Source organism: Oncorhynchus mykiss, chromosome 28 (assembly GCF_057628025.1).
Source record: "Oncorhynchus mykiss isolate SJ-2025 chromosome 28, ASM5762802v1, whole genome shotgun sequence".
In the NCBI taxonomy this organism is placed as follows: Eukaryota; Metazoa; Chordata; class Actinopteri; order Salmoniformes; family Salmonidae; genus Oncorhynchus; species Oncorhynchus mykiss.
In genome coordinates, this window is record NC_143049.1 from 11,373,586 (window position 1) to 11,434,511 (window position 60,926).

General features: G+C 44.4%; 5 protein-coding genes and 1 long non-coding RNA gene across 9 annotated transcripts; 2 read left to right on the forward strand and 4 right to left on the reverse strand.

Moving 5' to 3' along the window:
- Positions 1–3,932: 3,932 nt before the first annotated feature.
- Positions 3,933–8,351, reverse strand: LOC110508159 (leukotriene B4 receptor 1-like). Its single transcript, XM_036966980.2, has 5 exons — positions 8,068–8,351; positions 6,194–6,852; positions 5,740–5,940; positions 5,568–5,611; positions 3,933–5,449 (listed from the first exon to the last, which is right to left on the reverse strand). Exons 2-5 carry the CDS (start codon positions 6,833–6,835, stop codon positions 5,185–5,187), a joined length of 1,152 nt encoding a protein of 383 aa, XP_036822875.2. The 5' UTR covers positions 6,836–6,852; positions 8,068–8,351; the 3' UTR covers positions 3,933–5,184.
- Positions 8,352–10,424: 2,073 nt separating this feature from the next.
- LOC110508500 (nuclear factor of activated T-cells, cytoplasmic 4) lies at positions 10,425–23,649 on the forward strand. The gene is made up of 13 exons (XM_021589057.3): positions 10,425–11,472; positions 12,575–12,738; positions 13,641–14,150; positions 14,235–14,410; positions 14,530–14,692; positions 20,765–20,865; positions 20,974–21,075; positions 21,257–21,444; positions 21,626–21,766; positions 21,915–21,970; positions 22,078–22,204; positions 22,357–23,052; positions 23,213–23,649. The coding sequence occupies exons 1-13, from the start codon at positions 11,292–11,294 to the stop codon at positions 23,281–23,283; spliced, it is 2,676 nt and encodes an 891-aa protein (XP_021444732.1). The 5' UTR covers positions 10,425–11,291; the 3' UTR covers positions 23,284–23,649.
- On the reverse strand, positions 23,635–30,557 carry LOC149970713 (stonustoxin subunit beta-like). Its single transcript, XM_090224756.1, has 2 exons — positions 30,518–30,557; positions 23,635–24,134 (listed from the first exon to the last, which is right to left on the reverse strand). Exons 1-2 carry the CDS (start codon positions 30,555–30,557, stop codon positions 23,635–23,637), a joined length of 540 nt encoding a protein of 179 aa, XP_090080882.1.
- Positions 30,558–34,899: 4,342 nt separating this feature from the next.
- Positions 34,900–40,317, reverse strand: LOC110508501 (myeloid-associated differentiation marker homolog). Of its 2 annotated transcripts, none has more exons than XM_021589058.3 (2): positions 39,918–40,317; positions 34,900–36,980 (listed from the first exon to the last, which is right to left on the reverse strand). In XM_021589058.3, the coding sequence occupies exon 2, from the start codon at positions 36,844–36,846 to the stop codon at positions 35,965–35,967; it is 882 nt and encodes a 293-aa protein (XP_021444733.1). In that variant the 5' UTR covers positions 36,847–36,980; positions 39,918–40,317; the 3' UTR covers positions 34,900–35,964. The 2 variants fall into 2 exon arrangements, with proteins under 2 accessions (XP_021444733.1, XP_090081476.1); XM_090225350.1 differs by having other exon boundaries at positions 34,900–36,872; positions 39,918–40,047.
- Positions 40,318–41,636: 1,319 nt separating this feature from the next.
- LOC149970714 (uncharacterized) lies at positions 41,637–49,886 on the reverse strand. The gene is made up of 2 exons (XR_016492822.1): positions 49,584–49,886; positions 41,637–43,303 (listed from the first exon to the last, which is right to left on the reverse strand). It is a non-coding gene; the product is annotated as an uncharacterized LOC149970714 (long non-coding RNA).
- Positions 49,873–55,973, forward strand: LOC110508502 (peroxisomal biogenesis factor 19). 3 transcript variants are annotated; one of them, XM_021589061.3, is made up of 8 exons: positions 49,873–50,268; positions 52,238–52,335; positions 52,561–52,723; positions 54,322–54,407; positions 54,568–54,741; positions 54,873–55,031; positions 55,123–55,167; positions 55,279–55,973. In XM_021589061.3, the coding sequence occupies exons 2-8, from the start codon at positions 52,300–52,302 to the stop codon at positions 55,363–55,365; spliced, it is 750 nt and encodes a 249-aa protein (XP_021444736.1). In that variant the 5' UTR covers positions 49,873–50,268; positions 52,238–52,299; the 3' UTR covers positions 55,366–55,973. The 3 variants fall into 3 exon arrangements, with proteins under 3 accessions (XP_021444736.1, XP_021444735.1, XP_090081478.1); XM_021589060.3 differs by lacking the exon at positions 49,873–50,268 and adding an exon at positions 51,216–51,384; XM_090225352.1 differs by lacking the exon at positions 49,873–50,268 and adding an exon at positions 51,290–52,007.
- The last annotated feature ends 4,953 nt before the right edge of the window (positions 55,974–60,926 follow it).

Genomic DNA, 60,926 nt, shown 5'->3' on the forward strand with positions numbered 1-60,926 from the left:
GTGTTGGTTAGGACGTGAGCTGGGTGGGCATTCTATGTTGTGCGTCTGGTTTGTCTATTTCTATGTTTGGCCTGATATGGTTCTCGATCAGAGGCAGGTGTTAGTCATTGTCTCTGATTGGGAACCATATTTAGGTAGCCCGTTTTGTGTTGGGTTTTGTGGGTGATTGTTTCTTGTCTTTGTGTCTATGCACCAGATACGACTGTGTTCGGTTTTCACATTTATTGTTTTGTAGTTAGTTCATGTTAAGTGTCGCTTATTAAAGAACATGAACTCTAACCACGCTGCGTTTTGGTCCGCCTCTCCTTCCCAGGAAGAAAGCTATTACAGTATGCATGGAAAGGGTACACTCTGATGGTCATTAGCAATGCATTTCCTTCTCCATCCACATGCGCTTTTTAGCTAGCTCATCGTTTACAATTTGAAAAGGGGGAAAAGAGGTTTGAAGTTTCTTCACCTGTCTGTGTCTGTGTTTTTTAAAACTCCATCTCTTAAAAGCCCTGATTGATATGGACATTTTAAGATGTGAGGCTTGAAATTCTGTTCAGCCATTTTGGCACAGTGACTCACTACCCAAAGCAGACGCAACTGGTTTAAACTGGCTAAGAGACGTCATATGCTCTCCTACTGCTATCTATTGGATTAACCGGGAATCAGACGGAGGATATGTTTATGTCAATGGATAGGAAGAGACTTCAGCTTTCTCCTAAGATGTACAGTGGGGAGAACAAGTATTTGATATTTGATTTTGCAGGTTTTCCTACTTACAAAGCATGTAGAGGCCTGTAATTTATCATAGGTACACTTCAACTGTGAAAGACGGAATCTAAAACAAAAATCCAGAAAATCACATTGTATGATTTTTAAGTATTTAATTTGCATTTTATTGCATGACATAAGTATTTGATCACCTACCAACCAGTAAGAATTCCGGCTCTCACAGACCTGTTAGTTTTTCTTTAAGAAACCCTCCTGTTTCCACTCATTACCTGTATTAACTGCACCTGTTTGAACTCGTTACCTGTATAAACGTCCCCTGTCCACACACTCAATCAAACCTCTCCACAATGGCCAAGACCAGAGAGCTGTGTAAGGACATCAGGGATAACATTGTAGACCTGCACAAGGCTGGGATGGGCTACAGGACAATAGGCAAGCAGCTTGGTGAGAAGGCAACAACTGTTGGTGCAATTATTAGAAAATGGAAGAAGTTCAAGATGACGGTCAATCACCCTCGTTTTGGGGCTCCATGCAAGATCTCATCCCGTGGGGCATCAATGATCATGAGGAAGGTGAGGGATCAGCCCAGAACTACACGGCAGGACCTGGTCAATGACCTGAAGAGAGCTGGGACCACAGTCTCAAAGAAAACCATTAGTAACACACTACGCCGTCATGGATTAAAATCCTGCTACGCACGCAAGGTCCCCCTGCTCAAGCCACCGCATGTCCAGGCCCATCTGAAGTTTGCCAGTGACCATCTGGATGATCCAGAGGAGGAATGGGAGAAGGTCATGTGGTCTGATGAGACAAAAATAGAGCTTTTTGGTCTAAACTCCACTCGCCGTGTTTGGAGGAAGAAGAAGGATGAGTACAACCCCAAGAACACCATCCCAACCGTGAAGCATGGAGGTGGAAACATCATTCTTTGGGGATGCTTTCTGCAAAGGGAAAAGGACGACTGCACCGTATTAAGGGGAGGATGGATGGGGCCATGTATCGCGAGATCTTGGCCAACAACCTCCTTCCCTCAGTAAGAGCATTGAAGATGGGTCGTGGCTGGGTCTTCCAGCATGACAACGACCTGAAACACACAGCCAGGGCAACTAAGGAGTGGATCTGTAAGAAGCATCTCAAGATCCTGGAGTGGCCTAGCCAGTCTCCAGACCTGAACCCAATAGAAAATATTTGGAGGGAGCTGAAAGTCCGTGTTGCCCAGCGACAGCCCCGAAACCTGAAGGATCTGGAGAAGGTCTATATGGAGGAGTGGGCCAAAATCCCTGCTGCAGTGTGTGCAAACCTGGTCAAGAACTACAGGAAACGTATGATCTCTGTAATTGCAAACAAAGGTTTCTGTACCAAATATTAAGTTCTGCTTTTCTGATGTATCAAAAACTTATGTCATGCAATAAAATGCAAATTAATTACTTAAAAATCATACAATGTAATTTTCTGGATTTTTGTTTTAGATTCCGTCTCTCACAGTTGAAGTGTTCTTAAATACTTTGTTCTTTACATAGTTGAATTTGCTGACAACAACATAACACAAAAATGATCAATGGAAATCAAATGTATTAACCCATGGAGGTATGGATTTGGAGTCACACTCAAAATTAAAGTGGAAAACCACACTACAAGCTAATCCAACTTTGATGTAATGTCCTTAAAACAAGTCAAAATGAGGCTCAGTAGTGTGTGTGGTCTCCATGTGCCTGTATGACCTCCCTACAACACCTGGGCATGCTCCTGATGAGGTGGCGGATGGTCTCCAAAGGGATCTCCTCCCAGACCTGGACTTAAGCATCCGCCAACTCCTGGACAGTCTGTGGTGCAACGTGGCGTTGGTGGATGGAGCGAGACATGATGTCCCAGATGTGCTCAATTGGATTCAGGTCTGGGGAACGGGCGGGCCAGTCCATAGCATCAATGCCTTCCTCTTGCAGGAACTGCTGACACACTCCAACCACATGAGGTCTAGCATTGTCTTGCATTAGGAGGAACCCAGGGCCAACCGCACCAGCATATGGTCTCACAAGGGGTCTGAGGATCTCATCTCGGTACCTAATGGCAGTCAGGCTACCTCTGGCGAGCACATGGAGGGCTGTGCGGCCCCCCAAAGAAATGTCACCCCACACCATGACTGACCCACCGCCAAACCGGTCATGCTGGAGGATGTTGCAGGCAGCAGAACGTTCTCCACGGCGTCTCCAGACTCACGTCTGTCACGTGCTCAGTGTGAACCTCCTTTCATCTGTGAAAAGCACAGGGTGCCAGTGGCGAATTTGCCAATCTTGGTGTTCTCTGGCAAATGCCAAACGTCCTGCACGGTGTTGGGCTGTAAGAACAACCCGCACCTGTGGACGTCGGGCCCTCATACCACCCTCATGGAGTCTGCTTCTGACCGTTTGAGCAAACACATGCACATTTGTGGCCTGCTGGAGGTCATTTTGCAGGGCTCTGGCAGTGCTCCTCCTGCTCCTCCTTGCACAAAGGCGGAGGTAGCGGTCCTGCTGCTGCGTTGTTGCCATCTTACGGCCTCCTCTATGTCTCCTGATGTACTGGCCTGTCTCCTGGTAGCGCCTCCATGCTCTGGACACTACGCTGACAGACACAGCAAACCTTCTTGCCACAGCTCGCATTGATGTGCCATCCTGGATGAGCTGCACTACCTGAGCCACTTGTGTGGGTTGTAGACTCCGTCTCATGCTACCACTAGAGTGAAAGCACTGCCAGCATTCAAAAGTGACCAACACATCAGCCAGGAAGCATAGGAACTGAGAAGTGATCTGTGGTCACCACCTGCAGAACCACTCCTTTATTGGGGGTGTCTTGCCTATAATTTTGGTACTTTAATTCAGTAAAGTACATATTTTTTTAATAGTTTTATAATCTTTAGCAGATTCTTATTAAAGTCACCTAACATGATCCATTCATTTGACCAATGCATTCAATTACTGTGGTGATAATATTGTTAATGGAGTCTACTTGGTCTGTAAATCAATGACATGTAGAGCTATTTTAACAAAAAAACTTCAAAATGTAGAGGGACAATGTCACGTGAAATCTTCATAGACAGTCATATATCGAGGACATGCTCCCCCACCTAGAGTGCACCTATCAATTCTATATATTATGTAACCCTGGATTTTTAACTCAGTGTCAGAAATGTTCCTACTCAACCATGTCTCTAAAATTGTTAATAGATCAACATCAAATCAAATCACATTTTATTTGTCAGATGGACCGAATACAACAGCTGTAGACCTTACAGTGAAATGCTTACTTACAAGTCCTTAACCAACAATTTAGTATTTACTCAATTAAACTGAAGTAAAAAAATGAAAAATAAAACATCTTGGTCAGAGCCTTGGTTACATCCACCCTGCTTGCAGAGATTTTTCATCCCTGTGTGAATGATTATGTGAGTCGGTGTTCTCAGTCTCTGCTCTGATCTTCCTCACTCCTCTCTTTGGGAACAGCCGTCTTCCATCAAGATATTTGTCGTTGGAGTCACACAGGATGACAATGTTGTCCTCTGTGTGCTGCTCTCGCTGTGTGCTGCTCTGGCTGTGTGGTGTCTGGCTGTGTGGTGCTCCGGCTGTGTGGTGCTACAGCTGTGTGGTGCTCCAGCTGTGTGGTGCTCTGGCTGTGTGCTGCTCCGGCTGTGTGGTGCTCTGGCTGTGTGGTGTCTGGCTGTGTGGTGCTCCGGCTGTGTGGTGCTACAGCTGTGTGGTGCTCCAGCTGTGTGGTGCTCCGGCTGTGTGCTGCTCTGGCTGTGGTGCTCTGGCTGTGTGCTGCTCTGGCTGTGCGCTGCTCTGGCTGGGTGGTGTCTGGCTGGGTGATGTCTGGCTGTGTGCTGCTCTGGCTGTGTGGTGCTCTGGCTGTGTGGTGCTCTGGCTGTGTGCTGCTCTGGCTGTGCGCTGCTCTGGCTGGGTGGTGTCTGGCTGTGTGCTGCTCCGGCTGTGTGCTGCTCTGGCTGTGTGGTGTCTGGCTGTGTGGTGTCTGGCTGTGTGGTGTCTGGCTGTGTGCTGCTCCGGCTGTGTGCTGCTCTGGCTGTGTGGTGTCTGGAGTGATGCTCTCCATGGGGCAGGGGTTGAGAATATGTGTTTGTGTGCTAGTGCTGTGGTTGTTGGGTGTGTGGCTGTCAACGCAGGGTGTTGAATGCCTGTGTGCAATTCAACAAACATTCAAGCGACACAAACAATGAATTAAAGTAAAAAAGGCACATTTGACAAACACATTTACAGAAGAATTGTGGCAGAGAAGTTGGGTCTAGTGAGAAACTTGTGTCTCACATGAGGTGCACTGAATATTGTAGGGATTGTTTCAGATGGTCCCATATGCAAGTAGAGGAGCAGATCTATATAGCAATACAAAACAATGTAAGAAGTCTGTGTGCAGGAGTGCATCGTCATGATGAGTGGATAGCATGTGCAGTGCAACCCTGCATATGAGTGTCTATTTTCATTTCATCATAGCATTGCCCCCAGTGCTGCTGAAAGACAACGTCTCTTTGAGTCTCTTTCCCTCCCTGTCCCTGGTTGTCTGCTGGCCCTTCCTTATCCCAGTGTCCAGAGATGTCCCTTCAAAGAGGCGAGCCATGAAGGCCATGCCGTTCTCTCTGATGTAGGACTTCCCAGCGAACGTGTAGAGAATAGGGTTGGCACAGCTGCTGATGAAGGCCAGAGCGGAGGTCACAGCACGACTGGACTGCCATATTATATATAGTCTGCAGAGGGAGGGATGCAGTACATGTTGCCATTAGTCTTTTTACTATCATTGTATGGTGGTGCTTATGTTATATTAAAATGGAAGGGGAAATGTTGGGTCAGTTGGTGAGCACTTACCTCTTTTTTGTTGCTGAATCGTCTTTCAAATGCTCAGCCACAACCTAGGAGAAGCAACCACAGAGCAAAACCTTTCCTTCATTCCTTCACTGTCAAATAGCACAACTTCCTGTGCTGCTCACCACATTCTGAGTGAAATGTCAAAATGAACCAATCCCTTATGATCACGCACCTGTATTATGTTGATGACGTGATAGGGCAACCAGAAGATGGCAAACATCACAACGATGGCCAGGATGAGATTCTCACTGCGGACCTTGCGATGGAATTTGGTCTGTCTGAGGCGTCTCAGGATGCAGACGTAGCTGCTCACTATAATCCCGTACGGAACCAGGAATCCCACTACAGTCTCAAAGGTGTACTGGAACACCAACTGAACATGAAACATGAGGTAACGATTAACTGCTCACATGCATAGCATAGTGGAATACCAGGCGTATTTGAACATGAATGAGTCTGTCATAACAAGATCTCGAGCAAAAATGTAGGATTGGTTAGGATTTATGATTTTAGTAGTCATATCATGACCGTACCTGTCTCAACATAAATAACAATGCACTTAAACCAGAACAATATATTATGTACCTAACTCCACTATTAACTTAATATTCACTTCTTAAACTTACATGTTGAGGCATTCTGTGATCTGAGGCACAAACCCGTTGGGTTTTGTTCTGTTCGTTACGATCATCCCTCTGCTCCCTGAACACCAGAGCTGGGATAGCCATGAAGAACACCAGGACCCAGAGCACAACTATTGCCCGCACTACCATCTTCTTGCTGGCCAGGGCCGCTACCCGCTGGGGCCAAACCACTGCCACCAGCCTGTGCAGGCTCATCAGCGTGATGAGGAAGATGGAGGCATACATGTTCGTGTTGCACAGGTAAAACACCCCCTTGCACATGTAGGTGCCAAAGTCCCAGTTCCGCCTAGCCAAATAGATGATGAAGAAGATGGTGAGGCACATGAGGGAGCCGTCGGCGCACGCCAGGTTGAGGATGAGGATGGTGGTGACGGAGCGTCGGCGGGCACGGGCCAGGATACTCCAGATGATGAAGAGGTTCCCTGGAACGCCAAGGAGGAAGACCAGGCCCAGGATCAGGGCCCCAATGGCTGTGGTGGCGTTGTTACTCACAACACTGGGATCCTCAACAGTGCTGTTCGAGAACAGGACATTGATGTAATCTTTGATCTCTGTGTCATTGAAGATATCAAGGAAGGAGATGGATGAGTCGGAAGAACGAAGGAAGTCACTGTCATTGGCCATTGGGATTGTTATTGATTCTGAGGGAGAGAGATGAACAGAGAGAAAGAGAAAGAGTCATATATAGTACTATTTGGGTGAAATTCGACCTGTTCTTATGAAGCTTGGATTTGGGAAGTGGCATCGAGCTTGATCTTCGAACCCAAGTTAGGTGGATTGTTTTGCATATTACATATTGTTTGCACCAATTGAATCCAAGTGCCAAAGGGTTGGACTACGGTTTGATTTGGGATTGGAGATACATAGCTCTCTCTATCTCCTATTACTCTTCTCTCCTTGCGGTAGACAATGTTTTTGCAGCACACATAAAATGTGATGCCACTGAATCAGGCAAGCAAATATTCACATTAGGCCTCCTGGCAAACAGTACACTGGCAGAGCACTGAGACGGCATGCTAAAACATGCCAAATGTTAACACTGCTCCTTCGAAAGACTCTCTCTTTCTCTCACAATACTCAACATTGGCACAATCCTATCCTCCTATCATCAAAGGCATTGTACTTGTCTTCCTCCATGCTGTAAGTTCTGTTTCTAACTTTCTGTCAAGTTATGCAGAGGAATGACACCAAATAATGGTTCACAGAAGTGGAAATCGTGTCAATCATCACACTAATTTGACAGGCTATTAACAGGGCAACAAGTTCCCCTCTTCCAGTTATTTTAACAAAGAAAAAAGGGGGGGGGGGGAACGAAATTGAAACAGTTCAAATTGTACTGTATTATAATTGCACTATATGCTGGTTGAATTGCTAGAAAGAATACAACTGTTCTTTGGGAATGTGAGAACATAAAACACACCCTACTTTCCAGACTGCGGCACTATAGCAGCTTTAGTGTCTTTCAAAAGCAGATCAGTGTAGAGATGTGTAAACATGAGGAACCAAGGCAGAGTTAGGTCAACAGCAAGGAACACAGAACCACACAGAGACAGGAAGGGCTCACCAACAGATGGAGAAGAGGGGGAGAGAGGAGACAGAGAGAGATGGAACTTGATGCAATGAGAAAATACATGAAGAAAAGAGGAAAGAAATGTAAAAGTTTTGTAAAGGAATGGAAAGAGAATGGAAAATGAATGAGGAACGATTAAAGAGATATGGAGAGAGAGAGAGAAAGAGAGAGAAAGAGAGAGAGAGAGGGAGCGAGAGAGAGAGAGCGAGACAGAAAATGACAATGAGCATACAATGATAATACAGTATGTGCCAGATAAAAGTTCAGGAGATTTGCAGCCACTCACCTTATTAACCAATTAAGCATTTAGAGGATGATGAAGATGATGATAAAGAGCAATGGATCTGAGTAGGGCATGTATTCTGTGGTGGGATCAGTTTTCTATTTTTCTATGCTCTCTTTTTGTTTCTCTTTTCTGACAGCTCGTATCCCAATCCCTCTCTCTTTCTGACAGACTATGTTCTTCTTTACAACTGCTTTCCCCGATATTGTGCCTAAAAAATGTGCTGCCCCATGCTGTGAGGGGCAAGAGAGGTGTGTTCTCTCTCTCTCTCTCTCTCTCTCTCTCTCATTTTTTTTTAACCTTTATTTAACTAGGCAAGTCAGTTAAGAACACATTCTTATTTACAATGACAGCCAACCCCAGCCCAGACCCAGACAACGCTGGACCAAATGTGCACCGCACTATGGGACTCCCAATCATGGCCAGTTGTGATACAGCCTGGAATCAAACCAGGGTCTGTAGTGACACCTCTAGTACTCAGATGCAGTGCCTTAGACCACTGCGCCACTCGGAAACCCAAATGATACTTCATCTGCTAGTGAAATCTAATAACAATTATGTTATTATGCTCTGCAAAATTTGTAAAAAACAATTGCTGTACAAATTGTTACAATCTTTAAACATTTCCCATTCTCATCCATCACAGTGGATATTTCTGTATCCCCAGGTTACCTATAAGAGTGTGTTGATGACGCAAACATACAATTTTCACAACCATGATCCACCAAACCACACAAGCGCAAACATGTACACAGAGAGAGTGTTAGACACGAATCACACACATGCACACACTTGCTCACAGAGCTCTGACACTTACCCAGGAATGTTGGTTATTTCCGGGGTAGGGCACAAGGTAAAAAGAGGACAGCAGAAGCAGAGACGGAAAGTTAAGGAGTGAGTGAAAAATGATACTCCCTTGTCCAGGTACATAAAGACATGGACCTCACCATCACACACACATTTGATTTCTTCAGAACTGACAGTTGTCAGTTCCTGTCTAACACATTCACCACCAAAACATGCATCCAGCCACTCTCTTTTCTGATTTTAGCTCTGTCGTTGAAATATAAATGTATTATCATAAACACTTCCTTCCCCCTGGTGTTTGGATACACTGAATATATGATATGAGTTTTTAGCAGACACTCTTATCCAGAGCAACTAGGGTTAAGTGCTTTGCTCAAGGGCACATCAACAGATTTTTTTTTAACCTAGATGGCTCAGGGATTAGAACCAGCAACCTTTCGGTTACAGGCCCAACTCTCTTAACCGCTAGGCTACCTGCCACACTCTTTCATCTCCTATACCTCTCAAATTCAAATCTGGACCTCGAAGTCAGTTCCAGTGCTTTTTTCATTCTTCCCCTCTAATCAGAGACTCATTTAGACCTGTGACACCTGGTGGGTGCAGTTAATTATCAGGTAGAACAAAAAAACAGCCGGTACTCCGGACCTCCAGGGTAGGATTTTAACACCCCTGTCCTGTACTGTATATATTCACCTTCTGGGAATGTTATGGAAAGACTGTTCCACTTTTTTTCCACATGGTGGCAACATATCCACATAATTCTATTTTCCTCCGTCAATGAGTATGACATTCAACTGTTGACATCAGCTGAAACCCAGCCTGAGGATTTGACCCACATATCATCCTTCTAATTTGTAACACTCATTTGCCTCCCAAATAAAACGCTACTGATTATATCAACTCTAAAGAGCTCTTTTTAAATTTCTTGCCAAAACTCCATGAAGGCCAGATAATTCTGAAAGACACCATAATCCTACTGAATTATCCCAATCCCCCCCAATTTAAACTATAACCCTAAATAATAAGCAGTCTTTAGGCAATGCTCAATCTTGATTGTGCAACAACATTCACCAAATTGAACTATCTTAATTTGGATAAAAGATACCATTACCCACATCCCCAAGAGTATGAACTATAGAAAGTGAGACACAAAAAAAAAGCTTCCAACTCCTGTATAGCATAATGATTGTGAGAACTGGAGGAGGGGTGAGCGACGGAGAGAAGGGGGGGGGGGGGGGGGGATAGAGAAAGAGAGGGAGGGAGCATGTTTATTTAAGCTTTTCGTCTCCCGTCTCAGACAGAGTGCAGACAGACTACAGAGGATAATCAGAAACAGATCTCGCAAGGCAAGGCGAGGAAGGGAGGAAGAGAGGGAGGGGGTGAGCCTGGGAGAGCTGGAGGAGGGAAAATAGAAAGGGGGAGAGGGGTAATGGGAGGAGAAAGGGAAGAAAACAGAAGAGGGGTGGGGGCTGTCATGTAAAACACCACAGGAAACAGCCTGGCCTCTTCATGCTCTCTGAGTGACAGCGAAGCATCATTGTCCTTCTTGTGACAAAGAGCACTGGGACATTCAGTGAGGCCACAGCAGGGAGGAACAGCCCACCAGCCAAACATCTGGCTCAAGAGGGCCAGTTCATTACTTGTATTACACTCGAGTTGATGCCATTTAAAAAGTTTGGTGATGGGGGAGGCAGAAAACGCCTGGAAATACAAGGATGTGATGTCAAACTGTCAGAGGAAATGTGTGCAATAATCTACAGTATATGCCACATAACTGATTAATTATTCATAAGAACTTGGTAAAAAATCTCAAAGCAAGCAAACCTCCTCAGCTCATGGACATAGGCAGGGGGAGAGGGGAGGGGGTCTCCTTGACTGACAACCCAAATGTCCTATGGAATTCCAGTAACGGTCCAACTGTGCTGAGAAACCCACCCAAAGGCAATTAAGGGTAAAGTACTACAAAAATATTTGATACACTTTTTTTTCTGGTCGAATAGAAGAAAGGATGGCGAGAGAGCAATAGAATGAAACACTGATAGCCTGTGATGGAATAGATAGATAACGGTCCGATCGTTTACGAATTTCAAAGAACTCAACGATATAGGCTAGCCTACGCATAACATTTGTCTTCTCCAAAACTTCGAATGAAATAGATGAAGCGGTGGTCCAAAAAGATGTCTTATCGGCGGAAGACATTGTAAAAAGTTACAGAGAGAGTTTCTGAGCAAGAACGACCACAATAACGAATGTTGGACCTACCCTTGAACGTATACATTTTGCGAAAACGTCGATGTTTTTTTTTTTAAAGGACCAAGGAAAGTATTATTATTATTGGATCACACTTAGGTAGATCTCAATCTTTTCAGCCAGGGTGTTCTCTTCATCAGTCTCTCTGATTTATTCCGCGTGCTGAGGGGATGGGGGCCGCGCCGGGTTCGGGCTGGGAGGAGGGGGAGTTCGAGTTCAAGTTGGTTTTTGAGGAGGACCCGCCGCGCCAACTCCGGGGCCCATCCCCGCTGCGCAACGCGGACCAGGAGCACACCGTCGCAGGGGAGAGGACAGAGAGCTCCCTGTCGCTCCCAACGTCGAGCAATACTGGTTAGAACACTTTCTTGGATAGTGTGTGTGAATGTGTGTGACAGTGAGAGAGAGATTGACAGAGAGAGAATGACAGGAAGGGAAAAAGAAGATGGTCAATGGTTCCCAATGTTGACGCCTAATCCACACTGTAGTGATTTGTCTCTGTGTGGTGTATGTCATGATAATTATTTAGTTTGACTTGATCTGAGTATGTTCATCATTGGTAAAAGTATGAGGCCTCCTGTTCTCTCTGCCCCCCCCCCCCCCCCCCTCTCTCTCTCTCTCTCTCTACCTGGATATAGATAAGTTATGTGTCTGGATGTAGGCCTAGTGTGTGCTTGTCTGCGTGTGGGGGATGTGTGTGTTCGTGTGTATGGAGTTTGCGTGCTGTGTATTGCATGCTTGTGCTTGCCTGTATCTTGTGTGATTGTGTGTGTGTGTGTGTGTGTGTGTAAGGGCAGAATTCAATGTGGTTCTAATCAGCTGTGCGTGTGAGTGAAGTTAACAGCTGCCATCTGGATTGAAACCTCAATCTCTGTTTACCGAGCATGCACCACACCTCCCTCCCTCCGTTCTCCCTCCTTTACTTTCTCCCTCCCTCTCCTTCACCCCCTTTCTTCTAACCCCCCCTTTCAGCTTTCATACACACCCCTCTCACCCACCCACGCATCTCTTTGCCGCCCACACTGGGCATAAAATAGTCATACCACACCCTATAGCCTTAAACGTACTACAAGAGAAGTTACCACGGTGCGTACTGTACCTCTTCACTGCTGCACTAGGCTGACCAATGATCCATAATGGACACTGGACAGTGGTGGACACGGTGCTTTACAGTGACCCTAACTCCCTGGTACTGTCTACTGCACCACCACGCCACAGGAGGGTAATGTTTAGTGTAATGTGCAGTTAAAACACCAGTAAGGGACATTTCCTTACCTATTGTATTACCATTTTTGAGAGTTAGGGATACTTTTTCTAGTAGTAGTTTCACTCTTCAACGTGAATGTATTTTGTCTCTGTACTCTCTTAACAGTGAACTCAGTAGGATACAGCTTACCATGTCAACTGTAACTGAGAGACTCCTGACACTTGTTCCACCTTTTGTGTTTGGTCACAGACAGCCACCTGGCGGCCACTCATGTAGGCCAGCCAATCGGCATCCCTACCCCACCGTCTTCTTCAGCCAGTCAAAGGGCTGGGATGCATTCCCCGCCCCCCAGGCGTGCCTTGGTGAGGGAGTTCAGCGGGACTTATGAGAGTCTTCCAGCGCGATCTGTACAAGTGAGTGGTCAGAGATGGGCCAGTTACTCTCCTGGTCAGTGAGAGTGGGACAGAGATGCTGGAAACCATACCTGTCCTTACAGTATGGTCCCTACTGTACATGTCTCTATTGTTAACCCTATCAGTCCCGAGACCCCAGCAAAAATCAGCTTTTCATTTTACATGACTTTCATTTATCTGCATGTCTAGCTGTTATATTTAGCCTCACAATGAGGCGTTTTACCAACAAGTACAACACAAAAACCATTTGACATAAACTGTCGCCTTCAAATGTCAACACAAAAAAGGTCCAAAGCAAAGCAACAATTTAAAAAAAAATCAAAATAAAGCTGTAAGTACAGAAATGATTTTCTCAGTGGGAAATGAATATCCACCTAGTCAGTGACAACCGTGTGGAGTATGTGACAGCAACGATGTGAGCTTTTTACAGTATTATAGACGCTATGTCCTACAGATGTGCTATGATCTTCTATGTAGAAATACCCCTTACCTTCCAGCGACTCCTATGCAGCTTGTGAGAGTCATAGAACAAAACATGTCCATGTTTCTGAGAGTCTCAGCTTTTCATAGATATGTTTAATAGTTTGTAACTCTAACCATTTGGACTCTACAGACGTTTCTGTAAAAAGACCCGTCCCGGGACCGTCTCTGGGATCTGCCCTTGTCTCACAAACACTGCTCTAGCTTAGCCCCGGTTAATCACACAGACTAATGGTTGTTACCAACAGAAGCAGAAGAAATAGACAAATTCATTGGTACAAGAGGTCTGTAGCTCAAACGCACAATGTTAAAGGGGTTAGAAGTCCAAATCGCACCGGCGTTGCAGTGGGACTCACTGGGTCAATGTTCTGACATATGTCTGTCTGTATGTCTGGTTTTCTCCATCTCTCTCTCTCTCCCAGGTCTCAGAGTCCCGTGTGTTGGAGTGCCCTAGCATCCAGATCACTACTATCTCTCCAGAGGATGACACTGCCCCAGCAGGAAGTAACTACTGGGACACAGGAGGTGGCTGGGAGAGGGAGCGCCTCTACCTCCCCTTACTGGACCCATTCTGCTACCGCGACGGCGGCACCGGCACTGGGTCCCTGAGCCCAAGCCCGGCCTCCAGCCCCTCTTCTCGTGGCTGGCTCAGTCCTGCGTCCAGCTGTGATTCGCTGCTAGTAGAGGAGGAGGATCTCAATGAGGTCACTTCCCATTTCTGCCTGTCGCCCTCCTCCCGGCCAACCTCCCCGGGGGGTAAGAAGCGCAGGAACTCCCCCCTGGCCTCCCCCTGCACCTCCCGCAGGAGCAGCTACTCTGAGGACCACTCCTGTAACCAGGAGGAAGGAGACTCCACCTCTCAGTCACAGGGTCCCAACAGCAGCTTTGAGCTGAGCATCCCACAGAAGACCAGGAAGACGTCACTGGAGCAGGTCAGCTGGTGGTTTGTAGATCTTAAGTTCCATAGTTTGTTTTCATGCTCAACCAGTCTGGTGTCCCTGGTTTGTGTCCTCCAGGTTTCCCCCAGGGAGGTGGAGCAAGTGCAGGCTCCAGCCCATAGCTCCCACTGCCCACTCCCAGAGCCGCTGCAGCAGAGGAGAGAGGCCCCTTCCATGGGCATGGACTACCTGTCTGTGCCCCCTGCTCTGGGCTGGGGGAGGACCAGAGCCAGCGCCCACAGCCCTCTGTTCAGGTTACACAATGTGTTTATACAGTATCCCTCAATAGTGTGTTGCAATTATTATTCGTTGGGTGGCCAGGATGTTCCCCTCAGCCCCGCCCACACATCTGACTGGTCCATTGTTCTTACAGATCCAATGCTCTGCCACCACTTGATTGGCCTCTGCCAACTCAGTTTGACCAATATGAACTGCGTATCGAGGTGCAGCCCCGCCCACACCACCGAGCCCACTACGAGACGGAGGGAAGCAGAGGAGCCGTCAAGGCATCACCAGGGGGACATCCGGTTGTTAAGGTATAATAAGTCAATTAAATTGATTATGGTTTCAATCCCAAACTAACACATACTGTATGAATTGAGTGTGCAAAATATTAAGAACACCTGCTCTTTCCATGACATAGACTGACCAGGTGAATCCAGGTGAAAGCTATGATCCCTCACTTGTTAAATCCACTTCAATCAGTGTAGATGAAGGGGAGGAGACAGGTTAAAGAAAGATTTTTAAGCCTTGAGACAGTCGAGACATGGATTGTGTATGTGTGCCATTCAGAGGATGAATGGACAAGACAAAAGATTTAAGTGCCTTTGAACAGGGTATGGTATTAGCTTCCAGGCGCACCAGTTTGTGTCAAGAACTGCAACGCTGCTGGGTTTTTCCATGCTCAACAGTTTCCCGTGTGTATCAAGATTGGTCCACCACCCAAAGGACATCCAGACAACTTAACACAACTGTGGGAAGCATTGGAGTCAACATGGGCCTGCACCTCTTTCGCCATCTGGCCCGGTCCCTTCGTCGACACGGCGCACCGCCGTACCACCACGACTGGTCCGCAGACGTAATTCCATAGCTGTGCCTTCAACCGGCCTTTGCCGGACGTCAGAGCAGACGCTTCTACTTACCCCGGCCTGCTAACTTTAAACGCCGTGTCTCCCGCGTGCTAGCGTAGCAACGACTGCCCCGCGGCTTCCCTGTTCCATCTATTGCTGTACACTGGACCCTATGATCATTTGACTGCATAGCTGATGCCTTTGTCTTAGCTGATTAGCTGTTGTTGTCTTAACCTTTGTTGTCTTAGCTAGCTCTCCCAATCAACACCTGTGATTGCTTTATGCCTCGCTTTATGTCTCTCTCAAATGTCAATATGCCTTGTATACTGTTGTTTAGGATAGTTATCATTGTTTTAGTTTAATGTGGAGCCCCTAGCCACAATCAACATGCCTTAGATACCTCCTTTGTCCCATCTCCTACACATGCGGTGACCTCACCCAGTATAACCAGCATGTCCAGAGATGCAACCTCTCTTATCATCACTCAGTGCCTGGGCTTACCTCCACTGTACCCGCACCCCACCATACCCCTGTCTGCACATTATGCCCTGAATCTTTTCTACCACGCCCAGAAATCTGCTCCTTTTATTCTCTGTCCCCAACGCACTAGACAACCAGTTTTGCTAGCCTTTAGCCGTACCCTCATCCTACTCCTCCTTTGTTCCTCGGGGATGTAGAGGTTAACCTAGGCCCTGCGTGTCCCAAGGCACTCTCATTTGTTGACTTCTGTAATCTGTAATCGAAAAAGCCTTGGTTTCATGCATGTTAACATCAGAAGCCTCCTCCCTAAGTTTGTTTTACTCACTGCTTTAGCACACTCCGCCAACCCTGATGTCCTTGCCGTGTCTGAATCCTGGCTTAGGAAGGCCACCAAAAATTCTGAGATTTCCATACCCAACTACAACATTTTCCGTCAAGATAGAACTGCCAAAGGGGGAGGAGTTGACAGCCTGCAAAGTTCTGTCATACTTTCCACGTCTCTGCCCAAACAGTTCAAGCATCTAATTTTAAAAATGAATCTCTCCAGAAATAAGTCTCTCACTGTTGCCGCCTGTTATAGACCCCCCTCAGCTCCCAGCTGTGCCCTGGACACCATATGTGAATTGATTGCCCACCATCTTCAGAGTTCGTTCTGTTAGGTAACCTATACTGGGATATGCTTAACACCCCAGAAGTACTACAATCTAAGATAGATACCCTTAATGTCACACAAATCATCAAGGAAACCACCAGGTACAACCCTAAATCCGTAAACATGGGCACCCTCATAGATATTAGCCTGACCAACTTGTCCTCCAAATACACCTCTGCTGTTTTCAATCAGGATCTCAGTGATCACTGCCTCATTGCCTGCATCCGCTATGGGTCCGCGGTCAAACGACAACCACTCATCCCTGTTAAATGCTCCCTAAAACACTTCTGCGAGCAGGCCTTTCTAATCAACCTGGCCTGGGTATCCTGGAAGGATATTGACCTCAACCCGTCAGTCGAGGATGCCTGGTCGTTCTTTAAAAGTCGTTTTCTCACCAGCTTAAATAAGCATGCCCCTTTCAAAAAATGTAGAACTAAGAACAGATATATATATATAGCCCTTGGTTCACTCCAGACCTGACTGCCCTTGACCAGCAAAAAAACACCCTGTGGCGGACTGCAATAGCATCGAATAGTCCTCGCGATATGCAACTGTTCAGGGAAGTCAGGAACCAATACACACAGTCAGTCAGGAAAGCAAAGGCTAGCTTTTTCAAACAGAAATTTGCAACCTGTAGTCCATGGAGAACAAGAGCACCTCCTCCCAGCTGCCCACTGCACTGAGGCTAGGTAACACTGTCACCACCGATAAATCCATGATAATCTAACATTTCAATAAGCATTTCTCTACGGCTGGCCATGCTTTCCTCCTAGCTACCCCAACCCCTGCCAACAGCTCTGGACACCCCGCAGCTACTTGCCCGAGCCTCCCCAGATTCTCCTTCACCCAAATCCAGGTCGCAGATGTTGTGAAAGAGCTGCAAAACCTACAAATCAGCTGGGCTAGACAACCCTCTCTTTCTAAAATTATCCGCCGCCATTGTTGCAACCCCTATTACCAGTTTGTTCAACCTCTCTTTCGTATCGTCCAAGATTCCTAAAGATTGGAAAGCTGCCGCGGTCATTCCCCTCTTTAAAGGGGGTGATACTCTAGACCCAAACTGTTATAGACCTATATCCATCCTGCCCTGCCTTTCTAAAGTCTTTGAAAGCCAAGTTAATAAACAGATCACTGACCATTTCGAATGCCATCATACCTTCTCCGCTGTGCAATCCGGTTTCCGAGCTGGTCATGGGTTCACCTCAGCCGCGCTCAAGGTACTAAACGATATCATAACCGCCATCGATAAAAAACCTTACTGTGCAGCCGTCTTCATCGACCTGGCTAAGGCTTTCGACTCTGTCAATCAACGTATTCTTATCGGCAGACTCAATAGCCTTGGTTTCTCAAATTACTGCCTCGCCTGGTTCACCTACTTCGCAGACAGAGTTCAGTGTGTCAAATCGGAGGGCCTGTTGTCCGGACCTCTGGCAGTCTCTATGGGGGTCCCACAGGGTTCAATTCTCGGGCCAACTCTTTTCTTTCTATATATCAACAATGTCGCTCTTGCTGCGGGTGATTCCCTGATCCACCTCTACGCAGACGACACCATTCTGTATACATCTGGCCCTTCTTTGGACACTTTGTTAACTAACCTCCAAACAAGCTTCAATGCCATACAACACTCCTTCCGTGGCCTCCAACTGCTATTAAACGCTAGTAAAACTAAATGCATGCTTTTCAACCGTTCGCTGCCCACACCCGCCTGCCCGACTAGCATCACTACTCTGGACGGTTCTGACCTAGAATACGTGGACAACTACATACAGTGGGGCAAAAAAGTATTTAGTCAGCCACCAATTGTGCAAGTTCTCCCACTTAAAAAGATGAGAGAGGCCTGTAATTTTCATCATAGGTACACTTCAACTATGACAGACAAAATTAGAAAAAAATCCAGAAAATCACATTGTAGGATTTTTAATGAATTTATTTGCAAATTATGGTGGAAAATAAGTATTTGGTCAATAACAAACGTTTATCTCAATACTTTGTTATATACCCTTTGTTGGCAATGACAGAGGTCAAACGTTTTCTGTAAGTCTTCACAAGGTTTTCACACACTGTTGCTGGTATTTTGGCCCATTCCTCCATGCAGATCTCCTCTAGAGCAGCGATGTTTTGGGGCTGTTGCTGGGCAACACGGACTTTCAACTCCCTCCATAGATCTTCTATGGGTTTGAGATCTGGAGACTGGCTAGGCCACTCCAGGACCTTGAAATGCTTCTTACAAAGCCACTCCTTCGTTGCCCGGGCGGTGTGTTTGGGATCATTGTCATGCTGAAAGACCCAGCCACGTTTCATCTTCAATGCCCTTGTTGATGGAAGGAGGTTTTCACTCAAAATCTCACGATACATGGCCCCATTCATTCTTTCCTTTACACGGATCAGCCGTCCTGGTCCCTTTGCAGAAAAACAGCCCCAAAGCATGATGTTTCCAACCCCATTCTTCACAGTAGGTATGGTGTTCTTTGGATGCAACTCAGCATTCTTTGTCCTCCAAACACGACGAGTTGAGTTTTTACCAAAAAGTTATATTTTTTGGTTTCATCTGACCATATCACATTCTCCCAATCTTCTTCTGGATCATCCAAATGCTCTCTAGCAAACTTCAGACGGGCCTGGACATGTACTGGCTTAAGCAGGGGGACACATCTGGCACTGCAGGATTTGAGTCCCTGGTGGCGTAGTGTGTTACTGATGGTAGGCTTTGTTACTTCCATTTCCTAATAATTGCTCCCACAGTTGATTTCTTCAAACCAAGCTGCTTACCTATTGCAGATTCAGTCTTCCCAGCCTGGTGCAGGTCTACAATTTTGTTTCTGGTGTCCTTTGACAGCTCTTTGGTCTTGGCTATAGTGGAGTTTGGAGTGTGACTGTTTGAGGTTGTGGACAGGTGTCTTTTATACTGATAACAAGTTCAAACAGGTGCCATTAATACAGGTAACGAGTGGAGGACAGAGGAGCCTCTTAAAGAAGAAGGTCTGTGAGAGCCAGAAATCTTGCTTGTTTGTAGGTGACCAAATACTTATTTTCCACCATAATTTGCAAATAAATTAATTTAAAAAAAAATCCTACAATGTGATTTTCTGGATTTTTTTTCCTAATTTTGTCTGTCATAGTTGAAGTGTACCTATGATGAAAATTACAGGCCTCTCTCGTTTTTTTAAGTGGGAGAACTTGCACAATTGGTGGCTGACTAAATACTATTTTGCCCCACTGTATACCTAGGTGTCTGGCTAGACTGTAAATTCTCCTTTCAGACTCATATCAAACATCTCCAATCCAAAATCAAATCTAGAATCGGCTTTCTATTTCGCAACAAAGCCTCCTTCACTCATGCCGCCAAACTTACCCTAGTAAAACTGACTATCCTACCAATCCTCGACTTCGGCGATGTCATCTACAAAATAGCTTCCAATACTCTACTCAGCAAATTGGATGCAGTCTATCACAGTGCCATCCGTTTTGTTACCAAAGCGCCTTATACCACCCACCACTGTGACCTGTATGCTCTAGTTGGCCCTCGCTACATATTCGTTGCCAGACCCACTGGCCCCAGGTCATCTATAAGTCTATGCTAGGTAAAGCTCCGCCTTATCTCAGCTCACTGGTCACGATAGCAACACCCAGCAGTAGCACGCGCTCCAGCAGGTATATCTCACTGGTCATTCCCAAAGCCAACACCTCTTTGGTCGCCTTTCCTTCCAGTTCTCTGCTGCCAGTGACTGGAACAAATTGCAAAAATCGCTGAATCTGTAGACTTACATTTCCCTCACTAACTTTAAGCATCAGCTATCTGAGCAGCTAACCGATCGCTGCAGCTGCACATAGTCCATCTGTAAATAACCCACCCAGTCTACCTACCTCATCCCCATATTGTTTTTATTTACTTTGCTGCTCTTTTGCACACCAGTATCACTATTTACACACCATCATCTGCTCATCATCATCTGCTCATCTATTACTCCAGTGTTAGTCTGCTAAATTGTAATTACTTTGCTACTATGGCCTATTTATTGCCTTACCTCCTCATGCCATTTGCACACGCTGTATATAGACTTTCTTTTTTTTCTATTGTGTTATTGACTGTACGCTTGTTTATTCCATGTGTAACTCTGTGTTGTTGTTTGTGTCGCACTGCTTTGCTTTATCTTGGCCAGGTCGCAGTTGTAAATGAGAACTTGTTCTCAACTAGCTTCCCTGGTTAAATAAAGTTGAAATAAAAATAAAATAAAAAAATAAAATCCCTGTAGAACGCTTTCGACACCTTGTAGTCCATTCCCCGATGAACTGAGGCTGTTCTGAGGGCAAACGGGGGGTTGCAACTCAATATTAGGAAGGTGTTCTTAATGTTTTGTACCCTCAGTATATATCTAAACAATAACTCTCTTTTCTGTCTCTCCCAGCTGACTGGGTACACAGAGAGACAGCCGCTCTCTTTGCAGGTGTTTGTGGGAACAGCTGATGACAGGTCCATCCGGCCTCATCCTTTCTATCAGATTCACAGGTAGGCGACCATGCGACAATACTACAGTGAATCTGTGATTGTATGTGCCTCCTCAGTGTTTTGGTGTGTTTTTGTATTTATTGTAAAAGCGTTTCTTCTGATCCTCAGGGTGACAGGGAAGATGGTGGGCACTGCCAGCCAGGAGAGCGTCCAAGCTGGCACCAAAATACTGGACATCCCCCTCAACCCAGATACCAACATGACTGCGCTGTGAGTAACAGAGAAACAAAGAGAATGGACACAAAAGGTTTGGATGGAGTAACAGAATAGGCAGAAAGAGTAGCTTTCCTGTGTATGTATATGTGTGTGTACTAAGTAAGTGTGTAGATGGTATTTTGTACCAGTGTGTGTGTGTCTATGTGGTGAATAAGACAGCCTTTCTGTCTCTCAGCATTGACTGTGCTGGCATTCTGAAGCTGAGGAACTCGGACATCGAGCTGAGGAAAGGAGAGACGGACGTAGGGAGGAAGAACACGCGTGTGCGCCTCGTGTTCCGTACCCACCTCCACCTGGCCCCTCACGTGGCCCCGCCTGGACGGGTGCTGGCCCTGCAGGTCGCCTCCCTTCCTATAGAGTGCTGTGAGTAGCCAGCCAACAATCACAGTCAACTCTCCCTGTCCTGACACTTTCTTTGAGTTTGTATTTTGATAAGGTATCATATTTAGCAATATCCTAGCGAATCATCTGTCTTCTCTTTCTCTCTCTGTGTCTCTCTATCTATCCCTCTCTCTCTCTCTCTCCTCTCAATCTCTCTCCTCAGCCCAGCGCTCTGCTCAGGAGCTGCCAGTGGTGGAGTCGGTCAGTCTTACATCCTGCTCTGTGGAAGGAGGGGAGGAGCTACTGTTGGGTGGGTCTAACTTCCTGCCCATGTCCAGAGTGCTTTTTATGGAAAGAGGGACAGGTAATGACGTGTGTGTGTGTGTGTGTGTGTGTGTGTGTGTGTGTGTGTGTGTGTGTGTGTGTGTGTGTGTGTGTGTGTGTGTAAGCATGATTGTGTACAATTCTTCAATGTTCAATGTATAGGTATAATTTATATCCTTATTTACCAGATGGAAAGCTACAGTGGGAAGAGGAGGCACATGTTGACCGTGACAACAGTAGTGAGGTAAATAATCTGTTTCTGGGTGTATGTGTGTTTGAGTGTGCGAGCATAAGTGTTCATGCACATGTACGAGAATTGTAATGTACATTGTTCATGTTGTCCTCCCCCAGTGCTTGCTGTGTGTGCGAGTTCCAGCCTATAGCGACCTCTCAGTGAGCCGCCCAGTATCTGTGTGCCTTTACGTCTCCAACGGGAAGAGAAAAAGGAGCAGCACTCACTGTTTCAAGTACCTGCCGGGTGAGTCTCGCCTCACTTCATCCATCAGCCTCTCAGCTGAGACTGGAACTATCTTTGTTGTTTTTGGTTCATTTTGAACAATTCATCTCCATGGTATTTATCTACGTGGTCAGGGACCAGACTACATATTACCACTTATTTTTCACCCTCAGTCATGTTTAAAGAGGAGGACCCTCTGCTGTCGCATCCCTCTGCCTTGCCCCTGGAGGGGGTGACACTCTGCTCCATGAGGGGGCCCAGCAGGGTGGACAGCGGTGTGCACCGGGGGAATGATCCCATGCTCGAGGAGGGAGGACTGGCCTTCCACCTTCCCCCCTACCCTTCAGCCTGCTCTCCCCCCTACCCCGGCCAGAGCTACCAGGAGTACTGCCACAAGCCGGAAGCTGTGGAGGAGAGCAGAGGTTCTCTGTCGGAGAGACACCCCAGCTTTGAGAACTTGGAGCTGGGCTTCACTGAGCTACTACCTCCCTTTTACCCCAGAGTCCCCCAGCCTCCCTCCCCCTCCCCTTGGCTGGACTCCCCATACCTGTCTTCTTCCCCCTCTCCCTCCCACTCCTCCTCTCTGAGTCCCTTCCCCTCCAGCAGCCCCATCTCCTCCTCCCCTCGTCCCCCCATGACTACCTCTCCCTTCCCCCACTACCCCTACCCTCATGAGGTCTGCCCCTCGCCTCCTTCCAACCCTAGCCCGTATCAGGACTTCTACCCACCACCGTACTCCCACTATGAGGTATGGGACCACCAGGGCAGGGGACCTGGGGAAAGGGAAGCTCAGGCTGGACCTAAAATGCAGGAGAGCCCCCTGGAATTTGCCAGCTCATCATCCTTTCACCACATTACATTAGAGGAAGGTGAGAAGTTTGTGGGAGGTGTTCATTGGTGTTGGTCTCCATCGTTACAACAGTGACAATACATTTGTACCATGTTTGTTTGTATAGATTTATTGATACAGTATACAGCATGAATTCATATATAAATGTCTGACTGGTTGCTTTGTCTTTTTGCCTGCAGTGAATGAGTTCATAGGAGAAGACATCAGATCCTTCCATTCGGGCTCACAGATGGACAGCCAACCGGGATGACAAGCTCCGTACTGTCCTGTCTTGTTCTGTTTTTATAGTATGAAGTGCGTTATTGATATCATATCACACCTTTTCCTATGCACTTGGTTTCTGACGTATTGCTCAAGTATGGCAATACTGAATGGGGATTAAATAAAAGGGCACGGTTGTAAGTATGATCGAAGGTCACTGTTACAGTTTATATAAGGGAGACTAATGTTTTTAACCTGTTTTCAATATAAATTATACAAGTAAATGTCTGTTATGGGTCTGTTTGTGTATATAGCTTTAGTGTGCTTGTGTGTGCTTGAATAGATTGCCATTCTCTCCACCTGGGAGTCTAATATCTGTTATCACTGGAGCAAAATAAATTTAGCTCTGTCCAAAGCCCCTTGGTTGAGTGGCCCGAGTGAATACAGTCTGGACAGTATGGAGGAGGGTAATTGTTTCAGAGACGCTGTAGAAGGACAGATCTCCAGCCCTGTGATCCAGGTACACCCCTACCCTACAGGACTCAGGGCCAGGGGCAGGTAGTGTAGTCTCTATGTTGTTATGTAGGAAACTACAGGCTTCTTTGGTGCAAAGTAAACCCCAGTACGTATCATTGAGGCCAAACTGGGCTTCTGGACCAAAGCCCATCCTGCTGACGTTGTTGTAAGAGACTGCTATGTAGGCCTTCTTCCCTCTCCACTCTACCTCCCAGTTAAAGTGGGCCCCAGACAGACCATTCTTACACAGCACCTGGAGAATGTGGAACCTCTCTGGATGGTTGAGGCACAGTTTGGGTCCCTTCATTGTCACTTCCTGGTCTCCCTCAGTCAGGTGGAGGTTGTAGAAGACTGTGTTTGGGTTTAGTGTGAGCTGACAGGAATCTGTGGAGAGAGAGGAGAGGGAGAAAACAGAGCAGATATAATTAGGATGTGTGATTGGTGTAGAATAGACCTTACCTTGTGCGATAACATAAATGTACAGTCGTGGCTAAACGTTTTAAGAATGACACAAATATACATTTTCACATAGTCTGGTGCCTCAGTTTGTATGATGGAAATTTGCATATACTCCAGAATGTTATGAAGAGTGATCAGATGAATTGCAATTAATTGCAAAGTCCTATTTGCCATCCAAATGAACTGAATTGCCCAAAAACATTTCCACTGCATTTCAGCCCTGCCACAAAAGGACCAGCTGACATCATGTCATCAAGGCTGGAGATCACTCTGTCATGCTGATTGAGTTCGAATAGCAGACTGGAAGCTTCAAAAGGAGGGTGGTGCTTGGAATCATTGTTCTTCCTCTGTCAACCATGGTTACCTGCAAGGAAACACGTGCCGTCATCATTGCTTTGCACAAAAAGGGCTTCACAAGCAAGGATATTGCTGCCAGTAAGACTGCACCTAATCAACCATTTATTGGATCATCAAGAACTTCAAGGAGAGCAGTTCAATTGTTGTGAAGAAGGCTTCAGGGCGCCCAAGAAACTCCAGCAAGCGCCAGGACCGTCTCCTAAAGTTGATTCAGCTGCGGGATCGGGGCACCACCAGTACAGAGCTTGCTCAGGAATGGCAGCAGGCAGCTGTGAGTGCATCTGCACGCACAGTGAGGTGAAGACTTTTGGAGGATGGTCTGGTGTCAAGAAGGGCAGCAAAGAAGCCACTTTTCTCCAGGAAAAACATCAAGGACCAACTGATATTCTGCAAAGGGTACAGGGATTGGACTGCTGGGGACTGGGGTAAAGTCATTTTCTCTGATGAATTCCCTTTCCGGGAAAAAAGCTTGTCCGGAGAAGACAAGGTGAGCGCTACCATCAGTCATGTGTCATTCCAACAGTAAAGCATCCTGAGACCATTCATGTGTGGGGTTGCTTCTCAGCCAAGGGAGTGGGCTCACTCACAATTTTGCCTAAGAACACAGCCATGAATAAAGAATGGTACCAAGACATCCTCCGAGAGCAACTTCTCCCAACCATCCAGAAACAGTTTGGTGACGAACAATGCCTTTTCCAGCATGATGGAGCACCTTGCCGTAAGGCAAAAGTGATAACTAATTGACTCGGGGAACAAAACATTGATATTTTGGGTCCATAGCCAGGAAACTCCCCAGAACTTAATCCCATTGAGAACTTGTGGTCAATCCTCAAGAGGCGGGTGGACAAACAAAAACCCACTAATTCTGACAAACTCCAAGCATTGATTATGCAAGAATGGGCTGCCATCAGTCAGGATGTGGCTCAGAAGTTAATTGACAACATGGCAGGGCAGATTGCAGAGCTCTTGAAAAAGAAGGGTCAGCACTGCAAATGTTGACTATGCATCAACTTCATGTAATTGTGAATAAAACCATTTGACACTTATGAAATACTTGTAATTATACTGAAGCAGCAAACTTTGTGAAAATTAATATTTGTGTCATTTTCAAACTTTTGGCCACGACTGTATACTTTAGCACCAATGCGTCCTGGTCACCATAAAGAAAGAAATGGATGCCCAATTGAGTGAGATTTTTGATATTAGATAGATTTTTGAAGTATTGCTCTGAGAGGACAGATACATTGTAAGAATTCAGATATTGTCTGGGGCTCTGGTGTGTGGACAATCTCCACTGTATTGACTGCATATGTGAAATGTTCAGTGAATAACAACAAACGGCTATCCACAATTATGCACTAATTAATTTCATAAAACGATTGAAGAGCAATACACATTTTTGTCAGTTTTATGAAATAGGTCATATACCACTGCCAGGTGGCAGGTAATGAAGCTCTATTTAAGTGCTGGTGTTGAATATTTTACATATCAGTGTCGGACCTGCTCTTAGAATCTGTAACCAATTCTCTTTCCAGACGTCTTCTAGTCTCTCTGTTAGTTCAGAGGTGGCTTTTGACACCGCTCCAAAACAACAGGTCTGACCCAACAGGTCTGACCTTGGATAGATCTGTAGTTCCAGGACTGGGGGGTAGGAATGGGCATATCTAGAGAGGGAACAGTGAGCGAAGGATACAAAATGATAGAAATTTGAAATCCAGATCGAAAACCATATAGTTTTATGATCAAATATACTTGAGGAAGCTGAGGACGAAAGACTGAGCTGGAGAAGCTTTTACACACACAGGATCACATCAGATTCCTCCAAAAGCTTCTCCAGCTCAGTCTTTCTTCCTCAGCTAAGCTACCTCTTGCTCCAGTCTCCTCCTGGACTCTGATCGGCTCTCTCACCTCACAGCACCTCTAAGGAGTGAATCAGATCCCCCTCACTTTAAAGATCCTCTCAACGTCCTCCATTGCTGGCTGTGCAGAGTGCTGGTGGGAGACAGAGAGGAGTCACAGCGATGATTAAGCCTTTGCTTTTGCCAAGAACGTTCTGTGACGAACAGAGTTTCCTCCCTACATTGTGGCTCAGTGAACAGAGATTCCAAAGCCTCCCTCAGCTCCTGAACCTTCTTCTCTCTACCTGGGATTTTCTCCTGGGATTGGTCACAAATTCTCTCCAACTGTCTCTATTGAAAATAAAAATAGAGATAAGGACAGGCAAGCTGTGACTATCATGTTAAAATATTACTACTGTAGATTTTAGACAGAAATGTACTTTGGAATTCCACAAGGGTTGTAAACGATTTTCTTCAACTCATATGCTTCTTTCTCAAGTCTATTGGTAAACCATATGAAACTCCCTGAGGATTGATGTCTGCGCCCCTGCGGAAATCTAATTAGCATAATAAAAAACATCACCATGAAAATATGTCAGTTTAAGATAAAGATGTCCGTTTTTTTGCATTGGAATGCGTCTCAATCCACCACATCTGCATATGTGACACTTCCACGTCTGCGCTGAAAGGTGACAGAGCGAGAGCGGTGTTTGTCAGACCGTGAGACATCCCGAAAATCAGTCTTCTCACAAAATCGTCAGTAGCGTCCGAACGGTTTGGCCTACAAACTATTATGGGAAGATGAGAACACCATGGTGTCCTCCGTTTTGCCCTACGACCCCCCACAAGCGTCTTTGGACTCATCTGAAGTCAGTCCAGCTGATCTGCCAACTTCTGTCCATAGCGTCCGAACAGTTTTGGCTACACACTAATATGACCCCTCTATGCAAAGGTGAGGCTCTCACGAACACGTACATGTCGGTTTTGTTCTAGGACAGGGCTCACAAGACTCGTCTGAAGGTCTCCCAGTACCAGTCAAAATAATTCATGGAAGTATACAGTATATGGAGACTGTTCACTGAGAAAAATAAAGGGTTAAATACATGTATTTAAAAAATATGTTTCCTGATCTTTCTTCTATCTCTCAGATATAGGACACACACTTCAGATCAAACTTCCTTTAGATATATTTTTTGGGGGGTGGGCGGGACTATCTGTTGTTCCATGTAGGCAATCTGTTATTCACTGCATTTGTATAGGCTAATAGCAGTAAGCCCAAAAACATGTCATCAAATATTTTTTTAATATATTTTTTGGGGATACTTCAAGGGGTCTTAAAATTCTAAATCAAATAGCAAAATGATCCTTGGTATGACCTTAAAACAACTCCAAATAGCTTAGTAGAACCCCTCCCCCAGCTTACACAGGGCTTAGACTATTTTAGTGTAAGAAATAAGGGGTTAAATACATGTAAAAATGCTAAATGATCATTGGCATGATTTTCTGAAAACAATTCCATATAGCTTAAACTCTTATGGGTTAAGACCATGCATTTGATAACAGTTCTCTGACATTACATCTGTATGGAAATGCTTCTCTGTGTCTCTTTCTCCAGTCTGATGAAGAAATAAGAGGATGCATGTTGAATCATAATCGGAGGGTGATGACAAATATTTACTTTTGCACACTTAGAGAACACACCCCCTTTACAAAGTTGCGCAACTAAGAAGAGTAATACAGCACTCATATCCTCTGGTCCCTATGGGGCGTGTGAATGCTATGACAAGCCCCACCTGTCGGTCTGTCCTCCCTGCTGTAGCTGAGACTGTATCGTGGCCCCTGTGTTGATCCATCACACACAGCAGACAGACACCCTCCTGATCAATATGGCAGTAGATCTCCAGTAATCTGTCATGCTGTGCTGTTGCCACTGAGGTTACCTGTGACACTTTTGATAAAAACATACCCCAGTGCATGTGTTATATAAAACACAAATCATCAGTGTCATTGATATTGCCATTGATATGAACAGTCATTTCCAACCAAACATCCTTCAACTAAAACCACCACCACAAGGGGGTAGCAGCATCCTCTGCAAATGACAACAGATGTGTTTCTAACGCCATTTGTTTGGTGGCAACAGCTGATATCAGGCTTATGATAAAGAGCCGTTGGGCTAACAGTGAGGCCATTAACCCAGAGCCTGAGTGAGGTTGATATAAAACAATATCCTCATAGGACACTAACTATAGCAAATCTGTTTTTGGGCTTTGGGGATTGAGAGTCGGATAGGGTCGGATAGGGTCAAGAAGACCTAAACGTGATAATGTGTAATGGGGATAGGATGACGACAAATGAAGAGTAGAGAATGGGGAAACAGGATCCACTTTTCTTTTCGTTTCACAACGTAGCAAGAAGGTATTAGTATTTCAATGATTGTACTTGACTTGTTTAAAGGTCTTTCTCACGTCGGCTGCGGAGAACGTGATCACACAGTCTTCCGGAACAGCTGGTGCTCTCATGCATGTTTCAGTGTTATTTTCCTCGAAGCTAGCATAGAAGTAGTTTAGCTCTTCTGGCAGGCTCGTGTCTCTGGGCAGCGCTCAGTTGTGCTTCCCTTTGTAGTCTGTAATGGTTTGCAAGCCCTGCCACATCCAATGAGCATCAGAGCCGGTATAGTACGTTTCGGTCTTAGTCCTTTATTGACGTTTAGCCTGTATGATGGTTCGTCGGAGGGCATAGCGGGATTTCTTATAAACTTCCGTGTTAGAGTCCCGCTCCTTGAAAGCGGCAGCTCTAGCCTATAGCTCAGTGCAGATGTTGCCTGTAATCCATGGCTTCTGATTAGGGTATGTACGTACAGTCACTGTGGGGATGGCATCATCGATGCACTTATTGGTGAAGCCAATGACTGATGTGGTGTACTCCTCAATGCCATTGGAGGAATCCCTGAACATATTCCAGTCTGTGCTAGCAAAACAGTCCTGTAGCTTAGCATCTGCTTCATCTGACCACTTTTTTATAGATCTAGTCACTGGTGCTTCCTGCTTTAATTTTAGCTTGTAAGCAGGAATCAGGAGGATAGAATTATGTTCAGATTTGCCAAATGGAGGGCGAGGGAGAGCTTTGTATGCGTCTCTGTGTGTGGAGTAAAGGTGGTCCAGAGATATTTTTCCCTCTGATTGCAAATTTAACATGCTGATAGAAATTCAGTAAAACTGATTTAAGTTTCCCTGCATTAAAGTCACCGGCTACTAGGAGCGCCGCCTCTGGGTGAGAGTTTTCTTGTTTGGTTATGGTGGAATAAAGCTCATTCAATGCTGTCTTAGTGCCAGCCTCAGTCTGTGGTGGTATGTAAACATCTACGAAAAATACAGATGAAAACTCTCGAGGTAGTCAGTGTGGTTTACAGCTTATCATGAGATACTCTACCTCAGGTGAGTTATAGCTTGAGACTTCATTAGATATTGTGCACCAGCTGTTATTTACAAAAATACATAGTCCGCCGCCCCTTGTCTTACCAGACGCTGCTGTTCTATCCTGCCGGTACCGTGCATAACTAGCCAGCTGTATGTTGATAGTGTTGTCGTTTAGCAATGACTCTGTGAAGCATAAGATATTACAGTTTCGAATGTCCTGTTGGTAGTTTAATCTTCCGCGTAGGTCATCGATTTTATTCTCCAAAGTTTGCATGTTTGCTTGCAGAATGGAAGGAAGTGGGGGTTTATTCGTTCAAATGCAAATTCTCAGAAGGCAGCCCGCCCTCTGGCCCCTTTTTCTCTGCCTCCTCTTCACGCAAATCACGGGGATCTGGGCCTGTTCCCGAGAAAGCAGTATATCATTCGCATCGGGCTTGTCGGACTCGTTAAAGTAAAAAAAGGATTCTGCCAGTCCGTGGTGAGTAAGAGTCATAAGAGACGATAGCGGCAACATTAAGTAGAAAATACGTTTAAAAAACAAGTTACAAGCAACGCAAATAAACAAACGAAAAAACAGTCGATTGGGGACACATACAATGTCAGCCTTCTTCTCCGGCGCCTAGAGGTTGGAGTGGATATTCTAGTGACCACATTATTGTGCCAGACATTTTCTGGAACAGAACAAACTCATTACGTCCAAAGTGGGAGTTGTTGCCCTCTCCTCTCCTGGTCATCTCTTTGTATGCCACAGCCCATGTTAATGCCACTACCCCTCTACTCGGCCTCCCAGTAGTAGTGCCTTGACAGAGCCTCAGTGCACAGCACTCCAGTGATCAAACCTCTCTGGGTAGTCAGGACAGGAGTGGTCCCTGGCCCTCACTGGCACCACCCTGTTCTCCTCAGACATAAGCTGAGCTGACAGGAATCTACGAGGGAAGAGGATGGAGGGAAGGAAAGGAAAGGAGGAGTCAGTTTAGTCAAGTACAACACTAATATGAAAGGAATGGTAACAAGAGGATGAATAGAATCAACAGAACACTGCCACGATGCAGATTTAGCCCTGAGCTAAGACCAGATGCAGCACTCTTGTCATTAATGGAGTTGAAACTGACTTAAAGTATAATAAGATCTCTGGTCTGATCTGGGGCTCTGCAGGAGTTTCACTGTGCCTGCTATGAAGGAATAAGAATTTGACTTTTACAGTGAGGAGTAGTAATGTTCTATAGAAAATGTTAGAATGACAGTGAAGTGTCCATTCTCACCTGCCCTAGATTTGTTGGGCCATTCCCCTTTGAACATGTCCTTCAATCTCTACCGACGTCACACTTTACCAAAATCCCCCAGAGGAACCAATGTGATTCTGGGTGTTTCTGTGAGTTCAGTCGATGTAGAGATTGACTGGCACTTCTAGAAACCAGGAGAGAGGAACGAGAAAACAAATACATAAAACAGTACCAGTCAAAGGTTTGGGGACACACCTACTCATTCAAGGTTTGTCTAACAGTTTTTGCTTTGTCATTGTAGGGTATTGTTTGTAGATTGATGGGGGGAGGGGGGAGCTACAATTTAATCAATTTTAGGATAAGGCTTTAACGTAACAAAATGTGGAAAAAGTCAAGGGGTCTGAATACTTTTCGAATGCACTGTATATACAGAACCAGTCACCTACTCATTCAAGGGTTTTTCTTTATTTGTACTATTTTCTACATTCAAAACTATGAAATGGAATCATGTAGTAACCAAAAAAGTGTTAAACAAATCAAAATATGTTTTTCTTTTTTGATTCTTCAAAGTAGCCACCCGTTGCCTTGATGACAGCTTTGAACACTTGGCATTCTCTCAACCAGCTTCATCAGGTAGTCACCTGGAATGCATTTCAATGTAACAGGTGTGCCTTGTTAAAAGTTCATTTGTGGAATTTCTTTCCTTCTTAATGAGTTTGAGCCAATCAGTTGTGTTGTGACAAGGTAGGGGTGATACACAGAAGATACCCCTATTTGGTAAAAGACCAAGTCCATATTACGGCAAGAACAGCTCAAATAAGCAAGATAAATGACAATCCATCATTACTTTAAGACATGAAGGTCAGTCAATCCAGAAAATTTCAATAACTTTGAATGTTTCTACAAGTGCAGTCGCAAAAACCATCAAGCGCTATGATGAAACTGGCCTTCATGAGGACCTCCACAAGAAAGGATTACGCAGAGTTACCTCTGCTGTAAAGGATAGGTTCATGAGAGTTACCATCCTCAGAAATTTCAGCCCAAATAAATGCTTTACATTTGTTTATCTAGGCAAGTCAATTTAGAACATTCTTATTTACAATGACAGCCTACCCTTGGGAAACCCAGAAGACGCTGGGCCAATTGTGGAGTGCTCTACGGGACTCCCAATCACAGCCGGTTATGATGCAGCCTGGATTCGAACCAGGGTGTCTGTGGTGACACCTCTAGCGCTGAGAGGCAGTGTCTTAGACCGCTGCACCACTCGGGAGCTCTGCTTCACAGAATTCAAGTACCAGACACATCTCAATGTCAACTGTTCAGAGGAGACTACGTGAATCAGCCCTTCATGGTCGAATTGCTGCAAAGAAACCACTATTAAAGGACACCAATAAGAAGAAGAGACTTGCTTGGGCCAAGAAACACGAGGAATGGACATTAGAGCGGTGGAAATCTGTCCTTTGGTCTGCACAGAGTAGGTGAACGGATGATCTCTGCATGTGTTTCCCACCTTGAAGTGTGGAGGAGTAGGTGTGATGGTGTGGGGGTTCTTTGCTGGTGACATTGTCAGTGATTAATTTAGAATTCAAGGCACACTTAACCAGCATGGCTACCACAGCATTCTGCAGCGATACGCCATCCCATCTGGTTTGCTCTTAGTTTCAACAGGACAATGACCCAACACACCTCCAGGCTGTGAAAGGACCAAGAAGGATTGCTGTCTCTGGCTCCACACCCACTCACGCCTGGCCAAAATACAGAACTGCAGACCTGAATGTGCCTCAGAAAAAGCACAGCGGGGAGGCGTCGTTGTATTCTCTGCCACAAGAAATCCCCCATCACCTGCACTACTTGTGCTGTTACCCTCTGCTTCACATCACACCTAACCTGGATGACACTAGGCCAATTGTGCGTCATCCCACAGACCTCCTAGTCATGGCTGGCTGTAACTGAGCCTGGGCTCAAACCCAGAGTCTCTGGTGGAACACTGTGATGCAAAGCCTTAGACCACTGCACCACCCGGGAGGCCTTAGTTCTATAGATTTTGATAGAAACTTACCTTTAACCTTTAGATTTAGATTTAATTTTGTTGAAATTATATCCATCAATCCCAGGCGCCAAACATATTGCTTCCCTATAGTTTTCAGTCACAGGAATGGGCATAAGTATTCTTTGTGCACATAACATGCTTTCAGAAATGGCCATATTCTGGCATGGTTAAACAACTGAGGTTGAATGGCAAGAGATTATTGTTTTTCAGTCCTTACCTGTTTCTTGGTGCTTTGCGCTGTAGCTGAGTTTGTATCATGGCTTCTGTGTTCAATGCATCACACACACAGACACACTGATCAGTACAACAGTAGTTCTACACAAGCCTGTCATGATGAGAGTAGATTTGCTCCTTCAGCTGCATGGTCACTTCAACCAGGTCTATCCTTTCTTGGGGTAGGACAATCCTTGGGAGAGTGGAGGTGAGCTGCACAGTAAGAGGCCAGAGACACCAGACAGGATCTGATTGCTTTGAGCTGACCAATGAGGCAAAGATCAGATGCCACATCTCCAGCTCCATCATATGGGCAGCTTTGACCAGAGGGAGAAGCTTTAAGTCCTCCTGTCTTCAGTTCCTCAACCAACTCAGCTAAAATGGTGTTTCTCTTCAGAATTGGTCTTGGAGTGAAGGTCTGTCTGCACTGAGGACAGCTGAAGATCTTTGAGGAGTCATCTTCACCCCAGCACCCCCTGATACAGCCCGTACAGTAGCTGTGTCCACTGGGGATAGCTACTGGTTCCTTCAAATTGAGTAGCAGAATTGCTCTCTATCCGAGGACCTGTTTGTGCCATTCTCTACCACAGAGGCAGAGGGAGATTGCATCAACTTCTCTGGAGCAGACTGTGGCATCTAATTTATAAACCAATATATACAGTGCCTTGCAGTTCAGTTTTTCAGTTTTTGATTTGTTAAAAAAGTTAGAAATATCCAATAAATTTTGTTCCACTTCATGATTGTGTCCCACTTGTTGTTGATTCTTCACAAAAAAATACAGTTTTATATCTTTATGTTTGAAGCCTGAAATGTGGCAAAAGGTTGCAAAGTTCAAGGGGGCCGAATACTTTCACAAGGCACTGTATAAGGCAGCAACCCACAACCACACCTCCTACAGCAGTTTGGGATGTGGGTGGGATGCTACTGTGTGTGTGTGTGTGTGTGTGAGTGTGTTTTGAGAGAGATCAGGAGAGAAATTGAGAAATAATCTTGGTGTTAATGGTTTACTTTTATAACGAACAAGGACTGTTGCGGAAAATTATAATCAAGTGAGAGAGACTACCTTGTTTTCTTCTTGAGGCAATGAGTTGTGGGTCGCTCCTCTTTTCAGTTTTCTGCAGCTAGCAACTGGAAGGAGTTCAACAAACACTTAAACTGGACAGTTTTATCTCAATTTCTTAATTCAGACTCAATCATGGACACTCTTACGGACAGTTGTGGCTGCTTTGTGTGATGTATTGTTGTCTCAAACTTCTTGCCCTTTGTGCTGTTGTCTGTGCCTAATAATGTTTATACCATGTTGTCTCTACCATGCTGTGTTGTCACGTGTTGCTGCCTTGCTATGTTAGGTCTCTTTGGTCTCTCTTTATGTAGTGTTGTGTTGTCTCTCTCGCTGTGATTTGTCCTATATGTATATTGTATTGCAGCTAGAGTGGAACCATTCCTTTAAAGAAACACAGCATTAGTAGATACAGAAATGTCTTAATATTGTTAAGCATTAACTATTAATATTAAACAACTGAAGTAAATATGTAATTTATCTCTCACAAGTAAATAGTTACAGACACAAGAAGTGACTGGCACACAGGCTTTAATAATATATCACATGACTTTTATTGAACACTGGATTATATTCTCCCAAAACACTGATGTGGTAGGCACATTCTCAACAGGCACAGTGGAATAAAAAAAAAAAAACGAAACAAAGGACATGTCATGTATCAGTAACAGCAGGAAGTAGAGCCGAAGACAATGCCGCGAAAAGATCTCCCTCTCTATGACAAAGTGGACATTCTCGTCCACGAGAGCAGACTGACACAGTAGTACAAACCAATGGGCCAGATTAAGGATAATACATGTAACTAACAACTTACTTTTTTATTCTAAGATGTTTTTTTTTAGAGCTCATCACCGACAGGAAATGAGTTATAGCAAACAAGTGTCAAACAGTAAATGCGCATTACCTTTTGAATATATTCTTTCAACATAAAATAAACTCTTGACCAAACAGCTTGGCAGAATATGAAAAATATATATATAAAAAAAAAAAAGTGAAAACAGGAATATAAAATCACCAAAAAGCTAGGCTAACACAACTTAACATGAATTCCTAAACTTTCATTTTTTTCAAACTTTGGAGCAGTGTACACATTTTCTACATCTTTTCTTGTTTTCTTAACTCCAAACTAGGTAGGTGTGAGTTGTTCTGTAAACTAAATATTACATCTACTAACAGTATTGCATCATTTCTAAAAAGCCATGCTTATAAAAAGACCATTCAAAGTTAAGATGTAACTATAGTAACATCAACATACTCAATAAATCCATCCTGTCTATGGAACACTGTGTGTGTTTGTGTGTCAGATAATCAGAGATAAAACTAAAAAAATTTAAAAAAAAGATCTGGTCCATCTAATCTGAGTTCTTGGGTCCATAACACCATCATTGTATAAGGATGTTTTCCTTTGCATGAAATACCACAGCAATCCCCTCAATGTATAGTCCCTCTCTGGGTGAGTAGGTGACCTCTGTCTGAACATTGATATATAAATGACGCAAAATACAGTAAGCAGTTTATTTCGTTACCTCTTCATTTCTACTCCTCAACCTCTCTCTACATTGTAATCAAATCAACTACCTCCCTCTTCCTTCCTCTTACACAGTAACAAACACCAGTCGGGCAGAGTAGATCAGGTCTGCCAGGTAGAGCACAAGGTTGACTGCGGTGAGCACAGCCACAGCCATCTGCCTGTCCCAGTCGCACAGCCCTGCATATCTGCCACAGCCATAGGGCCTGGAGGATCCCCCGTGCTTCTTGTCAAACTTAAAAATGGGCCAGATGATGGTGGCGGAGAGGTACATGGCGACAGCCAGAACGGCGTAGGCGGACAGGAAGCGGGCAAAGGGGAAGGGCAGGCAGCCGGTGCACTCACAGATACACAGCACTATAATGGCCGCCGACAGGATGAAACAGATGCAGAAGACGGCCAGGCACCACCTCAGTGCATCGTGTGAGTCGTAGGACACTGGGTCGCTGATGAAGACGAAGATGACGCAGGCTACAAAAGTCTCACACACCTTGAGCAGACCCGGGGCGGTGGCCATGTAACCTGCTACCTCTCCTGGCCTGGCTTTGCTGATGCTCACCTCACAAATGTAAGCGATGGTTGCCAGGCAGGAGAAGACGGTGGCCACAATGCGGTAGTTTTGAGTCTCGCTGCGGTAGGTCTGACCCTTGAGGAAGTAGAGGGGGAAGATGATGGAGGCAGAGAGGCAGAGCAGGGAGGCGTAGCAGGCAAAGGTGATGGGGAAGTTCTTCCAGGAGACAGGGGCACGGGTCTGCAGGCCAAACAGCTCCACCAGCAGCACCAGCAGGGTCCCAGCGAAGCTGAAGGCCCAGCAGAACACACACCAGTCCCCTGTGCCATGGGAGAGGTTGGCCCCATGGACGGTCACAGCAAAGGCCACACAGGAGAAGACCAGAGCACACAAACGCACCCAGAACAGGGGGTTGGAGTGCACCACTACTATCGGCATGATGGGATATGGATGATGCTTGACAACTAGAATGGGTTAGAATAAAGTGAAAGGCTGAATAGGCCGGAGAGGAGATATTTATGTGGAATACTGTAGGACTACTGTTCTTGGTGCATCGGGTGCAGAGGGATCTTCTAAGGAGACACAGAATTGAGAGCAGCTTCAGTAACAAAGAACAAATTAACAGAATGCATTCATATAAAAACAATGAAGTTCTAATGGCAAGTCTTGATTCCATTATGGTTTTCATAAAACATTCGTGATGGTGTATCATATTTGATGACATGAGGGCAACAGTTATATTTTCTTTCCAATATCTCCTTGTAAATGCAACATAATAATGGGTGACAATACACAAAAGTTTATCAATTCAATCATGGATTTCGCATTTTAAAAACCATGTACAGTTGAAGTCAGAAGTTGATATAGACTTAGATTGGTGTCATTAAAACTTCAACCACTCCACAATTTTCTTGTTAACAAACTATAGTTTTGGAATGCCGGTTAGGACATCTACTTTGTGCATGACACAAGTCATTTTTCCAACAATTGTTTACAGACAGATTATTTCATTTATAATTCACTGTATCACAATTCCATTGGGTCAGAAGATTACATACAATAATTTGACTGTGCCTTTAAACAGCTTGGAAAATTCCAGAGAATTATGTAATGGCTTTAGAAGCTTCTGATAAATTATGTCAATTAGCCTGAGTCAATTGGAGGTGTACCTGTGGATGTATTTCAGGGCCTACTTTCAAACTCAGTGCCTCTTTGCTTGACATCATGGGAAAATCAGTTTTAATAACTCCAACCTAAGTGTATGTAACCTTCCGACTTCAACTGTATAAGAGGATGTGAAAGTATAAGGTTCCTTCTTTTCATTTTCATTCTCTGAGAAGGCTTTATCAGCTGAGGGATTCCTGTTCTAAAAGTCAGTGAGTCAGTGTCACTGGACATGCTTTTACCCCGCACCCCCGCTTTTCAGACAGGCGTGGTGCTGAGAGACCCCCACCCGAACTCACAGCCAATCTGTCATCGGTCACTAACAGTCTCATTATCCAGAGACACTCAGGCCTGGGTAACTATTGCTCCCTCCCACTCCCCCAAGCCACTCTCTCCTCCAGTCCCCTCCACAAATGGTGAAGAGTCCATGCTCCCAGATTACATAACGTAGGAGGGACTAAAAGAGACACACCTGTTTACATTAACAAAATGTCTTGTTCAAACAGCAGGGGACAGAGAGTGGGAGCAAGAGGGAAGGGATATGGATAGAGAGAAATAGAGGAAACAGACAGATGAATAAAGATGTTAAACTATGGACAAACTCAAAGTGAGAGTGACCAAAGCAGTCAGGCAGAACAGGCTAGTTGAAGTAAGTAAAATGGGGAAATCCCTGTGCCTTAATCTCAGAAAGGCACACTTTAAACACAACTATGAAGAGGAATAGCAGAACAGTGAGTCACCTCCCTCTCTCATTCTCTCTCTCTCTCTCGTGCACCCTCCCTCTTGTAAGATTTTCCAACTCGTTGATTTATCCCAGCTATGCAGACTACTGCCGAACTGCTAACTGAGTCAAAAGGTGCCAAGTCCCCTCTCCCGATCTCTCTTTTTTTATATTGGACTCTTTTACCTTCATAAATCTCTCTCTCTTTCTGTATCCCTCTCTTTTTCTGTCTCTCTATCAAAGAGAAACACTAATCACGTAAAAAGAGAAACACTAATCACGTAAACCACTTAAAATAAACCTATGGGAGGAAGTAGTGGAAAAATCCATCCACTCCCAGCCATTACTTGGTACTTATGAAATCATGTTAGGAAAATGGGTAAGCCACCTTTTAGGGGGTGGCATGGAAAAGACAGCCTTTCCTTTAGAGAGGTGCTTAAAATAGGCTCATAGGCTCACACATAGCCTGGACAGGAGGGGAAACAGGAAATACAATAGCATACTTTTGCAGTCACACACACACAAGCTTGAGGGTGAAGAGGGCAGGCTCAGTGTTTGTTTGAGGCAGGGGTCAAGAGCGTTGTCATGACACAACATGGTTAACTCGATTTCACCCTTAATCCAGATAAAGAGCCATAGGCTCCCAGACTGCTGGGTATAGACACAAGGGACTAGTCTGTCAGCTAATGATCCCACAATGGAGGGAGGGAGAAAGGGAGAGAGGGAGAAAAAGTGAAATAGAGGCACAATACAGTGATGTAAACTGTAGACACTGAATACCGTAATATTGAGATATTTTAGTCACTGAGGATGTCACAGAAATACCCTAGGCCATGATGTACTGTATTGTTAAAACCAACGTGTCCAAAATGTCCACGTTGTTTCACCATGCTCCATAGGTGAGCTGGTCAGATGCAACAATATAGGGGGAAATGTTTGTGTTATAACAAGTGTTCTGATCAATAGTAGGGACTATAGGAACGCCTGCACCCACATTCCCACAAACTACCAGAGCCCTCATAATCAAAATATTAATCTGAAATCGTTTCACTACTTTCCTGTTATTCTGACAGCCGTAGCCTACTGTTATCCTTCCGTTATTCTGGTTGCTCATTGACAACCACAGTCTGGGGTGGGTGTGACGCTCAATTGTGCCGCGCCCTGGAGTTTCTCAGTGTTAGAACAAAACGAGTGTATCCCCCCATCAAGTCATTCATATGAGGCAAAATACATTTGAATGGCAAAACAGTTTTACAACACTGCAGAAGTTATTTTCGTGACTATCCCTGTGTCCAAAATACTTCTAGGCTATTTGATGTGCAAAAGGGATGTTTCAATTGCATAGTGTAGAAAGCTGACTCTGAAAGATAAACAACAACAAAAAACTGTAAAAGGCATGCAGTTAGGACGTGTTTAAAACTATAAAAGGCATGCAGTTAGGACGTGTTTAAAACTATAAAAGGCATGCAGTTAGGACGTGTTTAAAACTATAAAAGGCATGCAGTTAGGACACGTTTCAACTGGTTGTACAATTTGTAGTCATCGTGTTGAGAAAAAAAAAACTCTCGAATAGACCTCTATATTTCACAATCTCAAATATAACACTGTAACCAAAATGTATTACCTTTGTTACGTTGTGGCTGCAATATCCTCAGTTTCTCTCAGGATCTCCAATCGAATGGGAGTTTGCAAGCGTAGCCCTCCTAGTCCGTTCTCCCTAGTCATAGTAAGAAAAGCACATCCACCCAGCTCCCCGCCCAGTGCAAACCAAATTAGGTATCAAATGTCGCCATCATCTTTCTACTGCGCGCCATCCCACCCCTCCTCCACGCAAAATTGCACTCGACTAAGTAGGCTAGTTTCTAAGATGAATTGATTGTACGTTTTCTGTAGGCTACAAGTGTGTTGCCAAATTCTAGAAGTCTGGATCTGTGCGTCCATCAATAGGTCAGTATCTGAATAATCACTATATTAACAACCCGATATACACAGTGCCTTCAACAAGTATTCACACCCCTTTAGATGTTCCACATTTTGTTGTGTTACAGCAAGCCTGGGCATTTTCCATGGAGGGCCACATTAGAATATATTTTTGGCATTGCGGGCCAGAATCATATTACAGGATTATACATCTTGACAGATATATCTACTATAAATGACATCCAGATATGCTACTTATTTTACTTTTTTAACATGCAGAAATAAACCACATCCATTTTCTCCTTTTGGTAGATGGGTAACAAATAAAAAGCAGACATTGAATATCCCTTTGAGCATGGTGAAGTAATTAATTACACTTTGGATGGTGTATAAATACAACCAATCACTAGAAAGATACAGTCGTCCTACCTAACTCAGTTGCTGGAGAGGAAGGAAACCGCTCAGGGATTTTACCAAGAGGCCCATGGTCTTAAACAGTTAGAGTGTAATGGATGTGATAGAAAACTGAGGATGGATCAGCAACATTGTAGTTACTCCACAATACTAACCTAAACTACAGAGTGAAAAGAAGGAAGCCTGTACAGAAAACAAACTATTACAAAACATGCATCCTGTTTGTAATACGGCACTAAAGTAAAACTGTTAAAAATGTGGCAAAGGAATAAACTTTATGTCCTTATGTTTGGGGCAAATCCAACACAACACATCACTGAGTGTGATGAGTGTCAATCTTCATATTTTCAACCATGATGGTGGCTGCATCATGTTGTGGGTATGCTTGTCATCAGCAGGGACTGGGGATTTTTTTTAGGATGACAATAAACAGAATAGAGCTAAGCATAGACAAAATTCATGGAAGAAAACCTGGTTCAGTCTACTTTCTAGCAGACACGGGGAGAAAAAAAATAACCAGCAATAACCTAAAAGACAAGGCCAAATATACACTGGATTTGCTTACCGAGATGACATTGATTGTTCATGAGTGGCCTAGTTACAGTTTAGACTTAAATTGCCTTCCAAATGTATGGCAAGACTTGAAAATGGCTGTCTAGAAATGAACTAACTTGACAGAGCTAGAACAATTTTTTTAATTTTTTGCAAATATTATACAATCCAGGTTCTTAGAGACGTACCCAGAAAGACTCACAGCTGTAATCGCTGCCAAAGGTGATTCTAACATGTATTGACTCAGGGGTGTGAATACTTAGGCTGAATTAGATATTCTGTATTTCATCGTCAATCAATTTGCAAACACTTCGAAATACATGTTTTCACTTTGTCATTATGGGGTATTGTGTGTAAATGAGCGAAACAAAATCTATTTAATCCATTTTTAATTCAGGCTGTACCAACAAAATGTGGAATAAGTCAAGGGGTATGAATACTCTCTGAAGGCACTGTAAATTAATGAAAATAATTACAGGTTTATTAATTCAATTGATTGTCATTTAGTTATTACAGTTTCATTTGGCATAATGGTTCATATTTATAGCAGGCAATGTCCTTCAAATGGTATAATATTACATCTGTAACCTATAACAATATGTTATCAGTCAATGGCTACCAAGAAATTATTTTGCAGGTACTTCTTTGTTGTCATTGACATTATTTGTATATGTTGCTAAGAAACAGAGACAGTTCCCATGGAAACCACTATTTATTTACTCCCCTAATGACTACTTTCTCAGAAACAGACTGAAGGCATCTGAAGTTTTACAATGCCGCACCACAAGTATGCAAGCACGCACACAACACACTCTCTCTCACACACACACACACACACACACACTGGTGCCTGTTTTCAAATAAGGACTATGTCCACGAGCCCACAAGAACACCTGAGCCCTATACTACTAATGTAATTTAAAGTTTAAAATTTAAAGTTTTATTGTCACGTGGCACACAAGTACAGTGAAATGCCTCTGGCAAGTTCAACTTTGGATTTCAAATATACATTTAATTTAACTAGGCAAGTCAGTTAAGAACAAATTCTTATTTACAATGACGGCCTACCAAATAGAAAAAGGCCTCCTGTGGGGATGGGGACTGGGATAAAAAAGAAGAACATATAGGACAAAACACACATCACAACAAGAGAGACACCACAACACTACATAAAGAGAGACCTAGAACAACAACATTGCATGGTAGCAACACCACATGACAACAACATGGTAGCAAGACAACATGACAGCAGCACAACATGGTAGCTGCACAAAACATGGTACAAACATTACTGGGCAGAGACAACAGCACAAAGGCAAGAAGGTAGAGACAACATTACATCATGCGACGCAGCCACAACTGTTAGTAAGAGTGTCCATGATTGAGTCTTTGAATGAAGGGATGGAGATAAAACTGTCCAGTTTGAGTGTTTTTTTGCAGCTCGTTCCAGCCACTAGCTACAGCGAACTGAAAAGAGGAGCTACCCAGGGATGTGTGTGCTTTGGGGACCTTTAACAGAATGTGACTGGCAGAACGGGTGTTGTATATGGGCTCCCGAGTGGCGCAGCAGTCTAAGGCACTGCATCTCAGTGCTAGAGGTGTCACTACAGACCCTGGTACGATTCCAGGCTGTATCACAACCGGCCATGATGGGGAATTCCATAGGGCGGCGCACAATTGGCCCAGCGTCGTCTGGGTTAGGATTTGGCCATCACTGTAAATATGTATTTGTTCTTAAAATCAAATCAAATTTATATAGCCCTTCGTACATCAGCTGATATCTCAAAGTGCTGTACAGAAACCCAGCCTAAAACCCCAAACAGCAAGCCATGCAGGTGTAGAAGCACAGTGGCTAGGAAAAACTCCCTAGAAAGGCCAAAACCTAGGAAGAAACCTAGAGAGGAACCAGGCTATGTGGGGTGGCCAGTCCTCTTCTGGCTGTGCCGGGTGGAGATTATAACAGAACATGGCCAAGATGTTCAAATGTTCATAAATGACCAGCATGGTCCAATAATAATAAGGCAGAATAGTTGAAACTGGAGCAGCAGCACAGTCAGGTGGACTGGGGACAGCAAGGAGTCATCATGTCAGGTATTCCTGGGGCATGGTCCTAGGGCTCAGGTCCTCCGAGAGAGAGAGAAAGAAAGAGAGAATTAGAGAGAGCATATGTGGGACGGCCAGTCCTCTTCTGGCTGTGCCGGGTGGAGATTATAACAGAACATGGCCAAGATGTTCAAATGTTCATAAATGATCAGCATGGTCGAATAATAATAAGGCAGAACAGTTGACTTAACTGACTTGACTAGTTAAATAAAATACAAATGTGGAGGATGAGTGCTGCAGTAGGTATCCCAGATAGGGGGGAGTGAGGCCTAAGAGTGTTTTATAAAAAAGCATCAACCAGTCAATCAATCAAATTTATTCATAAAGCCCTTTTTACATCAGCCGATGTCACAAAGTGCTGTACAGAAACCCAGCCTAAAACCCCAAACAGCAAGCAATGCAGGGATAGAGGCACAGAAAAACTCCCTAGAAAGGCAGGAACCTAGGAAGAAACCAGGCTATGAGGGGTGACCAGTTCTCTTCTGGCTGTGCCAGGTGTAGATTATAACAGTACATGGCCAAGATGTTCAAACACTCATAGATGACCAGCAGGGTCAAATAATAATAATCACTGTGGTTGTAGAGGGTGCAAAAGGTCAGCACCTCAGGAGTAAATGTCAGTTGGCTTTTCATTGCCGATCATTCAGAGTTAGAGACAGCAGGTGCGGTAGAGAGAAAGAATAGAAAACAGCAGGTCTGGGACAGGTAGCACATCCGGTGAACAGGTTAGGACAGTTGAAACTGGAGCAGCAGCGCGACCAGGTGGACTGGGGACAGCAAGGAGTCATCAGGCCAGATAGTCCTGAGGCATGGTCCTAGGGCTCAGGTCCTCCAAGAGAAGAGAAAGAAAGAGAGAATTAGAGGGAGCATACTTAAATTCACACAGGACACCAGATAAGACAGAATAAATACTCCAGATATAACAGACTGACAGCATAATTACTGGAGGCTGAGACAGGATGGGGGGGGGGAGACACTGTGGCCCCGTCCGGCCATAACCCCGAACAGGGCCAACCAGGCAGGATATAACCCCACCCACTTTGCCAAAGCACAGCCCCCACACCACTAGAGGGATATCTTCAACCACCAACTTCAACCAGCCGAGTATAGCCTACAAAGAACTCCCCCACGGCACGAACCCGAGGGGGGCGCCAAGCCAAACAGGAAGATCACGTCAGTGACTCAACCCACTCAAGTGACGCACCCCTCCTAGGGACGGCATGGAAAAGCACCAGTAAGCCAGTGAGTCAGCCCCTGTAATAGGGTTAGAAGCAGGGAATCCCAGTGGTGAGAGGGGAACCGGCCAGGCAGAGACAGCAAGGGCAGTTATTCGCTCCAGTGCCTTACCATTCATCTTCACACCCCTGGGCCAGACTACACTCAATCATAGGACCTACTGAAGAGATGAGTCTTCAATAAAGACTTAAAGGTTGAGACCGAGTCTGCGTCTCTCACATGGATAGGCAAACCATTCCATAAAAATGGAGCTCTATAGGAGAAAGCCCTGCCTCCAGCTGTTTACATATAAATTCTAGGGACAATAAAGAGGCCTGCGTCTTGTGACCGTAGGACAACGACCCCAAGCAATAGGACAACGACCCTAAGCACACGGCCAAGACAACGCAGGAGGGGCTTCGGAACAAGACTCTGAATGTCCTTGAGTGGCCCAGCCAGAGCCCAGACTTGAACCTGATTGAACATCTCTGGAGAGAACTGAAAATAGCTCTGCATCAACGCTCCCCATCCAACCTGATAGAGCTTGAGAGGTTCTGCAGAGAAAAATGGGAGAGACTCCCCAAATACAGGTGTGCCAAGCTTGTAGCGTCATACCCAAGAAGAAGAAGGCTGAAATCGCTGCCAAATGTGCTTCAACAAAGTACTAAGTAAAGGTGTCTGAATACTTATGTAAATATGATATTTTTGCTAATTTATAAAAAAAATTAAAAAAAATGTCTAAAAACCTGTTTTTGCTTTGTCATTATAGGGAATTATGTGTAGATTGATGAGGGAAAAAACTATTTAATCAATTTTAGAATAAGGCTGTAACCTAACAAAATGTGGAAAAGGTCTGAATACTTTCCGAACCGTAAATGGATGGGAGAGCTTCCTACTGCCTGAGTTATGTGACTTTATACCCTGCACTCTTTGAGAGAGGTAGTTAGCATGCCAAAGATCCTCAGAGACACCAATAGTCCTCAGCCGGCCCACAAGAATGGAATGGTCTACCGTATGAAAAGCTTTGGCCAAGTCAATAAAAATAGTAGCACAACATTGCTTAGAATCTAGGGGCAATGGTGACATAATTGTGGACCTTTAAGGTTGCAGTGACACATCAATAACCTGAGCGGAAACCAGATTGCATAACAGAAAGAATAGAATAGACTTTAAGAAAGCCAGTCAGTTGATTATTGACACGTTTTTCCAACACTTTTGATAAACACGGCAAAATAAAAATTGGCCTTTAAATAAAGGACAAACTGTGGCTGCCTTCCAAGCAATGGGAACCTCCCCAGATAGGAGAGACAGGTTAAAAAGGTCAGAGATAGGCTTGGTGATGATAGGGGCTGCTACCTTAAAGAAGAAAGGATCTAACCCATCTGACCCAGATGGTTTTTGGGGGTCTAGTTTAAGGAGTTCCTTTAGCACCTCGGACTCAGTGGCTGCCTGCAGGGAGAAACTTTGTAGCGGGGCAGGGGAAAAAATAGTGAGGAGCATCGGGGCTAGTCACATTAGAAGGGGTAGGAGATGAGGAAATGTTGGACGGGAAATGAGGCATGGCTGAGTCAAATAGGAATCCTGACTTAATGAAGTGGTGATTAAAGAGCTCAGCCATGTGCTCCTTGTCAGTAACAACCACATCATTAACATTAAGGGACATGGACAGCTGTGAGGAGGAGGGTTTATTCTCCAGGTCTTTAACCGTTTTCCAGAACTTCTTGGGGTTAGACCCACAGAGAGAGAACTGGTATCACGAAAACGGCTCACCTTTTCTGAGCACCAATTCAAATCAGATTCCGTCCCTCTTGCAAAAATTGCATCCTTCATTTGCAGGATACAACTGATTCAATATTTTGAATCTGTTTTTGTGAGCTAAAAAATAGTAACGTTAAAATCACATTACACATTTTGTAATGACAAATGCATTTGAAATTTCATGCACAGTAAAACTTTTGTATGACTTATTATTTTATTTATAGGAGTGGGGAAAAAGGTTTTTGTGCATTGATAATATCATGACTTGCCAGTCCTGAGATGGAGATCGGGCGTGCCGGCTAGGCTAAGGTCTTAAGACCCCCTCAGTTTTATGATGGTCATAAATACCTTCCCTTGCCAAGCAGTATGGAAGGAGAGACCTAAGTAGAACAAAGGATAATCTCCTGCCAAAACTCCTGCATCCCCAAAATTTGAGAATTAAACAATATTTCTATTTGTTAGAAATGGTCAGCGGAGACTAAAATAACCCTCAAGTTAAATTTGTTTTTATGTTGCGACACCACGAAAGACAGTATAACCACATAACTGTGTCTCTGTCTACACTTCTCAATTATGAGGTTTACATCTGAATGTTGTATAAAATGAATGATTAAGTCTCAGAATACTTTTGAAAATATAGAAATGTAACTAAAGTCTTCTAAATTAGAAAATGTTTTTTAACGTAAAGTTTATCCAGTCAGTAACCATGCCCACTTGAGCACAGACATTATGCCAAACATAATGGAACACCCTTTTCCCCCAAGTGTTTAAAAGGACTTGCTGAAGAATTGACATATTAGACCAGTTACGTGCAGCACCAACTGAATACGTTACAAATGGTTAAGAAATCTACCACTCTATAGACCAAGCAGACTAAGGCGTGAGCCAGATGTTGCAAAATGGTTTAAAACTACAACTCCACCAAAGGACAAGACCAGAGAATGTGAGAACGCTAGTCCCAGCGTTGAAATGGTTACATCTACAGAACAAGCCGAATGTTGCAAAATGGTTATAAACTATCGATCACTACAGAAGAAGCAAATCCTAGATGTCGCGTTGTCGGTCTGCAGCTGAAAACATACGTAGCCCAGGAAGAGAACACCGGCAACCTCTGAAGCATTCTAACGAGATCCAACTCTAAGAACTACTGTACAGGGTATGTCGAAGTATCAATTCTTATCACCACCACGACTTCTACCTAAGGACATGGTGATCTCTGGTGACTGAACCAGAGTCATACACCCAACATCTCCGAGACCAAAGGATTTCGACGATCAAGGCCAGCTCAATCGTAAATATATAAATTGCATTCTCTTTTTCCAAATGAGCAGTTATTAGAGTGCTTAAGATTTTGTATTTTCGTGAGCGCTGCTTCCCAATGTCTGATAGAGTAACTCCTTTGTCTCCCTTTCTCCCCCCTCCTCTCTCTGAATTTGCCACCGCGTTATAACCACTGTCCTGTTTTGTTAGTCTTCTAGAGACTTTTTACTGTATGTTGTTAGTGTGTATTCTGTAATTGTTTAATTAGTTGGTAAATACATAATTGACCTAATTTGTGTATCGCTGATTCATCCATAAAGTAGGGTTCGTGCAGACTACAAGAAAGTACGACGTTCAGAATGTCAAATGAGGTAATAATACATTAATAAGTGACTGTCGATAAGATATGAAAATATCTGAAGAGAGTTAAATTTGGGAAATAGTAACTCTAAACATCATTTTCCCGTGGTGCCCCGACTTCATAGTTAATTAATGTTTACATGATTAGTTTAATCATGGAATAATTACACAGATAATTGATTTGATAATATAACAGTCTTCACTTTAATGATAGTCAAGACACGACAATAACCACACCAAAGCACAAGCTAATAAAATAAAGTCCATTTTACATGATAGCCTGCTGAATTTGCAAGACAACTTTTCTTTCATTTCGATTTTGGCACAAATGAAAATGTGCTACCGACTTGCCCATGGATTGATGTTTCAGCTATAGAAATAAGAATACATAGAAAGGACATCTCCACTCAAGTCAATGATGACGTAATGGGTGGACTGGCTGCCATTTTGAGTGTACCCATGCCAGGAAGTTAAAGCAGGAAGTGTACCCTTCAATCTGTGCTGTGCTATCAGAGCATGCGCAGACCAGCTGGATGGTGTGTTTACGGACATATTCAATCTCTCCCACCATTGTTCCTGTACCCAAGAAGGCAAAGGTAACTGAACTAAATGACTATCGCCCCGTAGCACTCACTTCTGTCATCATGAAGTGCTTTGAGAGGCTAGTTAAGGATCATATCACATCCACCTTACCTGCCACCCAAGACCCACTTCAGTTTGCGTACCGCTCCAATAGGTCCACAGGCAACACAATCGCCATCACACTGCCCTATCCCATCTGGACCAGATGGAATACCCATGTAAGAATGCTGTTCATTGACTACAAGCTCATCATTAAGCTTGAGGCCCTGGGTCTCAACCCTGCCCTGTGCAATTGGGTCCTGGACTTCCTGACGGGCAGCCCCCCCAGGTGGTGAAGGACCCACAAGGGTCCGTGCTCAGCCCCCTCCTGTACTCCCTGTGTAACCGGTGTGAAATGGCTAGCTAGTAAGCGGGGTGCGCGCTAATAGCGTTTCAATCGATGACGTCACTTGCTCTGAGACCTTGAAGTAGTTGTTTGTTTCCCAGTTTTTGTGGAGCGATAGGTAACGATGCTTTGCGGGTGTCAGTTGTTGATGAGTGTAGAGGGCCCCTGGTTCAAGCACAGGTAGGGGCGAGGAGAGGGACGGAAGCAAAACTTACCTGTTCACCCATGACTGCGTGGCCATGCACGCCTCCAACTCACTCATCAAGTTTGCAGACGACACAACAGTAGTAGGCTTGATTACCAACAACAACGAAACACCCTATAGGGAGGAGGTGAGGGCACTCGGAGTGTGGTGTCAGGAAAACAACCTCTCACTCAACGTCAACAAAACAAAGGAGATAATCGTGGACTTCAGAAAACAGCAGAGGGAGCACCCCCCTATCCACATCGACGGGACAGCAGTGGAAAAGGTAGAAAGTTAGACTACTTTTATCAGTATATTCGACTCTATTTACTCTTAGATTCAGAAATGCTAAATAGCATCTAAGTAGACATCATGCAAGATTACAAATTCCTGCATGCTGCTGCACGTCATCTCTAGATGACACCTGCTAACAGGTATTGTGTCACTTAAAAACTTGCCCAAGCCAGTTTACAGAATTGTCAATTTAAAGAAATGTAGACAATTTATTAATTGCTACATTTACGCTAACATTAGATAGTTAATCCAGAGATTCATACCTTTGCCTCGATTCAGCAGTCTCGTCCAGATCATCATGGCGCTTTTACTTCACGATAGCCACATTAGCAGCTAATTAGCATTATTTGTGTGGGGGTAAATAGACTAATATATTTATAAGTCAACCTTGTAAATGTCTCTCGGACAAGTTATCAAAACGCCACTCCCAAGTAAGCCTTCACGAAACACAGCCCTTTAAGTGTTTCTAAAATCCCCTATGGAAAAAACGATTGGAACCATTTCCCGTTTGACCGCGAGGTTTTATGAGTATTATGACCCATACTGTGTGACACTATTGTCTCAATGAAGAGTTTGGCTTTCGACAAGCAAACGCAGTTACAAGCCTGCTAGGAGTTATGCTGCGTTCAAAACTGGGAACTCTGGAAAAATACGAGGTCAAGTCATGACGTCAGTGATCTTCAGGTCCGAAAGTTGGAGCTCAAACTCAGTTCCCGAGTTGGAATTCCGAGTTGGACGACCGTTCAAATCGATTTTTCCCAGTTTTCCATTTTTTTTTCTCGAGTTCCCAGTTGTTTCGAACACACTGAAGTCGGACATTTCCGAGTTCCCAGTTGTTGTGAACGCGGTGCACGGACGAGCAATATCCACGGTCAGAGCATGGTAGAAGGGGACTTTCTAAAAACACGCCACTTCGATACATCTACAACCAAAGTGACTTTATAGCAGGTTAGGAGAGCATTTTCGCCAACCCTTTTCCTAACCTACCGGTATGTGATATTCATCATTAGGGTGGATAATTGTTGTTTCACATTCAGGCATATACTGCTTTTTACATTTCTTGAAGGTCATTTTCCATTCTCTCATGCCTCTTAGTGCTGAGCGATTCGTGCTTTTGAGGTCGGCTCGATTATTTAAAAAAAATAATGGGTTTTGATTTCGGCTTTGATTATTTGCATTGAATGCTGTATTCAACACAGAATAAAACCATCAATAAAAGTCCCATGATGGTAGCGACTGCCCATTTACTGCTTATCATTTATTAACCATAATTTATTCACATTACTTTAATAAAATATTTCAGTTGTGTATATTAGGCTACATTTGTTTTATTTGATGACAATTATTTAATTCCAAGTCATCACCTCATCTCTATACAGCTGCCGCCTTTGCTGTCTGACAAATTCACTATTTTGTAGTTCTTCAAAGTAAATAACGCATACTTTAATGATTTCTGAACTATGAATCACTTAGATCATGTATTTTCAGGTCTCTCCGTACGTAGCAGGTATAAAAGAAAAACAGCGGATAAATAGATGTGCAATGGATAATGGTCATTGTATGCCATCGCAGGTGCTCCGAATGTTTTGTGTATAATTTGTCATCTCTGTCACCTCAAATAACATGACGTCTGAAAAGGTCCAGATGACACCAAAGAATGGACATATTCACTGATTTGGAAAATAATTGATATTCATTTAGGATTTACAGATTAACCTTAAATGGTATGAGCTCACTGGTAATACTAAACATTTACATTTGAATACGATTAAACAGCTAAAATGATGGGATGTATTACATGTATTGAACAATTCTACAAAGCTGCTATTCATATTACATTTTTGACTATCTATGATTTGACATTCATCACTTTGGAACGAATGGGTTCTCCCTCCCACTGCAAAACCTAGCTGTGCCGCGTTCAGAACAAATAGGAACTGTGAACTCTGACAAAACATTTTATACTCACGTCATTTTACTGCGTCTACGGCACAGTTGTTTGGATAGAGAAGATGGCTTCAGGGTCAGCCGGACAAGACACAGAACTGGATGAGTTATTGGACAGTATGATTTTACATTACTCCCTGAGTGAAGTGTGATTGTTATCAATCCTGCCAAAAGATGCATTCATTCAAGTATTGTGTAAAACGTGGATCAACGCGCCTTGTTAGCTAGCTAACTTTAGCTAGCTTAGATGGTGGAATTTGGTTGGACCTGCATGCCAAGTCCAAAACGAAAGCCAGACATTATCTCACAAAATCTCATGCCTTTTGCTGTTTACAACGGGGTCATCATTAGCATTTCAACGCTACCGCAGTAAATATGATATCATAATTTGTCGTTCGCTTTGACCCCGATTTGACAGAAATAGAACGGCATCAAATGTGGTTGCAAGTTCAACTCAAGCTGCCCTTGAATTATTATTATTTTATTTTTTATGGTTTACAGCTAGTGTGATCTGGATTGTCAGACAGCTCTGTCATTGTTTATGTCAACTGGATAACCAATTTGAATTCATAATGTATTGCATACTAGTAACCAATCCCACTTTGTATAGCCGGCTGCTAGACTAGAGACTACTGTTATCTTAATAGCAGGAATGCAATTACCATATCATAATCTGACGTTTTTAATAATTCCAGTAGGTTGGTGAAGTTGTACTCCTAACATCAGAGATGGTAATGGTGGTAATGTATAAAACAATTGGGTTTCTGAAGTAGAAGTAGTGACCTCATCATACTGAGTTTGATAATCAACTAATACATGACTGTATTGCACATTGACCCCGACGTTGAAGAGTTGACCTTTGTCCTCTAGCTACCTGCTCAATCTCTTCACCTTGTCTTGACCTGCTCCTGCTAAATGCTGATAACTGTGCCACAACATCTCCACTTCTACTGTCTTTCCTCTATTAAAGGTGCGCTCGATGACTTTGAGAAGACAAACTCGGCCACCTTGGGCCCAGCCCCTGCTGCTGCCATGGCTCCCCCACCAGCCAAGGGCAGCGAGGAGAAAGTAAGTGAATCTTTTCCCTGGTTTCTAGAATGTCCCCTAGCTTCACCAATTGCCTGGTGCTTGCTTATAAGAAACTCTGGTTGTTGGTGTTCTGATTGTGGTACAGAAGGTATCTTTCAGTGTCTCCTCAATGTCTGTCAACCCTTTCCTATACATTTCTATCTGTGAATGGGGGAAGATCAACTGACCAAGAGTTTGTTTACCTGTTGATGCAAATCTCTCTAGCTCCCTCTACTGGAGGACAGTCAGTTCTTCGAGGCACTGTTTGAAGGTGAGATGGCCTCTCAGGCAAAGGAAGAGTGGGAGAAAGCCATGACTGAACTCGCACAGGAAGAACCTGAGCTGCTGCAACACTTTCACAAATTGTCAGAGGCAGCAGGGAAAGTTGGTAAGCATCCACATATTTTCAGTTCTGTTTTTACGTGCCCGTCTGTTTTTATCCATGGCAGTTTTTTCCCCCGTGTTTTGCGGAGATGTATGTATGTATATATATATATATATATGTATGTATGTCTGTGTATATATATATATATATATATATATATATATATATATATACTGATCAAAAAATTAAAGGGGACACTTAAACAACACAATGTAACTCCCAAGTCAATCACACTTCTGTGAAATCAAACTGTCCACTTAGGAAGCAACACTGATTGACAATAAATTTCACATGCTGTTGTGCAAATGGAATAGACAACGGGTGAAAATTATAGGCAATTAGCAAGACACCCCCAATAAAGGAGTGGTTCTGCAGGTGGTGACCACAGACCACTTCTCAGTTCCTATGCTTCCTGGCTGATGTTTTGGTCACTTTTGAATGCTGGCAGTGCTTTCACTCTAGTGGTAGCATGAGACGGACTCTACAACCCACACAAGTGGCTCAGGTAGTGCAGCTCATCCAGGATGGAACATTAATGCGAGCTGTGGCAAGAAGGTTTGCTGTGTCTGTCAGCGTAGTGTCCAGAGCATGGAGGCGCTACCAGGAGACAGGCCAGTACATCAGGAGACGTGGAGGAGGCCGTAGGAGGGCAACAACCCAGCAGCAGGACCGCTACCTCCGCCTTTGTGCAAGGAGGAGCAGGAGGAGCACTGCCAGAGACCTGCAAAATGACCTCCAGCAGGCCACAAATGTGCATGTCTGCTCAAACGGTCAGAAACAGACTCCATGAGGGTGGTATGAGAGCCAGACGTCCACAGGTGGGGGTTGTGCTTACAGCCCAACACTGTGCAGGACGTTTGGCATTTGCCAGAGAACATGGTGTGGGGTGGCATTTCTTTGGGGGGGGCGCACAGCCCTCCATGTGCTCGCCAGAGGTAGCCTGACTGCCATTAGGTACCGAGATGAGATCCTCAGACCCCTTGTGAGACCATATGCTGGTGCGGTTGGCCCTGGGTTCCTCCTTGATGCAAGACAATGCTAGACCTCATGTGGCTGGAGTGTGTCAGCAGTTCCTTCAAGAGGAAGGCATTGATGCTATGGACTGGCCCGCCTGTTCCCCAGACCTGAATCCAATTGAGCACATATGGGACATCATGTCTCGCTCCATCCACCAACGCCACGTTGCACCACAGACTGTCCAGGAGTTGGCGGATGCTTTAGTCCAGGTCTGGGAGGAGATCCCTCAGGAGACCATCCACCACCTCATCAGGAGCATGCCCGGGCGTTGTAGGGAGGTCATACAGGCACGTGGAGGCCACATACACTACTGAGCCTCATTTTGACTTGATTTAAGGACATTACATCAAAGTTGGATCAGCCTGTAGTGTGGTTTTCCACTTTAATTTTGAGTGGGACTCCAAATCCAGACCTCCATGGGTTGATAAATTTGATTTCCATTGATAATTTTTGTGTGATTTTGTTGTCAGCACATTCAACTATGTAAAGAAAAAAGTATTTAAGAATATTTCATTCATTCAGATCTAGGATGTTATTTTAGTGTTCCCTTTATTTTTTTGAGCAGTGTATATTTTGTTTTACAGGTACTGATGTAGCTTCCCAACAAGAATTCACTTCCTGTCTCAAAGATACCCTCAGTGGATTGGCTAAAAATGCAGACAATTTACAGGTAGTTCAGATGATTATAATTTGGATGTTTTGTAATAAGTAATGAAAGGTTTGGTTATTACCACGCTTGGACAATGTTCTGAAAATATTGACCATTGGTGGAATGCCGCTTTTTTGTACTTCAATGCATTTCAGACTGTTCTCGTGTTTTTATTAATCAGAGTGCAGGATTGGCTGGAGAGGATCTGGCAAAGACTCTGGAAGGGCTGGATTTGGATGAGAATGGAGAGCGGGACGGGCAAGATGGAAACATCCTGCCGATCATGCAGTCCATCATGCAGAATCTTCTCTCCAAGGAAGTGCTCTACCCGTCTCTCAAAGAAATCACTGAGAAGGTTAGTGTGTGTTTTTTCTTGGCTTATGTTTGGGTTTTCCCTCAAATTATACTTTTTCATATTTTTTATATACCTTGCCCTTTACCCAACTTTCTAACTGGATAACTGATTGTCATTCACTCCTCATGCAGTATCCTGAGTGGCTGAACAGCAATCGTCAGTCCCTCCCCCCAGATCAGTTCCAGCGCTACGAACAGCAGTACAGGGTCATGGGAGAGATCTGCAGCCTGTTTGAGAAGGAGGGAGATGGGGAGAATAGCTTTGAGAGCATTCTGGAAATCATGCAGCAGGTGAGACAAATGTGCATGAACTGTTGGTTGTCATCCATACTGATGGTTTCCTGTGTATGGATATTGATTGAATTATTATCTGAATTTTCAGCTACAAGACCTGGGCCAACCACCCAAAGAGCTGGCTGGTGAATCAGTATGTTTCTCCTCTCACTTGCTCTCTCTTTCTTTGTCTACCAACCTATCTTTATTAGTGCAGCTGTGGAGTAACGTTAAATTGATCGCCTTATCTGTTTTCCCCCATCAGCCACCTGGTCTAAACTTTGACCTGGAATCCTTGAATCTCTCAGGAGCCTCTGGGACTGGAGCTGCAGATCAGTGCTCGATCATGTGATCTCAGAGCAGCCAGTTCAATTGATACACAGGCTAGGGCCGTGTGCAACCGGGCTGACGAGGGAGGACCATCAATCACTATAGCAGAAGGACAAGGAGGAGAACGAGACTGTTTGCACTGCTCTCCTCCTAACATATGTTTCTGTGTCAAAATAGAAGAGCACTGTGAAGGGTGGCAAAACAAACCAATGTGACCACACCCTTCGGTAACTCACTGATCATTACATAACTGTTTTTAAGTCAATTGCTTTGGTTTGTCATAATAGGCTCTTCCAGGTCATTTATAGTACAGGTAGTACCATTCCCACGTACAGCTCAACTGACTAGCACTTGACTTATCTGGCAGTTTTTACACTCACCACTGTTTAGCCTAATGAGTACTGAAACTGGTTGAACTGCCCTGTTGGTTAAAACAGTGCCTTGCACATTTTTCTTCAGAATTTGAGAATGTTCATTACTGTTATGAGTCTTACAGCAGGGATATTAGGTTTCTCTGTTGTAAGAGTTGCTGGGTGAAGATTGAGTTGTATCATGGGGCTGCATGCCTAACAAAGGTTGTTGAGTCAGTGTCACGGTTCCACTCATCAATAAAGTAACACTAACACCTCGGGTTGATTCAGGTTGTTTCTGACCACTGGTTTAGATTTACAAAATGTGTCATTGAATTATTTAAGGAAAAGAAAATGGAAGAGTTAAACTTTCCTCCTTCTAATTTCATAACATAATCACAAGACGGCTAGCTGATTTTAGAGACTTTACCTGGGTTCTTGGTTAGTTATATCTTCCCAATAGCTGCCATGTTGTACCAGAGATGGTAAACTGGTCTGTGCACATGATTTGACCTCTAGTTTTCATGTTGGTTCAAAAGTCATTGTTATATCGATAAGAGTCCACAGCCGCAGAGCCAGTCATGCAGCCAATTGGGGCTTCCGAGTGGCGCAGCGGTCTAAGTCACTGCATCTCAGTGCAAGAGGCCTCACTACAGTCCCTGGTTCGAATCCAGGCTGTATCACATCCGGCCGTGATTGGGAGTCCCGCAGGGCGGCGCACAATTGGCCCAGCGTCGACGGGGTCGGCCGCCATTGTAAATAAGAAATTGTTCTTAACCGACTTGCCTAGTTACATTTTTTAAAATGAGGTGTTTATAAGGGACATTATTCAAGTGTTTAAACCGGTTAGTTCGTTTGGGGCTGTGGTTAGCTCATTGGCACTCTGACTAGATGGGTTTGAGTCGTGATGGGGCTAAAGCCAAGGTCAGTTAGCGACCGTCTGGGTTACGACGGCCCCAGATTCCCGGGGTCATCTGTCGAGTAGTAGGACCACAGACACCACTAAGATTGTTAACTTTTTGAGTACTGAAACCACCTTTGCTTTTTATGTCGCTACAATTTATGCCGACGTTGTGAAAAAAGGGTGTGTGACACCAACGTGACCACAATCTTGAAATAGGATTTGTGCCTTCTGGAGAAAATACTGTGTTTTGCACGATTATATTGAAACCGGTACTACTACCGATATGTGACCTTGCTTTGATCTAAAGAAAAGTAATACAAATTATGATAATATATAGTATTTGTTTTTTAAAGCGACAGATACAAATACAAACATTTAAAACCTTTTCTGAGAACCTTTACAGGTGTGCATTTTAAGTGATGTGCAAAAAATGACTTTTCCCAGTGGCCTTTGCTGTGGGCACAGTGATAGTAGTGTTAGAGATACCGTGGAAGTACCCCCCTCGTGTTTGCCAGTATATTGCTGTTTCTTTAGTTTAGAGTGGAGTGGAGTGACCATGACATTCCATATATTTCATATGCCAACATATGCATTGACTGAATCTTAGGGAGTAGCCTTAGTTAGTAATGATTTTCATTAGTTAAATTGGGTGACTTCATTAGACTACCTGTATGTCCTCTTCCCATGCCCTACATCCAGACATGTCCTGGTCATATAATGTATTGGCAGCTGGCATCTAGAGCGGATCACCTCAAACAATGTGACTTACTTAATTTGCATCACTTGTGGTAAACATACATCAGGTTGATAGACTCATGGAACAGCTGATAAGAAGAGTGTGATAGAAATAACAGAGAATATATAGGCTTTCCATTTGCATATGGCTGTGAGGGGAGATGAAGGTAGCCTATTATTGCCACATGTTACTGCAAGAGGAAAATTATCAGACATGTCACACTGTCAGAGCTGATAGCTTCTATTCAGGACTGGTGTCGTTCATCCAATTATTTTTACCCGATTAGCTACATGTCTTTCCCCTGTCATCATTCAATCATCTGCCTGAATATATTGTATAAATAAACTGTGTAATATCCACTATATATACAAAAATATGTGGACAACCCTTCAAATTAGTGGGTTCGGCTACTTCAGCCACACCCGATGCTGACAGGTGTATAAAATCGAGCACACAGCTATGCAATCTCCATAGACATTGGCAGTTGAATGGCCTTACTGAAGAGCTCAGTGACTTTCAACGTGGCACAATCATAGGCCACCTTTGCAACAAGTCAGTTCGTCAAATTTCTGCCCTCCTGGAACTGCCCGGTCTACTGTAAGTGCTGTTATTGTAAAGTGGAAACATCTAGGAGAAACAACGGCTCAGCCACGAGGTGGTAGGCCATACAAGCTCATAGAACCAAACCGCCAAGTCCTGTAGTATGCAAAAATTGTCTGTCCTTGGTTGCAACACTCATTACAGAGTTCTAAACTGCCTCTGGCAGCAACGTCAGCACAAGAACTGTTCGTCGGGAGCTTCATGAAATGGGTTTCCATGGCCGAGCAGCCACACACAAGCCTAAGATCACCATGCGCAATGCCAAGTGTTGGCTGGAGTGGTGTAAAGCTCGCCGCCATTGGACTCTGGAGCAGTGAAAACGCATACTCTGGAGTAATGAATCACGCTTCACCATCTGGTAGTCCAGCGGAAGAATCTGGGTTTGGCGGATGCCAGGAGAACGCTACCTGCCTCAATGCATAGTGCAAACTGTAAAGTTTAGTGGAGGAGGAAATATGGTCAAGGGGTGTTTTTCATGGTTCGGGCTAGGCCCCTTAGTTCCACTGAAGGGATATCTTAACCCTACAGAATACAATGACATTCAAGACGATTCTGTGTTTCTAATTTTGTGTCAACCGTTTGGGGAAGGCCCTTTCCTGTTTCAGCATGACAATGCCCCGTGCACAAAGCGTGGTCCCTACAGAAATGGTTTGTCGACATTGGTGTGGAAGAACTTGACTGGCCTGCACCTGACTTCAACCCCATCAAACACCTTTGGGATGAATTGGAACGCCGACTGCGAACAAGGCCTAATCGCCCAACAGCAGTGGCCAACCTCACTAATGTTCTTGTGGGTGAATGGAAGCAAGTCCCCGCAGCAATGTTCCAACTTCTAGTGGAAAGCCTTCCCAGAGGAGTGGAGGCTGTTATAGCAGCAATGGGGGGACCAACTCAATATTAATGCCCATGATTTTGGAATGAGATGTTCGACGAGCAGGTATCCACATACTTCTGGTCATTATAGTGTATATTATGAAATAAACTAACAACGTTTATGAATAAACAAACCAACTCAGTTTGTTTTCCTTTTGTTTTATGCTCTGTTCAGATCTGAAAAAAGATCATTGCTGGTTGAAAACACTGTGTAAAATAGTGAACAAATAGTGAACATGGCTGACGTTTTACATTGTCCCAACCAACTATTATGTTATTTTTTTAAAGTTTTGTGTAACTTATTTTTTAACTTATTGTGTACATAATGTTGCTGCTACAGTCTCTTGTGACCGAAAAATAACTTCTGGACATCAGAAAAGCGATTACTCACCGCGGACTAGAAGAAACTTTTTCCTTTAACGAGTCCGACGAGAAGGATATCCTGCTTTCAGTGGAACAGGCCCAGATCCACGCCTTTTGCGTGAAGAAAAGAAGCCGGAAAAGGGGACACAGATCGGGGATCCTTCTGAGAATCCGGAGGCGAGTGAGTAAACTCCCACTGACATCTGTTCTTCTTGCTAACGTGCAATCATTGGGAAATACAATTGATGACCTACTATTAAGATTATCCTACCAATGGGACATTAAAAACTGTAACATCTTATGTTTCACAGAGACATGGCTGAACGAAGATACGGACAACAAAGAGCTAGAAGGATTTTCCATGCACCGGCTGAACAGAGACGCTATCTCTGGTAAGAGGAGGGATGGGGGTGTGTGTCTTTTTTGTCAATGACATCACGCACCAGCTGTTTAATATTAAAGAAGTCTCGTGGTATTGCTCGCCTGAGGTAGAGTACCTTATTTACCAAGAGAGTTCTCATCTGTATTATTCGTAACAGTCTATTTACCACCACAAAGCAAAGCTGGCACTAAGACCACTCTCAACCAACTCTATAAGGCCAAAAGCAAAGAAGAAAATGCTCACCTAGAAGCAGCGCTCCTGGTGACCGGGGACTTTAATGCAGGCAAACTTAAATCAGTTTTACTAATTTTTTACCAGCATGTCACATGTGCAACTAGGGGGGGGGGGGGGGGGGAAACCCTAGACTACCTTTACTCCACACACAGAGATGCATACAAAGCTCTCGCCCACCCTCCATTTGGCAAATCTGACCATAATTCTATCCTCTTGATTCCTGCTTACAAGCAAAAACTAAAGCAGGTACCAGTGACTCGCTCAATTTGGAAGTGGTCAGATGACGCGGATGCTACACTACAGGAATGTTTTGCTAGCACAGACTGGAATACGTTCTGGGATTCATCCAATGACTTTGAGGAATACACCACCTCAGTCATCGGCTTCATCAATAAGTACATTGATGACGTCGTCCCCACAGTGACTGTACGTACATATCCCAACCAGAAGCCATGGATTATTGGCAACATCCACATCGAGCTAAAGGCTAGAGCTGCCACTTTCAAGGAGTGGGAGACTGATCCGGATGCTTATAAGAAATCCCACTATGCCCTCAGACGAACCATCAAACAAGCAAAGCGTCAATACAGGATTAAGATTGAATCATACTACTACACCGGCTCTGACGCTCGTCCGTTGTGGCAGGTCTTGAAAACTATTACGGACTACAAAGGGAAATCCAGACGCGAGCTGCCCAGTGAAGCGAGCCTACCAGATGAGCTAAATGCCTTTTATGCTCGCTTCGAAGCAAGCAACACTGAAGCATGCACGAGAGCACCAGCTGTTCTGGATGACTGGGTGATAACGCTCTCGGTAGCTGATGTGAACAAAACCTTTTAAACAGGTCAACATTCACAAAGCCGCTGGGCCAGACGGATTACCAGGACGTTTACTCAAAGCATGTGTGGACCAACTGTCAAGTGTCTTCACTGACATTTTCAACCTCTCCCTGACCCACAACTGCGTGGCCAGGATTTGCTGAGGACACAATCACTGACAACAAGCAGTTGCCATACTGCTCGTTGTGACCTCAGCAAACCTAATGATGGTGTTGGAGTCATGTTTGGCCATGTGGATGAACAGGGAATACAGGAGGGGGCTAAGTACACATCCCAGAGGGGGCCCAGTGTTAAGGATCAGC

Coding starts and splice junctions, on each gene's coding strand:
- LOC110508159 (XM_036966980.2), bottom strand. CDS start 6,835: ATGGCCAATGACAGTGACTTCCTTCGTTCTTCCGACTCATCCATCTCC. Junction 5,941..6,193: donor ATCACAGAATGCCTCAACAT/GTAAGTTTAAGA, acceptor TTTCATGTTCAG/TTGGTGTTCCAGTACACCTT. Junction 5,450..5,567: donor GATTCAGCAACAAAAAAGAG/GTAAGTGCTCAC, acceptor CTCCCTCTGCAG/ACTATATATAATATGGCAGT.
- LOC110508500 (XM_021589057.3), top strand. CDS start 11,292: ATGGGGGCCGCGCCGGGTTCGGGCTGGGAGGAGGGGGAGTTCGAGTTC. Junction 20,866..20,973: donor CCTTTCTATCAGATTCACAG/GTAGGCGACCAT, acceptor TCTGATCCTCAG/GGTGACAGGGAAGATGGTGG. Junction 21,767..21,914: donor TTTTATGGAAAGAGGGACAG/GTAATGACGTGT, acceptor CTTATTTACCAG/ATGGAAAGCTACAGTGGGAA.
- LOC149970713 (XM_090224756.1), bottom strand. CDS start 30,557: ATGACCAGGAGAGGAGAGGGCAACAACTCCCACTTTGGAC. Junction 24,135..30,517: donor CAACAACTCCCACTTTGGAC/GTAATGAGTTTG, acceptor CTCTCTCCACAG/ATTCCTGTCAGCTCACACTA.
- LOC110508501 (XM_021589058.3), bottom strand. CDS start 36,846: ATGCCGATAGTAGTGGTGCACTCCAACCCCCTGTTCTGGGTGCGTTTG.
- LOC110508502 (XM_021589060.3), top strand. CDS start 51,333: ATGGCTTCAGGGTCAGCCGGACAAGACACAGAACTGGATGAGTTATTG. Junction 54,742..54,872: donor TCAAAGAAATCACTGAGAAG/GTTAGTGTGTGT, acceptor CTCCTCATGCAG/TATCCTGAGTGGCTGAACAG. Junction 55,032..55,122: donor TTCTGGAAATCATGCAGCAG/GTGAGACAAATG, acceptor CTGAATTTTCAG/CTACAAGACCTGGGCCAACC.